The sequence below is a fragment of the Gobio gobio genome (assembly GCF_949357685.1).
Source record: "Gobio gobio genome assembly, chromosome: 23".
In the NCBI taxonomy this organism is placed as follows: domain Eukaryota; kingdom Metazoa; phylum Chordata; class Actinopteri; order Cypriniformes; family Gobionidae; genus Gobio; species Gobio gobio.
The window spans coordinates 29,787,312-29,859,400 of NC_137119.1; the positions used below are offsets into that span (position 1 = coordinate 29,787,312).

A 72,089-nucleotide genomic window follows, 5' to 3' on the forward strand; every position below is an offset into this window, starting at 1 on the left:
TGAGTAAACTTTTTGAAATGGAGGGTAAATTGTACTTATTTTTGTCTTCTGGGAAACATGTAGTTATTAGCTTCTGAAGGGCAGTACTAAATGGAAAAAATATGAAAAGAAGAGAAAAGAAAAAGAAAGGAAGTCTCAGAAAAGATATTTTGAGCTATAATCTCGCAATTGCGAGGAAAAAAGTCAGAATTGTGAGATAAAAAAGTTGCAATTACCTAAACAAATTAGGCTACTTAACATAAAAACAGCTGCTTCCGTTCATAGAGATTTTCAGATGATACATTTAAAAGTAGAATAACTGGTTATTGCTTTTCAGAGAAACGAGTATGAGCTTGTTTCCTAAATATCTGCAAACATATTATGGTATTTTTATGCTTTAGTACAGTCATAAACTTACATACAGCACATTGTAATAAAATAAATGAGATTAAAATTCAAAGTAATAACTTTGCTAATCTGATGTAACTGTAATTTGATTACCAAATGTAAATAATGAAATACAGTTACTCAAATTTTGTATTTAAATACGCAACTAAGTTACATGTATTTCGTTTCTCCCCAACCCTGGTGCTCAGTCATACAATACTACAATTATAATAAATTATTGAATAAATATTGAATATTTTTATTCTACTCTTTAATTTAATAAATCAAAATGTTTACAAATTAGACATTTGTGGCACCACCATCTTCACATTTTTGTACAATTCAACCTTTGGGAATGATGAAGAATTTTTTGAACTGACGTCTTTTATTCTTTTATTAAATAACAATGTGTTTGGTCCGCTGTAGCCTACCGTTACATGTGAAGTGTACTTCTTTTACTGGCTGATCTACAAGCCTTTTAGGAACTAGTAGGAAGTGACGTTGATAGTGTGCGTGCGTGCCGTTTCAACCACCGGTGTTGGCTACCGAACGCGTGGTGCATTCAGGACAGTCAAGATCGATTTTACAAGTAAGTATTGACATCTAAACAACACACATAAGAAAGAAACATTAATTTACAGGACCAGTGTCTCATTTAAAAGTAAGAAGGTTGCTCTACAATTAGCCACTACGCTCCGTCTTTTATAAATTATCAGGATGGCCTGCAATGACAGCTCAATGATTCATGCACTGTCAATGAACTTCATGCCATGCTTATAAGTTGATTGTTTTTTAATGCTCTTTGCGCTGTTGTTAAAATTGTTAAAACTAGAAAGATCCTTAGTTAGACAGTCACCTTGGTGATGATTTATGTAGGCGGAAATATGCGGACTTTACCTAATATTCTAAATGGTACTATTAACAATAATATAAAGGTCTAGCTTGGCATAACATGATCTGAATTGAACATTAATTTGTGCTTGGGTTTGTGTTCTATTAATTATTAGAACATAATGTAAGGAGGAATTGGATCATTTCTGCGCCACGAGCACATGGGCAGGAAGTGCTAATAATCTTTGACCTTCAAGTGTTCTAGAAAGAGTAATAACTATACTCGCCTTATATTCTTATTCACTACTTTACAGACAGTGAAAATGCATTATTATGTTGATATTCGTTCTTGCATGTGCTGTGATATGGAACTTCCTTGTAACCTTGTATTCTGGAGATAAGAATAACACTAAAACATATATTTTCTATTTTTATTAGTTCTCAGTGCTCTGCAAGAAGTGGTTTGTAACCTGATTTACAATGGAAATCCTTATGAGTCAGCCTTCATATCAATGTCTGATGCTGGCTGTGACTCTCACATGTCTTGAGCGATAATATCTTCATGCTTCTATGTCCAATTGAGCTTAAAATGCATTTAGGGTTGCATGGATCAACAATAAGGTGTTTTTTCTTCTCATTGGGCTGACATTTTGATAACATTGGACACCTTTGCTGGATGAATAAATACATCAGACAATGAGAGTAGTTTGGGGGAAAAAATATTTTTTTTATAATTATTTTTTTGTTCAAGGTTGTTGAAACATGTTTGATGTTGTTTTGTGCTCGATAACCATGAAATATCATTGCAGAGAGGCAAGGGTTGGGTTTGGCTTATAATTTATTTAGCAATGTCCTGACTCGTTCATTTCCAGCAAGTCTTAACTGATCAAGTCTAACCTGTGATACTACATGCAGTTGTAGTGTTGCAAAACTAAAAATGGCGCCAATTGTGCCTGTTGGTGGTTGCAGTAGTAGGAAGTTCAAGTTAACCACACGCAACAACTTCCTTTAATTCAACCCTTTATTTTTATCTTTCACACAACTGTAGATTCAGTTGAAGGCAGAAAAGGGATATAATAAAAAAGCCGCAAAACCTTTGCTGCAAAGCACGGCAAAAGTAAGCCGGGATTATGAATGCGTCAGAAAAAAATAGCAAGGAGACATTATAATTATGTATTAATAAACTAGTGTTTTCTGAGTCAGTGTCATCTGCAAAGATGAAGTTGATGATGCTGACTCTCATCTCCGCAGTATAGACGTGCCTTTAGAGTGAAATTCACCTTCTTTCATTTTGAATTTTTTGTTTTTTTAAGTACACATTTCAATCTTTTTATCTTTTTACAGACTCATGTCCGTGAGACAAGTAGCCTATGCTGAGTTTCGGTTCATTTTTGTGGCGCGCTCCAGTTCACGTAGACTGAGACGGCAGAAAGCTCATCCTGTTGGTTTTCTTTTGTGAATTTACACAAATAAAAGTAGACCCTTTGCAGTTTCAAATGATGCATTACTGTGTTTTGTATGAACAAAAATGACGGAGTATTTTAAGACCTTATTGTAAAGTGTTACCATTTCATATATAGGTATACAATATAAGTTGGCCATGTTTAAATATCTCCGCAGAGGCATTGAAATTAGACGCATGTGTATTGTGTATATATACTCTCACACTTGATTTGCTTTTTTTTTTTTGTTAGAACACTTCTATCTAATCAAAATAGCAAAATATGTTAAAGGGATAGTTCACCCAAAAATTACATTTCTGTCATCATTTACTCACCCTGAAGTTGTTCCAAACCTGTATGAGTTTATTTGTTCTGCTGAACACAAAAGAAGATATTTTGAAGAATATTTGTAACCAAGCAGATAGAGCAACCATTGACTACCATAGTAGTGAAAAAAATACTATGGTAGTCAATGGTTGCTCTATCTGCTTGGTTACAAACATTCTTCAAAATATTTTTTGAATACAAAGATTGTGGTTTCTCATTTGAGTTCTAAGAAAAAAACGGAGAACATCTCCTTACTGAGAACAACTAAAATATCTTTTAATCAGCAAAGCCGATCAATCGGTCAACCTCAATTTTTTTGTATTTTTCCCTTTGTATTTGTCACTCTTCCTTTGTTTAGTGTAAATACACAGTAATTCACAGTTAGTAAACATTACATTATCAACATTATATAACCTGCATATTGATTCCGATCACTGATTTAACTAGCTCTGGAGCCGCTGTAGAGGGCGTCTCTGGGTTTTGGATGCAGTTTGACGAATCAAAAGACTTGGTTTTTGTTCAGTGGACAAAACATTTTTGGACTTTGAACAAGAAGGGCTGTGTTTATGAATTCAGAGACTTTAAAAAGAGCTCTTTGTCTGAACTTGTGAGAAACTTTGTTGGTTATATCTCTTTCTTTTCAGATTCCATGGCAGGAACAATTGATCTAGCCAAAATGAAGTTTTCGAGAATGGTAAGTTCTGTTTTGGGCAACTTTGTTATCTTTAAATATTGACTTTGTTTGTATTTCTCTGGAATTTGCAGCCTACTTATTTTCCCCCTGTTAACAGGTAAGCAGTCGGTCATACACCCGGTTCAATCAATCTCAGAATCCTGATGGAGAGGGCAGCCGTGTGGAGGTGAAGCTCTCTGTGGAAGGTGAGGAGGAGGAAATGGATGGTACAGAACAAGGACACGTGCAACGTGACGCGTACATTAGATCCAGTCGTTCTGGGTCACCGAACAAGTGGAGGATTCTAATTTTCGGGGCTGTAATTCTGGGTTTCTTCTGTGTGGGTGAGTGTTTTTGTTGTTTATTCAGTTCTTTACTATATCCAAATGTCATTAAATATCATTCACTTATTATCAAAGAATAATAAACTATGAAATCCATTTAAATCTTTCCCAAATTCTGTTCTATTTTTTACTAACTTTTTATTTTTATTGGTTTAATTAATTTTGAACAATCAAAAAGAATGTCTAATAAATTGAATTAATAAAACTTAAAAAATGTAACGTATTATAATGTATTAAAATTGTATTAAATTAATTGTGCCCTATGAAATTATTTATTTGTTATCCTGTTTTGTGATTTTAAATACAAATGTATTATCAAAAACAATAGTTATCAAATTAATTAATCAATCTTTTATCAGTCTTTTCGCAGTTTAAATCTTTCACACAAGTTACATTTTTTTTTTCTAGTACTCGTGTATTTAAATATCTTTAACCTAAAATAAATGTTAACACTTTACAATAAGGTTGTATTAGTTAACGTTAGTTAATGCATTAGTTAACATGAACTAACATGAACAACACCTCTGTTCAGCATTAGTTAATCATTGTTAATAAATAATTAATTATTAACAATGAAATAAAAATCCAGCTTCTCATTGTTTGTTCATGTTAGTTATCAGTGCATTAACTATTGTTAACAAGATTTTAATAATGCATTAGTAAATGTTGAAATGAGCATTAACAAAGATAAATAAATGCTAAGTGCAGTTCATTATTAGCTCATGTTAACTAATGTAGTCAACTAATGTTAACAAGATTTTAATAATGCATTAATAAATGTTGAAATGAACATTAACAAAGATAAATAAATGCTTTTTTAATAGTGCAATTCATTATTAGCTCATGTTAACTAATGAACCTTATTGTGAAGTGCTACCAAATAAACATCATGTGGTTGAAAACACTGTACAGTTGTGATGTTTGACAAACACTGAACCCATTTTGTCTCTGCTTGAGCAGATTAGAATTTAGCAGTTGATCACATGACGCACTGAGCATTACAATCACACCGCCTCATAGTAATAAGTTATTATGAGGAGATGTTCTCAGTTTTTCCTTAGGACTTAAATGAGAAATAACGATCTTTGTTTTTTCGTTTTCTTTTTTCTTGTATCAGGTTTACTCATTGGATACTCTGTCCACCGGAAGTCTGAGTTGCCTTCCTGCCCTACGCCTGCCCTTCCAATTCAAGAGGATCCACAGATTTATGAGCCTTCTGCACCCTCTCTGGATTGGAGTGACATTGTCGAACTTCTGAACAAAAAACTGTCATCTAAAGCCATTAAAGATAAATTAAGGTATCTGTAAATAATTTAATATTATTGACCATTGTCAGTTTAAAAGTTAACACAATTGTAAATGTACAACCTTTTTAAAAATCAACTCGTTATTGTTCTTTTCTGACTTGTTCTGTTCTTCCATCAAGCGTGTATCCCCAGACAAACCTTAAAGCAGGATCATCTGAGGATAACAAATTAGGTGACGACATCCATAATCTTTTCACAAAACTGAACATGAAAACCTGGGTTGATGAGCACTATGTGAAGCTACAGTATCCTGACAGGTCAGTATGCACTCCAGAAACACTGTAGAATACTGCAACCACCAAGAATACCCTGGAAACTGCATAGCAACACACTAAGTAAAGTTTTAAAACCTTAGCAAGCACATTACAGCAAACTAAAACCATTCAAAAACACCTCAATAAAACACAAACAAACCTTTCTGAACACAGTAAAAACCACATTACAATATGCTTACAAATACAATACATGCTAAAAACCTGTTGGAACACAAACACTGAACACTCACCTTTCTGAGGTGAGAATGTGCTGGTTTGTGTGTATAACTCTATGCAATATCTGTATGCAGATTCATCACATTTAATGATAAACTAAATGCTGAAAATCATCTGCTAATGTCTATTGCATAAAGATATAAATATTCATGCATGTGAATAACTAGGTTGTAAATGCACTGTTGACTTGCTTTCGAGTTGTCACTGATCTGATTTGACCATTCCAATATGGCAGACGGCTTGCGTATAGCAGCCCATAGAAATAGACACTTGTATATCAATGGTATAAACTGCATAGTAATACGTTAACATGTACACAAACTAAAAACCCCTAGCAACACGTTAAAACTACTTGGAACACCTTAGTAACCGCAGTCATAGTTTTTCCATCTTCCTTTGGTTGCACTGTTTGTAATATGGACTGTTTTTAACCCTAAAAGCACCAATCCAAACAAAGTGTTGTTTGGTTCAGATGAGATAGGAAGTCCAAAGGGGTTCCTGGCTTACAGTGAAACAGGACATAAAGAGGTGAGCCTTCCTCTGCAGGAAACACTTGACTTTCTTTTCTTTCTTTTTTTTGAAAAAGTAATAAGCATGATTTGCTTTCTCAATTTTCTTAAACGATTGTATTCACAGGGCAGAGTGGTGTACGCCAACTATGGTGAGCTTGCTGACCTGCAGACTGTGAGCGGAAAATTCGGTGTGAATCTAAATGGGTCTGTCATACTGATGAGAACTGGAAAAATCAGCATGGCACAGAAGGTGACGCATGAGGAGCAGACCAATGCGTTCATTTTCTTTCTGACCTATTAGTGAACTATTAGTATTCCAGGTCTATTAAGACTTTTTGCTAGTGCTGATCAAAATATGTTTGTCACCATTTTAGGTTATGAATGCCGCAAGGATGGGTGCAGTAGCAGCTCTGATCTACCCAGACCCAGCTGACTATAAAAAAATGTCTGAGGATACTGAGCTCTATGGACATGTAAGTTGTGCAGAAGAATGAAATTCATATGGTTGTGTTGACTGTTTTGTTATTATGACTTATTTTAATTTAAATAAATAAATAAATATATATTTTTCAAATGGCAAGACTACAATTAATTTATTTTATAATACAAGTTTTTTTTTATTATGGCAAAGGCAATCTGAATTGCCTGTTAAATGTTAACTTGTATGATAGATTAAAAATCAGAGCACGAGAACCACGTGTCCACCAAAATCAGCTGAAAACGCCTTGCTGTGAGCGCTTGAGCGTTTTGGCAGAATTTTTTTTTTTCCCGGTTGAGACTCTTGTCTTACTAGTATCTAATTTCACAGATTGTTTTCTTTCTGTATTGATTCTATATAAAAATGTCGATACAGTGTAAAGTGTTTGCTCTTGGTTTAAATTATTCTGTTCCATTATTGTGCTTATTGTTGATGTTGTACAAGCAGAATGTGTCAGTTGGTTGGTGATGTTTTGTCCCGCCCCTCCTCCACTGTGATTGGACGGCTGGGTAAAAAGTGCTGTGTTTTACCCAAAGTTCTTCAAATTTCGGTGACCTGTAAAATACACAGAGCGCTCAGTGAAACGTGAAATAGACGCTCAGCATCTCGTTATGCTAATGGGGTTGTAAAAACGCGGATCTCCCATTGAAAACAATTGGAAAAATACGCCAGCCACGTAGAAAAAAAAAACCGCTTTGGTGGACACATGGCCTAAATGTATTTTATTTATTGTCTTTGTTGTTATTCATTCATTCTGGTCATTTAACTCCAGGTCCACCTAGGATCAGGTGATCCTTACACCCCAGGATTCCCATCCTTTAATCACACACAGTTTCCTCCTGCCAAGTCCTCTGGTCTTCCAGGAATTCTCGCCCAGACGATTACTACTAAAATGGCACGCAAAATCTTTGAGTACGTTATTGTTTTGGTTTAGCTTGATGATTTTTTTTGATCATTGTCAAGAAACATCAAAATGAATTGGTATTCTTTAATTTCTCACAGGAAAATGGGCGGAAGCAGCGCTCCTGAAAACTTTAAGGGTATCTTCCCCAGTTATAAGTTGGGAAATGAAACTGACAAAGTAGCCGTAGCTGTCAACAATAACCTTGTCGACACTAAGATCCATAACGTGTTTGGAGTCATCGAAGGATACGTGGACCCTGGTGAGTTTCTACATTTTGCTATAACAAGTCTATAGATCTGAATGCCTGTGGTCTCACTGTGGTTGTCTGAATCTGTCAGATCGTTATGTCGTGATCGGAGCGCAGAGGGACTACTTGAGCTGGGGATATGCAAAGTCTGCAGTTGGCACTACTCTTCTGATGGAGCTTGCCAGGGTTTTCACAGAGATGAAGAAAGGTATGTTCTTGTCTACCTGTGTTCAAATGCAGTCTGTCGGTGTATTGTCGTGGCATGCGTTCACTCCTTGTCCTCTTCACCTTAGATGGTTTTAAACCCAAAAGAAGCATTGTGTTTGCCAGCTGGACCGCAGGAGATTTTGGTAACGTCGGAATTACTGAATGGCTTGAGGTTTGTGTGCCAATGTAATCTGTGCTTGGCTACGATAATTGTAAGCAGTTTGTTTTAAAACACAGTTATGGTTTTGTAACGTGTTGTTTCTTATGTGTTAAACAGGGATACTGGGCATCACTGGACAGGAAAGCCTTTACTTACATCAGTTTGGATGACGCTGTTACTGGTACGTTTATTTACAGGCTTTTGTACACCCATTTACAATTTTTGTTTTGTCTACTAGGGTTGTCACTAGGGATGCACGATATGAAAAATTCTCACCCAATTCTATTTCTTTTTTCATCCATAATGTTTGCAGCAGCAGAAAATAAACGTTTTCAAATTACTTTGTCATTGATGGCTATAGACTTTTCGCTGTCTCTGGAAAAGTTTTAAAATTTTTCAAATGCCTGCTGAATGGGGACAATGACGCTCCGTGTTTTAGGCTTAGCTCTATAGCTGCTGCCGTGGCTGCTTCATATTCCTTTAATAATACAGCTTCGCCGCGATGATGCCCTAACTTGATGCCTTTTTTCATCCTCTTGGAATCCTTGCGGAATATGCTTTGCAAATAGCAATGGCATTGTCCTCCGAGTCCGCTGCCACAGAGAAAAAACTTCCAGCCCGGCAAAGTCATGTTCACAGATGATGTAATGAGCGCGACAAAGTCACTTGTCTTGCACTCAGGAAGCGGAATCTCGGATAAATCAGATTGATTGACTGAATACCAGCAAACGTACTCGGATCTAGTTATCCGATTTCTTTTATTTATCGGAGCAATAAAAATGACGTAATTTTCACCCATATCGCCCGATAATTTATCTGTTCGTTAAATATCGTGCATCCCTAGTTGTCACAATACCTTTAGTAATGTGTTGCAGTACCAAGTTGTATCATTTGTAGTGCTGGGCATCGATTACATTATTTTACTAATTGATCGCATTTTTTCTGTAATTAATCGCAAGTTTTTAATATTTTGATATTGTAATAATTTCAGTTACTCTCCAAATTAATGTATAAACAATTTAAAGACAGCATATTTTAAATATGTGTTGTATTGTCATGTTTTTATGAATGAAGGCCAGTATCACTGATACTAAAGTCTCTATGAAACATTAATGACGTTACATTACAGTATAACTGAAAGCTCCCAATTTCAACATTTATTAGGCTTTTAAAAAACAACTTTTAATTAAAGTCAACTTAAAACAATCTTTACATAAACCCAAAATAATAAATGTTATATTTACCCATGGCCTTCCCTGTTAGACATATACAGAAATGTAATGGTTATCAAACACCTTTCTTAACTGCATAAATAATAAATGAAATATAGATTAATCATCATTAAAGCTACAATTTTCTCTGTTCCCGTTGTTCTTTGATGAACATTAATGACAGGCATCATCAGTGCTCCTGTCACTTTAAAAACGGCCGCGGATCTGACGCGCTGTCCCGCGCATCTCATTTCCTCACGACTCTTTAAAGGTCCCATGGCATGAAATGTTCATTTTATGAGGTTTTTCAACATTAATATGAGTTCCTCTAGCCTGAATATTGCCTGAATAAGTGGAAAAAAATGTTGATCGGTGTAAACCCGAGTTCTGGCTGTCTTTCTCTGCCTTTGAGAAAATGACAGGCCAGACTAGCCAATCCTGAAGTCTCCTGGTTTGATGTCCAAGCAGGAACGGTTACCTCCCTTTCCTCCGCCCAGAGAATCTGGCACGCCCATGCAAACGCTCGAGAGATCATTGCTTGTGAACGAGTGAATGCTGGCAGTTTCTCAGTGTTTGGATGTACATATGAAAACAGAAGTCTTTTTTCAGTTCCTTCTGATCTGTGATCAGTGATTTCTGATGTGTAGCTAATTTTTTATTATTGGTGCACACGCAGCGGCTTCTCTCTCTCCCGACAGAACGGTGTTTTCGTGTTTTCTATCTTGTGAGTCAGTGTTTTTGTACGTCCTCGTCGCGTCTATCTGTTCTAAAATGTGCATACAGTCGTTTCTGCTCAACATCAGCAGAGTAACATCTTTAGAGATAAACCTCACTCACGCCGAAGCTCGGGCTGCACTGACTGGTCGGCCTTCAACATCACCGACCCCCAGTACTGCATCTGGCCCACAGCGGAGGCATCAAACGCGGCGCGAGATTAAGCAGAAGGGGGGTAAGCGTGAGCATATCCGGGCTAGGCTAGCCAGCTATCCCCACAATAAACTGGATTACATTCGATTACTGCTGTTGTGTCTTTGTTTGCGCTGTGTACTCAACGCGCGTCACTGCCGCTTTTCATATGATTAGAACATATCTAAAAAATAATGCTATAATCAACACTTACTCGTAACTCGTTCATCTCGACAGCTGTAATGGTACATTGCATGTGTTACAAAGTTGGTAATAAGGATGAAGACGGACTCGGTGTGACTGGGACTTGTGTTTATTCAGAACTCTCAGATACAAACACAATAAACTCTCGCTGACTGACAGCGCTCTCATAACTCAGTAGTTACTATAAATAACTTTGTTAGCAATCACTCCGTCTCTGGTACATTAGTGATGTCCGGTTCGGTAACGAATCATTCTTTTGAACCGGTTCTTTTTAGTGAACCGAATCAGTTCACCAAATCGGACTGAATCGTTCTAAACGGTTCGTGTCTCCAGTCAGCGCTGATCCATAATTTACTAAAGTTACTAACTTTCTGACATTAGTGACAGTCCCTCCAACTAGAAATAGACTAATAACCTGAAGTATATGCTGTAACTACAACAGTTCACTGAACTGAGACTGACAGAACTGATGTGAAGTGAACTCCGGTCCATCCGTCTCTCTGGCAGCAGCTCGTGCGTCGTAGAGCTCGTTAAACCACGCCCCCTCAGCTCATTTCAAATGCAAAGATGTCAGCCAATCACAACATGGGCGTTTTTACTGAAGTCTCACAGCAGACACGCCTCTTGAAACAGGGCATTCAGCCACAGGGCAAACTTCAGTATTGAAAAAATGCCTTTTATTTTTAAATTGACGTTTTATGATGTAAAAATCATACTAACAATATAAGTACACCTCAGGAAACATTTTAAAATAATAGAAAAATGCCATGCCATGGGACCTTTAAGTTAATTTAAGACGTTATTTAACTAATTTAAGACTCCTAATATGAGAACTCAAAATCCTCTGTGTTGTTGTTATTGTTTGATCAAGAGCAAAAGAGAACTCGATGTGAGCAGGAAACTGACGCGAGTCGCAGCCACACAGACAGGACACTGACACACACACACAAGACATTGGCAATGGCATACAGTGCGTTCTCTTGTGTCTTGTCGCGCTTGGAAGCATTTTAATGAATAACGTTAGGAGCGTGGTCATGTAACGCTAAGCAAAAATGGATATAAAAACGGACGCTGCGTTATTTGCGTTAAATATTTTTAATGCGTTAAGCTGAAAAAATGAATCGCCCGCGTTAACGCGTTAATTTGCCCAGCCCTAATCATTTGTCATCAGAATGTCATTACAGTTTTATCGTATTAACTCTTCACCATTTACACACAGATTATTATTACTATTATTAGCAGTCCAAGCACTGAAGGTACTTTTACAAAATTTATAGAAAGGCAAAAAAATGTTTGCGCTGCTTGTCAGTGAAACATTGCTCTGTGATCAGTAGTAAATGCTGCTCCATATGAAAGCACATGCGTCACAACATCTTTTCAAACATGAGAAGCATTTATGAAATTCTTGTCCAACAAAAGACGTTATATAAAGGGTTAGTTCACCCATAAATGAAAATTCTGTCGTTAATTACTTACCCTCATGTCGTTTGACACCCGTCAGACCTCCGTTCATCTTCGGAATATCTCGTGATCAATGCAATCCATTTTAATTGTAAGAATCTGCTGTAAATAATGCTGTGCTGTTTCCTGCAATCTGTGCATGTTTCATGAAGTTATGGCCAAAAATGGCACATGAAATCTATATTTGTTTTTAGTTAGCGCCTGTGCGCCTATGGAGTTTTATTGTTCATAACTCTGTGAGGAACATCTTGTGATCACCGTAAAGGATTATGTTGACTCGAGTTGACTCATTATAATCGTGAGAATCTGCTAAATAATGTGCCATTTTCTACAGTCCGTGCATGTTTCATGACGATATGAGTGAAAACAGCACGTGAAATCTATTTGTTTTTAATTAGTGTCTGTGTGCATATTAAGCATTTAGTGCAGACTCATCAGAGGGTGAAAACAACGTAACCGGAGCATGTTGGAGGCTTGATCTGAAATTTAAAATCTCTGATTTTGTATGCAAAAATTAGGGCTGCACAATATATCGAAATATCACAAATGTACATATCGATATATGCATATCGCAAGGGCACGCAATATCTGAATGATTTTAATAGGCTACTTCAACATTTTGAAAAGTGTATGTTTTAGGTCGACGCATATAGCAGAGAATAGACTGGGCACACGAGTGTTACTTATGTGACTTGCTTGACGTTAAAAAGAGTTATTAAACACTAACTTTCGAAAAACAACTCCTTGCAGTCTCGTGCTGTCTGCCACACACACCGAAATGTGCGCACAAGCCGTTCTTTTTCCGTGTCTTGTTACACACTCGAACTGTCAATGCTTCCTTTTCCCAGAACCGATGCTTTCTTTTCCCAGAAAGACTGTGAAACAACACACAAATGATATCATTGTTTTTAAATATTTTTTAAATGTATATATAATTTAAATAGATTTTACACACTTAAAGCAATATCGTATCGCATATCGAATATCGCATTATTTAACAAGGATCTCGCATATCGCATTTTTCATCAATATCGCATAGCCCTAGCAAAAATAATTATTGTGCTACCCATTTGGTTTGTTTCTATTGCCCCTTAAACCGAGATACGCAAATGGGATCACGGACCTGTAGGTCTTAAAGGGTTAATCAATCAAAACGTTTCCATTTTCTGTTTATTGAGGTACAGCCATAGTATGATGCCCATAGGGATTTCCTGAAGTGTCATATGTTATCGTACTTCTGCAGGGCATATTTATTTAGAGTTTCAGATGGAGCAGCATTTACTGCTGATCACAAATCGCAGCCTTTAACAAACTGTGCGGTTTAATTTCAATTAATCGTGCAGCTCTAGTATAAATTCATATCTCTGTTGTGCCTTTTTTGGAATTGCATGCATTTCTGTAAACCATTCATTAAACTCTTCCATATTACTGGAAATTCCAAGATCGTTGACTTTGTGGTAAAAACACATCATATTGGAAGAGATATATGGCAGTTATATCACCTAATGCATATTAGTGCCTATGCACTTTAGAAATTCTATGGTGCTCATGTGGCGGACAAGTTCGAGTTCCACTCGTCATTTGTAGGCTCTTTCCCTACTCCTCTCCCTATCCTTTAAAAAATTCTGTTTGTTTTTCTTAAATCACCAGGTGTGGGTTCCTTTAGAGCTTCTGCCAGTCCTTTGTTGCAGACCCTTCTGCAGAAAACCCTGAAAAAAGTCAAGTCAAGTTCAAACCTTCTCCAGAGTTTCAATGGTAGTTTAGATCTGTGAGTAAATCTGCTTTGATTTTACTAAAATGGATCGGAATATCAATATAATCATGATTGTTTCTGTGGTGATATGACATGTACATTCTCCTGAATCCATTGTTGTTTTGTGCTCAGTCTGACGACCATGCAGATGGATGATGGTGCATATCCATTCTTGGCCTTTTCTGGAATCCCATCTGTGTCTTTTAGTTTCACCTCTTCTCTGGTAAGCGTTTCTTTTTTTTTATGTTTTATTGGCATGTCAATTTGATCAAAAACAAAATAACATGATTTTAAAAAGTTAATTCATTGATAAATGAGCAATTTCTCCTGACCCTTACTTAAGGTCCACAAAAAGCCATTTTCTTAAAGGGTTTTGTTCACCCAAAAATGAAAAATATATATTATATTTATAATAGCAGTGAATGGCAGCCCCCCCAAAAAGTGTATCCAACCATTATAAAAGTAATCCATACAACTCTGGGGTGTTAATTAAGTTCTTCTGAAGTGAATAAGACTAAGACTTTATAAAGTAAAATATGTAGCCTCTCACAGTTCAAAATGCTTACGCTACGTCTGACGTCATCATTACACCAGTAATGCTTTTTTTTTTTTGGAAGTTGAAGGCGGTCTGCCGGAAGCTAGATATTTTACTTTAACTTGTTAAATATGGATATTTTTCTTTCAAAGCCCCATCAATTTGCTTCAGAAGAACTTTATTAACCCCCTGGAGCTGTGTGGATTACTTTTATAATGAACGGGTACATTTTTTTTGGGCTTCACATTTGGGCTGCCATTCCCTGCCATTATAAAGCTTGGAAGAGCCAGGACATATTTTAATATAACTCTGATTGTATTTGTCTAAAAGAAGAATGTCATATACATCTAGTATGGCTTGAGGGTGAGTAAATCATGGAACAATTTAAATGTTTTGGTTAACTATCACTTTAACATTCAAGCTTACCAACCCAGTGGTTTTAAGAGACTGACGGCCCTAAATGTTGCTCTGTTCATAAATGGCATACAGAGGTTTCAAAGGTTTGCATACAAATTTTATGATTTTCTTTCACCAGGCCACTGCTGATTATGAGTATTTTGGAACCGGTGGAAATGAACTGGAGAAAGTGGTTGAGCTGTCTTTGCTTGCTGCCGAGGTTGCTGGGCAGATGGCCCTCCGTCTCGTTCATGACCACATCATCAAACTGGACGTTACCACATATGACAAAGTGATCACAGATCACGTGAACAACATCATCAGTCATGTTAACAATCTCAAACTTGCCAAGGTAATGCTTTTTTTTTTTTTGCAATGAGATGCAAAAAAAACTTGAACCAGTTTTTAATCTTCAAAATAACTTCCCTGTTTCTCAAAATGCTTTCAACAGGTCGATAAAATTGAGTCTTTGTCAACGGAGTGGCTGATCGAAGCAAAGAGCTCCTTCGGTCGTGCTGCAGGCTCTCTAGCTATTGACATCCATAACAGCGACCTGAACAACGTTGAAATGAGTCGCATAATCAATAACCGCATAATGAAGGTGAAGTTATTCTCTTGGCTTTTCTAGGTGCATCTTGTATCATTGGCTGAGTCCTCATGTTCTTGCCATTTTCTTCCTCTTTTAAGGTGGAGCATAATTTTCTGTCTCCATACGTCTCAATGAGAGATGTCCCGTTCCGCCACATTTTCTTTGGTGATGGGTGGCAAACCACCACAGACCTGGAAAAGTACCTGGGTGATGTACGTGCAAAAAAAGCAACCCTAGACATAGACCAGGTCCTGAACAAGTTTGCTCTACTCACCTGGACCATCCAAGGCTGCGCCAATGACCTCGCTGGAGATATCTGGTCCTTAGACAACGAAATCTAAAAATTTTCAGCATTTCTTCAACCAACCTGACATCGGTTTTGCTTAAAAGTGCGTCTCGATACTCAAATATAATCCTGCCGCTATGAAGTAGATCTGATCTGATTTGATTTGGAACAATGAATTTTGACCAAGCATATCTTAAAAATGTATGATATGGCAGCTTAGTTACATAAGCGAAGTTAAATTGTGGAAGTTCTTTAAACATATTCAGAACTTTATTGAGAATACGTTATATAGATATCATTCTTATTGTTATATCTTGGTATATTGCATTTGTAAGATTATAATATCAAGTAGTATTATTGCTGGACTAAGGATAAATAATACAATTTTTAACCGATGAAGACATCGGAGCACAAAATTTAAGGTGCATTTCAGGTTCAAGTTGTCATTTCCAGAAGATGTTTTTCAAGTTGCATGTGGCGTAAACCTTGGCTGCTACTTAGGGGATTTTAGTCCCTTTCGCAGTTCATGTAAAACCCAAAACCCTCTGTGGCCAACTGAGGACCGTACTATATTTATTTCTTATTTATTTATCAGTGACAGTGTTCACTATAAAAGTGTCTTCTTTTTTTAAATTATCGGAAGCAGTGCCTTCCATAATTGTGACGGTTATACTGTCAGTTCTTAAAAGCAGCATCTGCTAACAGAAATGCATGTTACCAACAGCCGGCATCAGAAATGTCTCTTGTTACAGGTGCTTGAGGAAATGAGATCAAAAGCACCTGGTTCATTACTCACGGAGCAGTTCCTCTTCTTTAAAAAAAAAAGGTTCTTTTGTTTTATTTTTTTTAAGAAAAGCCCTAAATTGGCAAAACTGAAACCAGAAGATAACAGTTCAGGCTGAGTGAAGATTTTGAATGATGGTTTTTCAGATCTCCTTGTATTGAAGTACCTTTTTAGTTCTCGTTGGTCTGAAAGAATTGAATGAATTGGCATGGCAAAGTTTCCATTTTGACCAAACTCGTGGGCTCAAGTACAAGTGACAACAGCATTTCTCTGTAACATTTTATATTTCTATTCTAAAACCATTATCGGGAGCAGTGTCTTCCATAATGTGGAGTGTTTTGAAGGTAGTTTTTGCCTACCGGCGTGTATATATCGAGGGCAGTGATCCTCATATTTCACTGTAGGGTGGATCAAATTATCGGGAACAGTGTTTCCCATAGTTTATGTAAATATTTGTTTTTCATTATCATGTGTTTTTTGTGTGGCTTTTTCCTGTTGTTACCATTAAGTACTATATAATTGGGCAACTAGTCATCTAGTCATGACTTGTTTTTCAGAGTGAGTTTCCTTTCAGTGTTTCATTGGTTTCTTCTTTCAGATTTCTGTTCTGTTTCTTGTGATTTCAAAAAAATGTAATGGTCATTTATAGAGAAGCTCTTTCAGATTTATGCTTTTAGGTTGTGTAATTCTTTACCTGTTACGTTTTTTTTTTTTTTTTTTTTTTAAAGGCAGGTGTTAGGAAAAGAGGATGTGGTCGTATTGCATAAGGATTTGAATATGATATATGACTGATTAGCGTACTGCTGAAATTTAAAAAAATAGTTTCATGTTTGAAGGCACTTCTGACAAAGTTCGGTGGACACGTGTTGCATACTATTCTGAAACTCTGTCTTTTCTCCTCTGTGGCACTTACCAGAAACAGAAATTGTTTGATCTTTCATAGTAAAACTGTGCATGAATCAAATCTAAACATCACAGATTGTGTTAGAAACAAAGCAAATGCTTCAAGCCTCAAGCTGTATGTGGTCAATTTGTGAATAAACTGTTACTTAGACAAGCAGGGATGTTCCCCAAGTTTATGTGGATCAAAATAAAGAGCAGGGAAGTTGAAATTGATCGTTTGAATATGTACGAATGTGCTGGGTGATGGGGTTACAACCATTTGATTACTGTTAATTGTTAGCACTGACATCTGTGTCAAATCTGTCAACCTTAATTTGCTCCATAATAAACTCTAGCATTGCAAGTATGTTAACTGCTGTGTAAGACTTTACTGTTTTCTCACCTCACAAGACACAAAACAGATCTGTAATGAAAGACATTCAACATTTTTGTCTTTAATTTGCACCTGATAGTGACAAACATATATTTGTAAAACTGGGAGGGCCAAAAATTTGTTTTTTATTTATTTTTTATAAATGTTTTAGTAACTGTCAGTTGGTGGTCCTCGCAAGCAAATATGCTGTAATGCAGTGCAAAATCCCCATAATGCACCATGGTAAGTACTGGCTGCTGACTATTCATGAGGTCCGTAACATAATACTAGCAGGATATCATTTGTCGATGTTATAGCAAATAACCTTAGATGTGCCGCCACTACAATTGTAGCCCCCAATGAGCTTCACAGGACACGATGTTATATTTCACATGCACAAATGCCACATGTTTAGATTTAGTCTTTATTAATTATAATTAGCTTAACCCTTTCACACAGAGGTCACTACAGTGGACAGCTATTCAAAAAGGCATTTCTTGCGCAGTGCAGTGGACACTAGTTCATCATCCTGCACACAAGCTGTTGTATGTGGAATTTTTTTCTCTCCAAATCAACCAGTCAGAAATGCCAAGTTGCTCCAGAATATCCATTCATTCCTTCTATTGTAGGACTGTTGTAACATCTAAGGCGTCTTATCATTGTTACATTTTCCAAGTATTGATTTTAGACTGGGAGGAAATTCTGGACATCATGCATCACTAGCTACATTTCAGCTACAATTGACTGTTCTCGAAAATACTTGATCTGTAGTAATTTAATTTATTTGTGTTTTTAGAATGTAGTTTGCAGTTACATCAAAAAAGTAATCTGATTACGTAATACACGTTACTTGTAATGCGTTTATTTTTTGATGTTAAAGTACTACAAGTAACATTACGTAATCAGATTACTTTTTTGACGTAACTGTAAATTACATTCTAATAACACAGAGACATTTATTTACAACCAAAAAGTTACTGCAGATTAAGTTTTTAAAAACAACAGTAAACAGACTAGAAGGAGCGTGAGCGTTTTAGTCTGAGTTGGGTTTCCACAGAGTTGTACCTCCACCAGATCTTTGATGGAATCACATCCTCATGTTCTGACATCAAAGAAGGACATGCAATGTTTTACTTATTTTCACATAATTTTATTCATTGGTTTATTACATAGACAAAGTATTACTGTATTATGTTTAATATCTCTTCAGTTAAAATCAAAAACGCATAGGCCTACTGTCCATTCAAGTGGACATCTGAAAAGGTTGTCCCTTGTTCTCAAATATTATTTAAGTAGCGTATACCTATATAATGTAAACGTGTTTTTTATAACATGCAAATATGTGGATTCAACTTTAGCTGCATCATGTGGAATTTTTTTTTTTTTTTTCTTCCAATAGGCCCTACTTAATGATTTATATTTATTTAATAAGTTTTGGACTTGGACATCATGCATTGTAGCAGATAATGTCATCCATCTTGACTAAGCTATCTGTCCAGAGCAGACAAAAAGGTGCCAAGAACGAAGTATGCAATTTTGTAAAATTATATATTCTTATTTAGTCTTGACAAACCAATAAAGTAGGTGTCATTTCGACAGGGGAGCCCCTTCACAAAGTTTTGCTTAAGGCCCCCTGAAGTGTAGGACCGGCAGTGCTTTGGAAAATATGTGTTAAAAAAAAGTTCAGATCTTGTAAGTTCAGATCTTGTTTTGTTTTTCATGCCCTAAGAGCAATAAAACCACATAGAAACAATCCCGGATTGAGGTTGTCATAATTCATGCATGGTTAGAACTACAGTCAATGTTCCCATAAAGACGAACGCCCCCGCGCGCTCGTCTGCGTAAAAAGCGCTGTCGCTTTAAGAAAGAGATGCCATCCTGCATGTACCGAGAGGGAAGAAGGATTACGGCCGTTGAGCAGCTTATTCTCGTTCTTTAAAACGATTATTTAAGAGGTAAGTAAATCATTTGACAGTCTTGTCTGTTTTGAAATATAATTCTCTCAAAACTACATGAATGTAAGCTCGGACCGCGGCACTGGGTGTTCGGGAATCAATGCAGGTACCGCTGCGCTTTGCTAACCCTGACTCCATCACAGAGCATGTGATCAGTATGGATAACACCGTCCTTTAATGCCTATTTGGTTTAACTTAACTATCTATTTAGAGAGGTTACGCTTGTTTGAATTAGCTTATGTCCGCCTCTATATAAAGAAGACAATGGCTGTGTCTCAAAACCTAGCGCGCTGCCTAGCTAGAGCACACTGATGGGCCTGAGAGGATGACTCGAGACGCGCTTATGGTTCCTGAAAATGCTATCCAGGTGGGAAACTCAATACGTTTGATATAGTTCATTTTGGACCGGCTGCCCGGCTCTGATATATTTCTATTGGATCTAAGCTAATAATCTATGAAAAATGTTATAAATAGAAAGAAGTATGCCACAAGATACAGTGCATTAGTGATATCAGGGGTAAATTGTGTTCTTTAGCACGACTCATCAGCAATAGATGACAAAACGACAAAACACTACTGTTCAATATATAATTAGCCTATTAATAATAATTCAGTCACAAACAATAAACAATTATAAATTGAATAATATCCGGTTGCCAAATCTTGGTATATAATTCAATTGTTCAATAATTATTACAGTTAAAGGCACAATATGTAAGATATTACCACTAGAACAATGTTATATACAGTATTTTGTTGACTTGTGTACTTATCCCAGTTATCCCAAATGTTTCCAAGAATGTTTAAATCCAAAGAAATAAGCAAATTTAACCAGGACACGGACCGTTGTCCGTGCGTCGCCTATCAATGACATCATACCCGCTTTACCCTTAATTTTATTTTATAGAAACCATGGAAACCAAAGGCGCTTTAATATATTATGTGTTTTATTGGACAGGTGAGCAACTGTTTGGATACATTCATCGACAGAAAACAAATTATTCCGGAAAAAGCGGAAGCTGACATCTGCGGCTTATAAAAGCTCTGCGAAATCCAGGCGTCATCAAACTTTGCCTTTGTTTTGAATAAGCGACCTCTAGCGGAAAAAAATGACATATTGTGGCTTTAACTAAAATGAAAACAAAAAAAAAACTATCGTTACTTGAAGTAAAATAAACGCTTACTGAAAAACGAAATCTTAAACTTATTTTATTTCAGCTAGTTGCCAAGGCAACATTTGTAACATGAAAAAAAAAAATCTCAGTGATACTAAAATAACAGATTTATATTACTTTCAGTGATTCAAATCTTTTGAATCATTCTCCAAAAAGATTCATTTAGATTTGAATGACGTGGTTACATAAGTGGCGTGAGTGTTTTGTGCGTTATGAATGAAATGATTCAACGTTCACGCAACCGATTTGTAAAATGCAGAGTCATTCGCGGCCGAAACCAGCGTTATTATACATATTAACTTGTATCTACAAATCTACTGAGAGACTACAGAAACGTAAGAGTTTTCATCACAAAGACAACAAAACATGACAGATACAAACGAACGAGATGTCCCAAGTCAAATTGTTCACTCCGCTCCGAGTCTTACACAGAATCAAAACATTTGCTGAATTCGGAACCGCATATTAACATATTATTTTTGCCATTTAAAGATATGGGAAAAACAGTTGGAGTAGTATGCTAGTTCTGAATTTAGCAATTGACTCGTTCAGGGGCGTGTTCGTTCTGTAGGTTCAACCAATGAAATGCTGCTTCACAGCTTGTCTCAAATGCTATTTGCTCATTGTATAATCAGTCCTTTAGGGCCTGAAAGTTGTCACTTGCTTCAAAAGGGAGCAGTTAGCGAGAACGATTTGAACATGTAAACTGGATGATGTTCACCGTACAGGGTCTATGATCATCCCTCTTACGTGCATAGTGTGTAAATCTCTGCATTAGTATCACATTTTTGTAAAGACACATTGTAACAAGGTTATAAAAGCTCACTATGTTAACTCCATATAACTCATCTCTGCGTACGTAAATCTTTTTTTGCAGTTTGATGTTGACTAATCAGAAGCGGCCTTGATTTGGCTCATATGTGCCTGTCATGGCCTTGTCAAACACTGGACCGCCGGAGGACCGTCCCACACATCAGCCTATGTTTAGTGGACATTTTTTGAAGACCTCAGTACTAGCCTAAAGCTTGGTAAGACCACTTCTATATCACTTCACCATTAATTCACTGGGTAAATAGCTAAAGACGATCTGTTCAATCTTAACATCATTGTGTCACTTCATCATGTCTTCATGTGTTTAAAAATGAGTTTTTACTATGGTGGTGGTGGTGATAGTAAACATTTAATCAAACATTGTGATATGCTTGAAGAGTTTTATGGATTTGTATTATAGGCAAGTCAAGTGTTGATCTATCTATCTATCTATCTATCTATCTATCTATCTATCTATCTATCTATCTATCTATCTATCTATCTATCTATCTATCTATCTATCTATCTATCTATCTATCTATCTATCTATCTATCTATCTATCTATCATCTATCTATCTATCTATCTATCTATCTATCTATCTATCTATCTATCTATCTATCTATCTATCTATCTATCTATCTATCTATCTATCTATCTATCTATCTATCTATCTATCTATCTATCATCTATCTGTCTGCCTGCCTGCCTGCCTGCCTGTCTGTCTGTCTGTCTGTCTGTCTGTCTGTCTGTCTGTCTGTCTGTCTGTCTGTCTGTCTGTCTGTCTATCTATCTATCTATCTATCTATCTATCTATCTATCTATCTATCCAATAAAATATTGTTTCTCTATCTATCCATCCATCCATCCATCCATCCATCCATCCATCCATCCATCCATCCATCCATCCATCCATCCATCCATCCATCCATCCATCCATCCATCCATCCATCCATCCATCCATCTATCTATCTATCTATCTATCTATCTATCTATCTATCTATCTATCTATCTATCTATCTATCTATCTATCTATCTATCTATCTATCTATCTATCTATCTATCTATCTATCATCTGTCTGTCTGCCTGCCTGCCTGCCTGCCTGCCTGTCTGTCTGTCTGTCTGTCTGTCTATCTATCTATCTATCTATCTATCTATCTATCCAATAGAATATTGTTTCTCTATCCATCCATCCATCCATCCATCCATCCATCCATCCATCCATCCATCCATCCATCCATCCATCCATCCATCCATCCATCCATCCATCCATCCATCCATCCATCCATCCATCCATCCATCCATCCATCCAATATAATATTGTTTATCTATCTATCTATCTATCTATCTATCTATCTATCTATCTATCTATCTATCTATCTATCTATCTATCTATCTATCTATCTATCTATCTATCTATCTATCTATCTATCTATCTATCTATCTATCTATCATCGTCTGTCTGTCTGTCTGTCTGTCTGTCTGTCTGTCTGTCTGTCTGTCTGTCTGTCTGTCTGTCTGTCTGTCTGTCTGTCTGTCTGTCTGTCTGTCTATCTATCTATCTATCTATCCAATAGAATATTGTTTCTCTATCTATCCATCCATCCATCCATCCATCCATCCATCCATCCATCCATCCATCCATCCATCCATCCATCCATCCATCCATCCATCCATCCAATAGAATATTATTTTTCAATCTATCTAAATCTCTATTTAGTTCTCTAAACTTAGAATGTCCAGAATCAAAGACTGAATTGTTTAAATGGGTTATGAAATATTTAAAACATTGTTTCTATATGTGCTGTGCCTCTATATAAGACCTGTATGAGTGTTGCATAATTATATTATCTCACAGTATCAGAGTTTCAAAGGGTGTACATTTCCACCCACCCTGCCTTCTATCACAGTGTCCTATATTGGAAATCCTCATATTTGTGCTTAAAGCATCTCTAGAAGGGAAAGAGATGCCATGTGGCATTCTGTCTGCTCCCCTTAGTCATGCTCTAGTTGCCAAGGGTTAGTGCGTCATTGTCACTCTCAGTGGGTGATTTATGATGGTTTACGTGGTTAGTGAAAAGGTGTGAATAAATATGTTTATGTACGTCTGTGGACTGTTTTAATTCAGGGTGCTTAGGCAACTCACAATCACATTCTCTCTGCATCTTTCCCCTCCCTCTCTCTCTTTTTCGCACTGAGCGGCTGCATAATTCATCAGTAGTGAATGGGTCAACATGTCCTGATTTACTGCTCTATAAGTGGATGTACATTTCCCCAAAAGAATCAATGAAGTTTTGACACCCTTTTGTCTCTCTCTCTTTATATATATTGCACGGCTCTCAGGAATACTTGATTCAGATTGGTCAGTCGGTCAGAATTGCAGAGGCTACACAGCAAGATGCAAACCTCTGCTCAGCAACAAAAATAGAAAGGCCAGATTAGAGTTTGCAAAAAAACACAGAGATGTGTCAGGAGAGTTCTGGAACAGAGTTATATGGGCAGATAAGCAAAAGTTCAATCTTAACATCATTGTGTCACTTCATCATGTCTTCATGTTTAAAAATGAGTTTTTACTATGGTGGTGGTGGTGATAGTAAACATTTAATCTAACATTGTGATATGCTTGAAGTGTTTTATATCTAAGAATATTGTTTCTCTGTCTGTCTATCTGTCTATCTGTCTATCTATCTATCTATCTATCTATCTATCTATCTATCTATCTATCTATCTATCTATCTATCTATCTATCTATCTATCTATCTATCTATCTATCAATCTATCAATCTATCAATCTATCAATCTATCAATCTATCAATCTATCAATCTATCTATCTATCTATCTATCTATCTATCTATCTATCCACCCATCTTTCTATCTATCCTTCCATACATCGTCTCTCTATCTGTTTTTCTGTCATTCTCTCTATTAACACATTCATCCATAGTAGTGTACATGCTCTGACCTGAGTTTGAATCTGGCTAGAGACGTTTCCTAATCCTATTCCAGTCATTTCACTAAAAATATGGCCATAAATAAAAGAAAGGATTTGTATAATGATGTTGGTACCAATTTAAACCTTTTTTGGGGGGTGGGGGTGGGTGAGGTTAAGCAGTGCGATGTTGAGCGCATTCTGTTTTGTACAGCAATACTGCTTTAGGATTGTGTCTTGAGGTCTGCCGCACTCGTACTGCATCTCGCAGTGACTCAGCAAGAGAAAGCTAAATGCTGCTTCTGGAAAAGACACTGATATGGAAATGCCTTACCGTTAACAAGCTGTGACCTTTTTATTCATCTGACTGAGACTGGAGACATAAGGGATGTTGACTTGTTTTGAAGACAGGACAGGGCTGCAATTAACTGGATTTAAGGCACTGTGCGCACTGATTCATTCATCCAAGAGGGTGGGAATAATCTTTCACACTAATTCTCAGGAGGCTGGGCAGAGGTTTTGCAACAGAAGACACAGTTTCACATGAGACTGCAACTATTTTTTCAGCGAGGAATCACATTACACACGTTGTTCTTGACTTTAGCTTTTTAAAGAGAGCTTCATGTTGCTGCTGATGGGAGGAAGAAAAATCAAACAAATAGATCTTGCAGATTAGAGGAGACTCTTGACAGTTTACTGTGAAAACAGGACACACCTCGGGGGAGTTCGGTTCACTCATACACACACTCCCTGAAAGCACTGCTTTCCATGTACAAATGGCGGCTGCCTCAGACTACCAGCGGCAATATAATGTAAAAGACGAGGTAAACGATGAGGTTTACTTTTTCTCTACACAGCAAAAAAACCTGTATTTTTGTCTTGTTTTCCAGGGAAACTATCAAAATGTCCTTAAAATAACAGATTTATTTGAGAAGCTCAACTGTGGCGGATAATATTGTTTATGCTTAAAACAATGTAATATGTTGTGTGTGCAGCCGGACGGTGGAGACATGCAGTCTGAAGAGGGTACAGAGTGGCTCATGGAGCTGCTCACAGACGTGCAGCTCCAGCAGTATTTTATGCGTATCCGTGACGACCTCAATGTCACACGTCTCTCACACTTTGACTATGTCAAAAATGAGGACCTTGAAAAGATCGGCATGGGCCGCCCAGGTGAGTGGGGTTGCATGTGTTTTAAATGTGTGAGAGGAGTTTTGAATGTTGGAAGATTTAAGTTATTTATTTATTTGTATAACTTAATATAATATAGCATAAAAAGAAGAAGTGAATATTATTATATTATATACTCCAATAAAATAAATAATATATTATATATTTATTATACTTATTATATATTTTTCATCTCTCTCTGGCTCCACAGGTCAGAGACGGCTGTGGGAGGCTGTGAAAAGGAGAAGGGCCTTGTGCAAACGGAAGTCATGGATGAGCAAGGTATGGTGTGGATCCTGTAATGAAAAAAATGGCCGAATTCCTTTTAATGTCTGCAATTTTGAAAGTTATCCGGCTTGATGAGAACAACCGAGTTTGCTGACTGTAGTTAAAACTGTAGCTAGAACAGACCCCAAAAGCCAAAAGGGGGTGCTACAGAGCCTTCCCTCCACATTCATTTCTTAGCTTTTGCCTACGCCTAATGGATGACAACTATAATGTGTGCTGAATTTCATGAAAAGTATGAAAACACCCCAAAAGAGTATAAAAGTTTAATGTTTTACCATGGCAACGCTATTTAAGATATCAAGAATCCTTTCGCAGTTTTACATCAGATGTGTCTTGATCTTATTCTGACCAAGTTTGAAGTGATTCCAGTAAATGTAACACGTAATTATATGTATACTTTATACTGTATAGGCATAGTTATATATCATATAGGGATAGTTCACTCAAAAATAAAAATTCTAACCCACCATTTACTCATCCTCTTGTCATTCCAGACCTTTATGACTCTCTTTCTCCTGTGAAATATTGAAGGGGTTTGTGTAAATATGTATATTATTTAACAAGTGTTTTTTCTCATAGCTGCATTTGAGCTTCACATAGATTATCATTGATGTCTGCCAGGTTTATGAATGACACCTCTCACTGTGTGAAGCGCTATTGCATCTTTTAGTCAGAGGCAGGTAGAATCACCCTCAGCCGTAGTCTCTGTGCTTGGGCCAGCAGGTGTTCACCGGGAAGCGGCCTGACTCAGATTCCCAGGCCCCAGTGGTGTTCCGCAGCTCATCCCCTTCATCAGCTCAACCAGACGGTCAGCCAGCCGATCTCACCTGCCTCATCAGTGACAGAGACCTCACCCTCTACGAGAAACTGGGAGACGGCACCTTCGGAGTGGTGAAACGCGGAGAATGGCAAGCCCCCTCTGGAAGAGTGGTAAGTAATGATTAGCATCACTAGTAATGATTAGCTATCCATATGCAGAAGTATTATAATACCTAGTGTTTCTTCCTGTGCTGTAGCTGAGTGTGGCTGTAAAGTGCCTGAAGACAGACCTGTTGGACCAGGGTGAAGGTCTAGATGACTTCATAAGGGAAGTTAACGCCATGCACTCCCTGGACCACCACAATCTCATTCGCCTATATGGCGTTGTTCTTACACACCCTATGAAGATGGTGAGGAATGAGAATTGAAGTACTAAAAATGGCATTCTGTGTCTTTAAAAACACAACTATGTTCCTATATACCTGTTCCTACTTACCTTTATGGTATGGTATGGTAATCAAACCTAAACCAACTCAAACTGAACTACACTAATACTTTTACTTAGCAAGGACACGTTCAATTGATCAAAAGTGACAGTAAAGACTTTTACATTGTTGTATGTATACAAGTATGTATTTCAAATCAATGCTGTTCTTTTGAAGGTTCTATTCATCAAAGAATCCTGAAAAAATGTATCATGTATTACAATGATTTCTGAAGGATCATGTGACTGAAGACAGAAGTAGTGGCTGCTAAAAATTCAGCTTTCCCATCACAGGAATAAATTACATTTTAAAAGAAAACAGTTATATTAAGTTGCAATAATATTTCACAATATTACTGTTTTACTGTGTTTTTGATCAAATAAATGCAACCTTGGTGAGAATAAGACACTTTTTACAAAAACTGAAATGTGTAAGTCTAAAAGATTGTCATTTTTGTGTGAACTATCCTTTTGCTCATCTTGCTTGTGTTTCAGGTGACAGAACTTGCCCCATTGGGTGCTTTGTTGGACCGCCTGAGGAAGCGTCAGGGTCATATATTGATATCAGTGCTGTGCCACTACGCCGTTCAGATCGCCTGTGGCATGGCGTACCTGGAGTCCCGACGTTTTATCCACAGAGACCTGGCTGCACGCAACATCCTTTTAGCCTCCAACGACCTCGTCAAGATCGGTGACTTCGGCCTAATGAGGGCCTTGCCTAAAAACGATGATCATTACGTGATGCAGGAGCATCACAAAGTCCCTTTTGCCTGGTGAGAAGAGTTATAGACCACCATCTATTTTTTTTATTCATTCCCCCTGCCCATGTCGACATGCTCTGTGCTTTGCAGGTGTGCTCCAGAGAGCCTGAAGACCCGTACCTTCTCCCATGCCAGTGATACCTGGATGTTTGGAGTAACATTGTGGGAAATGTTCACTCACGGGCAGGAACCATGGGTTGGACTCAACGGTAGTCAGGTATACACACATACCTGACCCCAAACACCTTTTTCTGTAAGTAAAGTAGGTGTGACATCTGTGTGTCCTTTTGCATAGATTCTCCATAAGATCGATAGGGAGGGAGAGAGGCTTATCAAACCAGAGGACTGTCCGCAGGACATTTATAATGTCATGCTGCAGTCCTGGTCGCCTAAACCCGAGGACAGGCCGACATTTGTGTCCCTCAGGGACTTCCTTGTGGAGGTAAGGTCTCGGATAGTAACCGGAGAAGGTGATTATACTGGTTAGAATGTCCTTGTTTCAAAGTCCTTTTATTGTATTGCACATACACCAGAATGTCAATATAATTATTGGTTGTTTTAATTAATAGTCTTTCTAATTCACTTATAGACAATGCCCACTGACATGAGGGCACTGCAGGACTTTGATGAACCAGACAAACTTAAAATTCATGCCAATGACATCATCACTATCATTGAGGGCAGGTGAGGATGTATTTTAGAGTTTTTTTGGTTGTCAGCCAGGTTTGAGGAACCACTGTATTTGTGTGCATTTACACTAGTTCTTTTAGTCTGTTTTACAGCCTATTTTCTGTCCTGCAGAGCAGAGAACTATTGGTGGAGAGGTCAGAACAGACAGACCCTGAAGGTGGGACAGTTCCCTAGGAATGTGGTGACCTCCGTGGCTGGTCTGTCGGCTCACGACATCAGCCGACCTCTCAAGCACAGTTTCATCCACACAGGCCATGGAGACACAGACCCACACCGAAGTTGGGGCGCCCCTGACAAGATCGATGAGTAATATTCCATGACCATGCACAACTTACCTTTTGTTTGTTGACTCTCAGGGAACAGACCGCTTTACTTGTGTTCGCCACTAGAGAGCAGCAATATATTATTTTATACCAGTAATTCTCAACTTATTTGACTCAAAAGCCCACCGTTGTCCCGAGTTGCTTGCTCTCAAACTTTTTTTAACGGAAACTTTGAGTATTAATTAACCACGATTCATTTTGTGATTTTAAATGTTTCAAGAACTGTATGATACGGTACAGTGCTTTGAGCTCTCTCGACCACTGTAGTATGATCTTCAATAATAATAATAAAACTTTTATTGAGGGGTAATAATATTTTTTATTTGATCATTTTTATTATTTTTTATATAAGACATTTCAGTTTACATTTTGATTTTATGTGTTTTTAGAATTTTAATTATTTTAATATATTCATAGTAATTTGTTGATTTAAATACTGTTTAGTCACCTCTGTCCACTTGTCGAGAACCACTGAATGACTGAAAATCCGCTGAGGTGGATTTACTTATTTACCCCATGTGCTTTGTGTTCAGTCTGTACCTTGGTAATCCCATGGATCCTCCAGATGTTCTTGGGATGGATTCAAATGCGGCCAAGCCTACTAAACTTCCGAACAGGGCTAAAAGTAAGTAATTGCTTGATCTTATTAAGCTTTGCTGTTCTGCTCTTCTTCAAATTCACCACTTCTCTCTTTTGCTCTGTCTTCTTTTATTTCTGCTCTTTTCTACTTCAACTGTTGTGTCAGAATTACCTCCCCCTAGACCTCCTAAACCAGCAGTTCTTCTTAAGAGTAAGAACCATTTCTCTTCTTCTAAAAATCACTGAATAACAGAAATCATTTTCCTAATGTTTTGCCTGATGACTTGTTCCCAGAACCATTTTACGACTCTGTGCTGGACGATAATGATGATCTGATAGTGACTGGTGTGAAGAAGCTCTCGCTTAAGACTCCCACGTACTTACGCCTCCGCCCTTGGGAGAGCACTAGTCCAAGTGACCCCCTTAGTGAAGTCTCACTCATTGACTTTGGAGATGATAGTTTCAGCTCTACATCACCCTCTCCCCTCACCGAGACGCCCAACCCCAGCACAACAAAACCACCTGCATCCTATGCTGGATCTATCTTGGATATGGCGCCACCGCAGAGCCCCAATCGTGCCCTGCCCAACCCCATGCACCCTACTCCAGTGGTAGATTGGGACATGCAGCCCCTGCCTCCTCTTCCGGCATACGACGAGGTGGCCATGGAGTGTGCTGAGCAGGAAGACATAGAAGTGAGCACCATAAATGCATCTGCACTGCAGGAAGACACTGTATCTAAAAAGACACAATCAGAGGATGACATTAAAGTCGATGGTAAATGCAACATGGAGGACAACTTATTTCTACCATCCAAGCACGTCGAGGAATCCCACTCGTTTACGCAATCGGCAGACATCTTCAAGGAGCTACAAAGGGAGGTGATGGTGAAGCTTCGGGTCCCTCCGACTGGACGTTCCCTCCCTTCTTCACCCCTTCCGACTCCTTCAGCTCTCGCCCCACACCGCCAGATCATCCTGCCCTCTTCCTATGAGGACAAGCCTCAAGTCCCTCCAAGAATCCCTATCCCACCCATACGGCCCTCTAAGCGGGCAGGAATATATGGCAGCAGACTGTCGGTTTCCCTAGGAGACCAAGAAGACGAGGGCTTCAGGCCTCAGATACCCCCAAGGGATCACGCTATTTCTCAGCCCAACTCTCGGGCGCCGAGCCCCATGGTGCCACAAGGTGGCTCCCCTCAACAGAGATCCAGCCTCTGTTGCGTCGGATCATTGGGCTCCTGCCTATCCCCGTCATCATATTCCTCTGCACCATCCTGCTCCTCCACCACATCATCTACGTCAACCGCCACCACCGCAAGTTCTCAGTATGGATCTACTGAAGCGGTCCAGACTCCAGCTAAGAGTCCCTGCATCCTGCCTATTGTGTATGGTGGCGTGAAGGCCAGCAGCACCCATTACTACTTGCTACCTGAGAAACCGGCATACCTGGACAAGTACGAGAGGTTTTTGAAGGACTCAGAGGGAAACAATGAGAAGAGAACCACAAATATGGCCACTGTGAGGCCTATGGTTCATCAGCAAGTCAACAAGCCCAGTTCTTCCCCCGGCCACACCAGTAGCAGCGCTACTTCCAACAGTCTGGCCTGGCCGAGCAGCACCCAAGCAGGTGCTCACAACCGTACCATGCTACAACAAGTAAGCAGTTTTTCACCAGATACTCTCACCATTGGATACTCAATGATGCCATGGTATTCTGAGATGGCTGAATGTTTTTTTTCTGTAGGTGCAGGAGGCTGTACATGGAGTGACTGTAGAGGAGTGTCAAACGGCCCTTCAGACACACAGCTGGAACCCTCAGGAGGCCGTGAAATATCTGAAGGTATCTGTGTGCTTAATTTCAGACACAAAAGAGAGAGGTGCTCATGGTTGATGAAAGATCTTTGAAGCATTTAAACATAGATGACTGTTTCCTGATGTAGGTGGAGCAGTTGTTTCGACTGGGTTTGAGGGCTCGGCCTGAATGCGTGGAAGCTCTGGAGAGATGTGGCTGGAATCTGGAGCAGGCCAGCACTCAAATGCTGGACTCCTACGGTCCATCTAGACATAGGTAGTATAACCATAGCCATGTTTCCACCACACTTTCCGCAAGAACTAGGGACTTTTGGGGTGATACTCTGTGTTTCGACCGCAGGGACCAGGGTCTAAATGAAGTTCTGGTTAAAAATGTCCCCCTCAGAAAGTCCCTTCTCGCGAGGTAGTATTTTTTCAGAGTTCAGGAACTTTCGGGAGTGGGACTTGGGCGCTGAACATGCTGATTGACTCCACGCAGCATTTTATTTCTACCAGCTTTTTTAAAACGTCACTAGACTAATTTGCCTTATCTTCACGGTACTTTAGACTGCGATGGAAACGCAGACAGCAACAGGTCTGGGGTCATGTCATGCCTTTCTGTAAGAATACAACGTCTATCACAGCATACATAAAGTGGGGCAAAAAAGTATTTAGTCAGCCACCAATTGTGCAAGTTCTCCCACTTAAAAAGATGAGAGAGGCCTGTAATTTTCACCATAGGTACACTTCAACTATGAGAGACAGAACGAGAAAAAAAAATCCAGAAAATCACATTGTCTGAATTTTAAAGAATTTATTTGCAAGTTATGGTGGAAAATAAGTATTTGGTCAATAACAAAAGTTAATCTCAATACTTTGTTATATACCCTTTGTTGGCAATGACAGAGGTCAAACGTTTTCTGTAAGTCTCCACAAGGTTTTTACACACTGTTGCTGGTAGTTTGGCCCATTCCTCCATGCAGATCTTCTCTAGAGCAGTGATGGTTTGGGGCTGTCACTGGGCAACAGGGATTTTCAACTCCCTCCAAAGATTTTCTATGGGATTGAGATCTGGAGACTGGCTAGGCTACTCCAGGACCTTGAAATGCTTCTTACGAAGCCACTCCTTCGTTGCCCGGGTGATGGGTTTGGGATCATTGTCATGCTGAAAGACCCAGCCACGTTTCATCTTTAATGCCCTTGCTGATGGAAGGAGGTTTTTACTCAAAATCTCACGATACATGGCCCCTTTCATTCTTTCCTTTACATGGATTAGTCGTCCTGCTCCCTTTGCAGAAAAACAGCCCCAAAGCATGATGTTTCCACCCCCATGCTTCACAGTAGGTATGGTGTTCTTTGGATGCAACTCAGCATTCTTTCTCCTCCAAACACGAGAGTTGAGTTTTTACCAAAAAGTTATATTTTGGTTTCATCTGACCATATGACAGTCTCCCAATCCTCTTCTGGATCATCCAAATGCTCTCTAGCAAACTTCAGACGGGCCCGGACATGTACTGGCTTAAGCAGGGGGACACGTCTGGCACTGCAGGATTTGAGTCCCTGGCGGCGTAGTGTGTTACTGATGGTAGCCTTTGTTACTTTGGTCCCAGCTCTCTGCAGGTCATTCACTAGGTCCCCCCGTGTGGTTCTGGGATTTTTGCTCACCGTTCTTGTGATCATTTTGACCCCACGTGGTGAAATCTTGGGTGGAGCCCCAGATCGAGGGAGATTATCAGTGGTCTTGTATGTCTTCCATTTTCTAATAAATGCTCCCACAGTTGATTTCTTCACATCAAGCTGCTTACCTATTGCAGATTCAGTCTTCCCAGCCTGGTGCAGATCTACAATTTTGTTTCTGGTGTCCTTTGACAGCTCTTTGGTCTTGGACATTGTGGAGTTTGGAGTCTGACTGTTTGAGGTTGTGGACAGGTGTCTTTTCTACTGATAACGAGTTCAAACAGGTGCCATTAATACAGGTAACGAGTGGAGGACAGAGGAGCCTCTTAAAGAAGAAGTTACAGGTCTGTGAGAGCCAGAAATTTAGTTTTTTTGTAGGTGATAAAATACTTATTTTCCACCATAATTTGTAAATAAATACTTTAAAAATCAGACAATGTGATTTTCTGGATTTTTTTTCTCATTCTGTCTCTCATAGTTGAAGTGTACCTATGGTGAAAATTACAGGCCTCTCTCATCTTTTTAAGTGGGAGAACTTGCACAATTAGTGGCTGACTAAATACTTTTTTGCCCCACTGTATATAAGCTCCTTCAGTATTATCAGTAGCTATTGTGTTTTTCCGGAGCTAATTAGCCTCATCCATCCCCAGCTCCTCCTCTCGTCAGTCAGGATTTGGCATTCTGATTCCCCTTGAATCAGACTAAATTCACAAATTATGTTGTACATTTTAATATTGACATTAATGATATCTGCAATACATTGTTGGTTCTGTTCTGTTTACCCAAGGGGGGGTTATTGCTGCTCTCATCCATGCTAGGTTGCATAGATGCACAGGGAGTTCTTGCCCAGAACAGAACTATACCGCCAATCCAAACTTTATGCTAATAGTCAATCATCTTTGACGATAGTGGTCCTGAAAGAAATGATTATTAAATGGATAGTTCACCAAAAAATGCAATATATCCCATACATTTAAGTCCATAAAATGAAAATCATTGGCGTCCAGTGTTGTTTTGGACCCCGTTGACATTCATTATATGGAGAAAAAAACTTTCATTCTTCAAAGGTCTTCTTTTGTGATAAACAGAAAAATAAAGAAAAGAATACATCATATTACATTCAACATATCTCTCTGATTTGTGTAAGGTTCTAATGGCAGGAAAAGGAAGAACAGAGCTGATCTCCGTTCCAGTCAACCCAATGAGAATCAAGTTTCAGCTCTTTGACTGTGGACCAGTAATACAATAGATATTTGCTAATAGATTATGCAGGTCATTTGAATATTCATTGCTTAACTGCTTGAAATGCAAGAGAAATGCAAAATTCACTTACTTGAAATACAATAGTGCAATGTGAACAGTTACAAGTGAACCATGTACATCAGATTGTGTTTGTATATTTTGCTTAAGTTTTAAAATAGAGAAAGGATTGCTTTTCACTGCATCAAATGTGACTTTACACTACAGCATTCAGCCTGTGAAATGTTTGTAGCTTATTTATTCAGATTTTTTTAATGCATTTTTATTCACTGAAAAGATGTTGTAAATCTTATCAGCACAGCTCAATATTCATTGAGTGATGTGAGTTGTAATGGTTGCTAGTCCCTTATTTAATGTAAATTAAAATGTAATAAAAAAATGTAAACATAATTAAAGAGACATTACAGGGTATACTGGTCAGACACTATAAGCTTTTGGATGTATAGACCATTAAGGTGCAGTCGCATTCACTGTTGTTCTGCAAATTTTTGCGTACAAAGTCTGTTATTTCAATAGGAATCCATGTGATCAGGAATTTCGCGTGAGGGTGAAAGATTTCCCCGTAGAGATTCCACAAAGGATTCAATGACCAACAGATAGCTGCTTGGTTTGAAAGTGGCTTCTGTGTAAGCTGTGTTCTTTTTTCCTGTGAAATTTCATGATTATGTGACCGCACCTGTTTTGCATTCGGTATTATGCTCATACTTCGGTTAACTCTCATTCACGATGTTGCATGCAGTACATAGGCCTTGTTGCTAATTTCAGCTTATTCGTTTTTCATTCGTTTTATTCTATTGTGTGGTGGTAAAATTAGTCGCCGCCAGAGACACAGCACAGCCACAGATCACCCACTAATCTATGTTTAGTTGTTTGTTTTCATGCCATATTATATTATGGTTTAATCTTTTTTGGATAACCCACCATTAAAACAAACAAACTTTGGTCGAACTGAGGATGAGACTTCATTCCTCATGTCGAAAGTCTGGCTAGACAAGACTATTTTTTAGGATAAACCCATTTTTCATGTGCCATGATGACTGCAAACAATACGCTTACAATACAATGCACCTACTGTATTATTAATTCATCCATTTCTTAGTTTTGTAGGTCTTCATTGTCTTTATCACAGGACTACTAAAGACGCGTTTCATTTGTGCTCAGTTGCTGATTTAGCTATAATGAGAATATCCTCTTTTTCGTTTACTTTTAAGTGGAACTCCATTAGGCATTTTGCAATTTTGCTCAGGTTCATATATTATAGAGCATTTAGTCTCCGTGTGAAGATTATGTGAAGTTTGTATTAATAACAGCTTTTTTATGTGCATTTTTCTTCTGTCAGAATGTTTTCTGTACGTCATACACTTTGCATCAATCACACACAGACGTCTTACTAAGCAAATTGAGGCGTTTGCTCTGTGCTTGTGTACTCTGTAATTTTCATCTGCCTCTTGTCCAGATGCTCAGTATTCTAGTTATGTTTTACCTGCACTGGTTTTGTGTTCATGTCTTTGCAATTGTTGTTCGGTTTTTGGAATTTAGCCTGTGTCAGTGATCACCTCATGTAGGTTGCCTCCCACTTTTTCTGAAGTGGATGGCAGAATGCTGGGCTTACTGTAAAAGCTTTATAAATGTGTATTGTATAATTATCTATCTGTATTTTTGTAATGAAGTATATATTTAAAACGGCTGTGAATAAGGTTTCATTATTTTATCAGTTTGAAGAATTATGGCAGCTATTGTCAGATATATTCACAGATTATACAGAACATAAGATTCTTAAATTTTATGGACTCATTGAGCCAAGTGGCAGAGCTGCACCATGGGGCCCACTGACCCTGGAAGAGGAGCTGCACCATGGGGCCCACTGACCCTGGAAGTGGAGCTGCACCATGGGGCCCACTGACCCTGGAAGTGGAGCTGCACCATGGGGCCCACTGACCCTGGAAGTGGAGCTGCACCATGGGGCCCACTGACCCTGGAAGTGGAGCTGCACCATGGGGCCCACTGACCCTGGAAGTGGAGCTGCACCATGGATTTCCACATGCGCCATGAGAAGCCTTACAGAAAATCTACAGAATGTCAAATTGTACAGGCAATGGTGCTGTCAAAAGAATATACATATCTTTCTAGAATATAATTAAATATTACATATTAATGAATATTTATTTTGCTGTTATGTTGTTAGTTTGCCGGGCATCAATCATTTTTGAAATATGGATGCCACTTGGTCAATTTCTCTAAATCTTTATTTCTTTAATCCACCATTAGATGTCAGTGTTGTGCTAAAGATAGCTGAAAGATTGCATTGCTCTCAATGTAACTTATATCATATTTCATATTCCCCAGGCCAGACATTAATTTATTCTCCATTACACTAATAGCACTTCTAGAGCAGACTTGACAAATAAGCCCAGGTTTTAAGGGGGTCCATATCTGTTGTCTATGGAAGCCCATTTCTGCCAAATAAAAATATTATCATGCTTTGGTAAATCATAATTGACATAAATCGAAATTATAAGACGAAAAGTAGAAATTAATACAAATCATTATTTTGACAAAAACCGAAATAATGAGTCATTTCGACTTTTTATGTCATGTTGTTGGTATGTTTTGGTTCCCCTAACATTCTAACAGTATTTTAAAGTTCCCAGAACATTATTAGAACATAAGAATAACGTTATTTTAACGTTCTTCTAACATTCCCAGAACGTTATTCTAACAGTATTTTAACATTCCCAGAACGTTATTATAACGCTCCTCTAACATTAATCTAACGTTCCAGAACGTTATTCTAACGCTCCTCTAACATTATTCTAAGGTTCCAGAATGTTATTTTAACGTTCCTCTAACGTTATTCTAACAGTTCTCTGACGTTCCCAGAATGTTATTCTAACGTTATTTAAACACTCTAACATTATTCCAACGTTCCCAGAATGTTATTCTAGCAGTATTTTAACGTTCCCAGAGCGTTCCTCTAACGTTATTCTAACGTTTTATTTTATTCCGACGTTATTTTGACGTTATTCTAACGTTCCCCTAATATTTTTATTTCTACCAACAGATGATATAAGAACAAAACAGGTTCTCGTAATGGTTAACCTATGATCATGCTTATTGATGTAATTTATGGATTTCATTCCTTAAATAATAAATTACACTTAGCCTATTTGTTGGTCTGCTAAATCAATACTGAGATGGTCGGGGGGGGGGGGGGGATGCAGGCTCTCAGCTAAATCAGTAATTGATTAAAATTATAAGCAGGTGTAAGCTTTGTCTCTTGGGGGTTTTCTTCTGTTTCATTGATTAATTGAATCCATGGTATTTAGATTTGTTAGATGTTACTCCAAGTACAAAACCAGCCATTGAAGAAAGACAGCCATTTGTAGTGGTGTCCGAAACCATAGTGGACGGTATTGAGTGCACTCATTCAATCACACAATGCACCGCAATAATGAGTGTACAACTGATGAATGCTCAAAGGCTAGAGAATACCCATAATGCTCTGTAAGAGTTGCACGCTGAATGAATTCTGCGTCTCGCCAGGAAATTGCGCCCGCAGCTGAATCAATCATTAATACATTTTCCAAACCGTGCTGGTCCAGCGTAATTTCATACAGGTATTCCTTTTTAATTGATTAAATTGTTTAATTTTACGGTGTATACATGCTAGTTTTCATGGCAGAGTTCAAGATAAATCGGCTCGGGTTATGTATATAACCCTTGTTCCCTGAGAAAGGGAACGAGCACTGCATCGGAACGACGAATTTGGGGACACTCCCTAAGCAACAGCGCGTCTGAAGTATGAATGAAATCAGGCCAATCCTGATTGGTGTTGCGTCATGACGTAACTATGACGGCATACCCGGAAGATACATAAAGGGGAGCCCAGGCATAGTAATGGCAGTTATCGCGATGAAGCATGCGCTCCAGGCCTGCCGAGGTGTGGCGACGAGATGCAGTGCTCGTTCCCTTTCTCAGGGAACAAGGGTTATATACATAACCCGAGCCGTTCCCTTTCGAGGGAACTCACACTGCATCGGAACGACGAATTTGGGGAACGAGTACCCACTAGGCCACACCGACGGTAGCACCAGTCCTAGTGTGAAGCCGGAGACCGGGCACAGCTAGGACTGGAGTACCCTAGCACCGGGCGTCGCAGGGAGGTGCAGACTATAAAATCGAATAAAAGTGTGTGGAGTAGCCCATCCGGCCGCCTCGCAAATGTCCTGCAAAGGGACCCCAGAAAGGAGGGCCACCGAAGAGGCCATGCCCCTGGTGGAATGTGCCCTCACGGCCATAGGTGAAGGCAGGTTGCGCACCTGATAGGCCGTGGCTATTGCCTGGACAATCCAGTTACTGATAGTCTGGGTTGACGCAGGCAGCCCCTTCCTAGATTAACCAAAACACACTAATAGCTGCTCAGATTTCCTCCACTGCGCAGACTTCTCCACATATAATTTAAGGGCTCTGACCGGGCAGAGCAGGTGAAGCCTCCCTTCTTCCGCCGTCATGTGAGGCGGAGGATGAAATGCCTGAAGAACCAAAGGCCTGACCACGTTTGATGGCACCTTGGGCACATAACCGGCCCTAGGGTGTAAGATGGCCTTCACTTCGCCAGGGGCAAACTCCAGGCAAGTCGCGTAAGAGCCAAGGCCTGAAGGTCCCCCACCCTCCTCAGAGAAGTGATGGCTAAGAGAAAGGCCATCTTAAGGGTCAAGCTCTTTGGGTCTGCTGACTCTAGTGGCTCGAAGGGGGCCTCAGCCAATCCCTCGAGAACCACTGCCAGGTCCCAGGTTGGGACTCTGGAACGAGCCGCAGGCCTCATCCTCCGAGCCCCACGGAGGAACCGTACAACCAAATGGTGCCTACCCAAAGGCCCATCACCCAACGGTGTGTGGAAAGCCCCAATGGCAGCCACGTACACCTTGAGTGTGGACGGGGTAAGCCCTGCAGAGAAACGATCTTGGAGGAACTCCAGCACTGAAGCCACTGGGCAGTTGACTGGGTCCACCTCACGCTCTCTACACCAAGTGGAAAACACATTCCACTTGAGGCTGTACAGTCTCCTTGTAGATGGAGCCCTGGAACTGAGTAAGGTCTCGATCACAGCCGCCGGCAGGCCAGCCTCTAGGTATCTGGCCCCCTCAGGGGCCAGACCCAAAGGTTCCATAACTCGGGCCGGGGGTGAAATATCGTGCCCCCTGCCTGAGACATGAGATCCCTCCTCAGAGGAATCTCCCAGGGTTGACCTGCCAGCAGAGTTATGATGTCCGAGAACCAAACCCGAGTCGGCCAACGTGGCGCCACCAGAAGCAGGTTGGCGCCTTGTCGACGGACCCACTCCAGGACTCCCGGGAGCAGAGCGATCGGGGGAAATGCATACAGACGCAGCCTCGGCCACGTCTGCACCATGGCATCCAGTCCCAGAGGAGCCGGATGCGTGAGAGAAAACCACAGTGGAAAGTGGGTCGTCTCTCGAGACGCGAATAAATCCACTTCCACTGGGCCAAACCTCTCGCACATGGCCTCCACCACCTCCGGGTGGAGTCGCCATTCCCCGGGCCTCAGCCCCTGCCTCGACAGGATGTCTGCTCCCTGATTTTGGACCCCCGGGACATACATTGCCCTGATGGACAACAGTTTCCCTTGGGCCCACAGGAGGATCTGATGCGCCAGTCTGCATAGAGGCCGCGATCTGAGACCCCCCTGCCGGTTGAGGTACGCTACGACAGACGTATTGTCTGTCCGTACCAGGACATGGTGACCGCCGAGGTCCGGGAGAAAGCTCCTGAGAGCTTTGTAGACCGCCATCATCTCCAGGCAATTTATGTGCCAGGAGGAATGACGGCCCTCCCAAGGGCCCCTCGCAAAGCGGCCGTCCATGACCGCGCCCCAACCAGTGAGGGAGGCGTCTGTTGAAACGGATTTCCGGCAACAGGACGCTCCCAACACTGGCCCCTGGGACAGAAACCAAGGTTCTTTCCATATGGCTAGGGAACGAAGGCATACGCGCGTTACCCTGATCATACGGAACGGGTTCCCCCTGGGGGAAAACCCCTTGGTTTTCAGCCACCACTGTAGAGGTCTCATGTGCAGCAGGCCAAAAGGTATTACGTTGGACGCTGATGCCATGTGACCCAGCACCCTCTGGAAGTGCCTGACAGTGATGCTGTGGCCTAGCCTTAATCCTGAGACCATCGCCCGCGTGGTCTCGACTCGTGCGGGAGCTAGTTGCGCCCGCATCGAAGTCGAATCCCACACGACTCCCAGGAACGTTGTTCTCTGGGATGGCGTCAACACACTTTTCTTGGTATTGAGTCTCAGCCCCAAGCACTTTATGTGGGCCAGAACGACATCTCGATGCCGAACCGCCATATCGTACAATTGGGCCAGAATGAGCCAATCGTCGATATAATTCAGCACACGGATGCCCTGGGGCCCTATTTTAACGATCTGAAACGCAAGTGTCAACGCGCGAAGCGCAAGTAACTTTGTGGGCGGGTCTCGGCGCTGTTGCTATTTTCCCGGCGGGATAAATGGCTCTTGCGCCCGGCGCAAATCTAAAATGGGTTGGTCTGAAGTAGCTTCATTATTCATAGGTGTGGTTTGGGCGTAACGTGAATAAACCAATCCGAGCGTCATCCAACATTCCCCTTAAAAGCAGGTGCGCAAGTTCCATTATGGATTGCTATTATTATGGCGTATTTACCAGGCGCACGCCAGGAGCGGTTCACAGCCGAGGAGACTGATGTTCTTGTAAGAGCAGTGAAAGACAGAGAAGTGAAGTTGTAATGTTGTACATTATGGTAAAGGTGATTTCACAGTCTTTTTTTTTTTTTCAGTCTTTCAGTTTTTTCAGTTTTTCAGTCGATTTTTTTTCCTGGTTCTTGACGGACAAACCAATTTGTCAGATGTCCTTATATACATATATGTCTTGCCACTATTGGGCAAACAGGTCTTATCCTTAATTATTACAATTAGCCTGAATCATTTGTAAGCTAGATTTATGCCTATTTTTTCACATCTTCGTGGCACACCACAATGATTTCCGTCATCTCATGTGTTAATATTTTTTTAGTGTAACAATTTATGATTTGCAAAAATAACTGTTTCATCTGTGTAGGTTACATGAGCAAAGTGTATGCGCGTTGTGCAGAATGTGCACGCTATACATTATGGTCAAGCATGCGCCCTTAAAATAGCATAATGAACAACGCGCAACGCGCCACTGACTTTAGACTAGGTTTTTTCTGGTCAGTGGCGCAATTGTTTAATGGAACAGCAAAATAGCACCAGGGATTGTTTGCGCCGGAACACGCCTCCTTTTTTGCGCTGAACCGCCCAGGGAGCGCAAGTTCATTCACTAGTTTAGCGACGTGATTCTGTGGAGGGAAAAGCGCGCTTTGCGCGGGTGCAAAATAGGAATGACACATGCGTCGGTGTACAAAGTCAATTGCGCTGGGTGCAAGATAGGGCCCCTGGAGTCTTATTGGAGCCAGAGCTGCATCCATGCACTTTGTGAATGTGCGTGGGGAAAGAGCTAGACCAAAGGGAAGCACTCGATATTGGTACGCCTCGCCCCCGAAAGCGAACCTCAAGAGCTTCCTGTGACATGGAAGGATGGATATATGGAAGTATGCGTCCTTCAGATCTATCGTGACGAACCAGTCCTCGGACTGGATCTGACTCACGATGGTAGGAATGGTGAGCATTTTGAACCTGAAACTCATCAGAGATCGGTTCAAATACCTCAGATCCAGAATAGGACGCAACCCTCCATCCTGTAGAACCCGGACTCCCTCTCTGGTGGGGGAACATACTCTATGGCCCCCTTTACCAGCAAGGATTCTACTTCCTGTTCCATAACCCGAACCCGCTCTGGTTCCACTACAGTCCATGTCACTCCACAGAATTTTGGTGGAGGGTGACTGAACTGCAGTCTGTAACCTTTTTCTATAGTCTGCAGGACCCACGTAGAAATACTCGGAAGGCATTTCCACGCGCCGAGATAATCTACTAAGGGAACCAGCCTCTCGAGGCTGGCCTCGGGTATCAACCGAGCTCCTGAAGCGGCGAACCGGCAGGGAGCAGTTGGGGACAATTTTCAGTGTACGGACGCGTTAACTGCCCAGTCACAAGTCCTCCCGGAGGCGGCTGGAGCAGTGAACGTCCGCGGGAAACCGATGTGGCCCGAAGCGTCTGTGACGGCGGGATTACCACATCGATTTCCCGAGAGCGCCGCGGCGGGGACAACCTCGGTTGTTCCTGCGCGGGGGGGACCGCTCTTTGAAGTCCAGCCGAAGCTAGGACTTCTTCCCAGCAGCCTTCCTAGCCTGAAGGACGTTTCTCAAATCGCCCATAGGTGCGGAAGCCTGCTGGTGCGAGCGCCGCCTCTGTTGCCAAGCTCCAGGAGGAGGGGCTCGAGAGGCGACGCTCTGCTTTTGCACCTGCCGGTGCGAGGAACTGGTGGACGGCTGAGGCTGCCCGCTGGAGGCAGCCTTCCCTTTGGAGCGACGAGGGAGATATTGGCGGAAAGCTGCTGACTGCTTCCTCGCCTCCTGGAATCTGTCGACAACGATATTAACGGCGTCGCCGAACAGTCCAGAAGGCGAGATCGGGGAATCCAGAAGGAAGGTTTTATCCTTCTCCTTCATCCCCGATAAATTCAGCCATAAGTGTCTCTCCACAGTCACCATGGATGCCATAGAGCGGCCCACAGCGCGGGCCGTCTCCTTGGTGATGCGGAGAGACAAATCCGCAGCCTTCCGGAGCTCCAATATGTCCCCCGGAGAGGGACCCTCACCCTCGTCCAACTCCTTCAGGAGGTCGGCCTGGTAGGCTTGCAAGATGGAAAGGGTATGCAAGGAACTACCAGCCCGCCCAGCCGCCATATAGGCTCTGCCCACCAAGGCTGAGGTGTCCCTGCAGGGCTTGGTGGGCAGTACCGGGGCTTTCAGCGACGATGCCGATTCGGGAGAAAGATAGCCCGCGAGAGCATCTTCCACCCGCGGCATCGTCCCGTATCCGGCTTCACGCGCCCCCAGGACATTAGAATAGTCCAATACAGGGGGATTGGAAACGCGTGCCGAATACGGCTTTCTCCAAGACTTGCACAACTCTTTGTGCAAGTCCGGGAAAAAAGGCAAGCCCCGGCGAGGTGTTTGAGCCTGGCGTGAAAGGAATCGGTCATCCAGCCTGCTTGGTGGCTGGATTTCCTCATTTTCCTGTGGCCAATCTATTCTTAACTTGGCCACCGCACGGGTCAAAACCTCGACCAGTTCCTCTTGAGCGGGTGGGTGAAGTGGCGATTCATATGGTGCTTCACCACCCGCTTCGATGTCCACCTCATCTGGTTCCTCAGAACCAGAGAGAATGAACATCGGATTCTCCACCCCGGGGGAAGAAGCCGCAGCGCGGGCTTCCACACGGGGAGGGAGAATCTCGGAATCGTCAGACGAAGTTTGGGAAGGTGCCTCAGCAGTCCCAAACCTGTCTGATAGATCCCGCTGTGAGCCCCAGGATCTGCGACGCCGCTTTGCCTCGGCAACAGCGGGTCCAGAACCAGAGGGCTCACGAGGCTGGCCGGCCTCATCAAACACGGCCAGCCGAGAACGCAAGAGCCTGAGTGTGAGCCGCTCACAATGTTCACAGGCGGCTCCCTCGAGAGCCGCCTGAGCATGCTCAACACCCAGGCACTGTACACAAAGCGAGTGTGTGTCCGAGCCCAACATGTAGCGGGGACACGGGTGCACACACTGCTTAAAGTCTCTTGCTTTCTCAGTCGCCATTTCACACACACTTTTTCACTCTCACAACGAACAACAATAAATAGACAGACAGATTTCACAAAGAGCGCTATGCTGAAGAGCGATAACTGCCATTACTATGCCTGGGCTCCCCTTTATGTATCTTCCGGGTATGCCGTCATAGTTACGTCATGACGCAACACCAATCAGGATTGGCCTGATTTCATTCATACTTCAGACGCGCTGTTGCTTAGGGAGTGTCCCCAAATTCGTCGTTCCGATGCAGTGTGAGTTCCCTCGAAAGGGAACTTTTCATTCCCAGAACTACTGGAGCTGCCAGTTTGCTACGTTTCAAATAATTAGGCTATTAAACGCAAGCATAAACTATGAAAAAGCAACAGCCTTCCCAGCCTTCATTCACTCCTTCAAGTGGATTATATTAGTGGAGTAAGGTAGGGAACACAGCACGTGTCTGCTAGCCTAGAAATCTATACGCACCCTAGCGGCAGCAAATATAATTTGTGGCCAGGGTCGTCTAGCAACTCTCCGTTGGGTTGTGAGCTTGAAAAATCAAACTCTGGTTAGGCCAATCACATTGTGTAAAGAGTCGGTGGGCGGGCTTAACATGGACAGCAGAGCTGCGGCTGTTCCGCATGCTACTTGTAAACAAAGAAGCTGGCGAACAGCGGTCTTTCGAATCGGCTTTGGCCGTGACTCTGGAAGACTTGGAGTTAAGCTTTTCTTTGAGAACAGAACAAAGAACGACACTGAAGTCATTCTTAAAAAAGGAAGATGTGTTCGGAGTTTTGCCGACCGGATACGCCGAAAGTTTAATCTATCAACTAGCTCCGCTTCACCTTCTTCGTTGCTCTGGTTGGTTGTAGCGCTATCCAATTGCGTGCTGAGGGAATTTGAAAGACAACCGTTTATCCCGCCCCTCGGATTGAGCCCTGCCAATGGTGTGTTCCCAGACCCGACATCTTGATGTGGGTCTGGCTTGTCAGGCTACTTGTCTACACTTGAACGCAAATGGCACAATGCGACACAACCAAAGACAATGGGTGCATCTCAATCAGCTTCCTAGTTCAGTAGTCAGGGCACTGATCAGGGAGTCGGCCATTAGTCTCAATCGCAGAATCCTTCCAGTGCACTGAAACATTCGCTCCCTAAAAAGTCCCACAATGCACTGCAAAACCCAGGGTGCATCAATGCTCACTATGTTCCCTTAACGGAAGTTCTGAAGCGCAAAACTTAAATCACGTGAGCCAACTTACTACACATATCGACCGATAATGAAGCAATATCTTTTTAAAAATAGAAATCATTATTTTATTATATTTACATACATTGTTAGACAGGTAAATGAACACAATCTAGCTTACATTTCTTTAATATTTCATTTATGGCATATGTAACAAGCAAATTATTTATGATAATCTACTTTAAATAACATGACAAGTAATGTCAGAAAGATATCAGCTCTGTTGTTGTTCATAAATACCAGTAATGATGTTGTACAATGAGGAAGTTGTCACGTTGCCGGAAATAAAGTCATCAGTGTCTCAATGTGTAGTGAGCCAGCGTCCTTTACCATCCTTACCAGTGCCCGAATTGTGTACACAATATACTGGTTCCTCAGCTAGGGAACTGATTGAGACACACTCAATGGCTGTGTGTCCGAAATCGGCCTCTATACCTTTAAATATGGCACAATTTGAGGGGACAGCCATTTGTAGTGGTGTCCGAAACAATAGTGAATACACCGCAATAACGAGTGTACAACTGATGTATGCTCAACTGATAGAGAATACCCATAATGCACTGTGAGAGTCCGCAGCTGAATCAATCATCCATCCATTTTCCAAACCATGCTGGTCCAGCATAATATCATACAAGTATATAATAAATTCATTTTGATTGATAATTAAATTGTTTAATTACGGTTTACACATGCTTGTTTCCATGGCAGAGTTCAAGATAAATATTGTCATCACTACTGGAGCTGCCAGGTTGCTACGTTTCAGTGTTTGGTCCAGTGTAGACAGCTTCCAGTTGTTGCGGCGTGACATGACGCGTCAACGGTTGCATCCGGTGTTGACATTATATTACAGTGCGAGTCGAAAAACGAACATCTATTACTATGAATTTCAGCTCCGGAGGCTTCTTCAGCACTTATACACCATGCTACGAAAAGTAATAATCCATGCATCAGCTACAAGTGTTTGAGGGCCTTAGGCAAACATTATGCAAATGTATTACATTGTTACGTAGGTATATAACAGGAAGTGGGACTGGAATTGTTGACGACTCATCTATTCTATCAGAATATTTTCTTTCTTTTAGGAGACAGTAACTTTATTAGTTATGCACTATGATCTTTAAAACTTTGCAGACCTTTTACATTTAAAAAACACCTACAGTATTTACACACTGCATGAAAGGGAATATTTGAAAAAGTATAGGCACTTAAATAGAGATAAATCTCTTTATGCTTATAAGTCTTTGATATGAACATGCTAATCATGACGTGGACAATGAAATTTACCAAGTGTGTGAGACTGATGTCATGTGTCTCAACTAGCCTTAAAGTCAAAGTTTCTTAATTAAAAGGTGCCTCTGACTCCTGCCGAGTCCTGGAGATGTTGGTGTGAATGTGTGTGTTTAATTGGGGTGGACAATTTGCAAAGACATCTGTGCTGTTGTATGTGAATACACTCCTGACTTCATAGAAGGCCCACCTCAAACCCGTTACCATAACCATCTGCGGAGAGTAGGTAGATTGTACAAAAACATTACATTATGTTACATCCCTAATTGACTTATCGGTAACCCCCTCCCCTCGAAAGCAGATGAGCCAATGGCAGTTTAGTATCAGTTGCACGGGAAACGGAACTGATCCGAACCGAGGTGTTCATACTACAAAAATGGTTAAACTATGTGCCTGGGGTACTTGAAACACTGATTCCAGGTATCCTGGTTGTCATACTCTCATTAAGTTAAAATTAAAGTTAAGTCCATGCCAACAATCAAACCTGATTAACGAACTGTTCTCACGTCATGTACAGTGAAGGTCAAAAACACATAAACAAAGGTTTACATTACATTTTAGTGCCTCTCCATATTAAACTGGTTAAATGTAAATTAATTTAATCTTACCCTGCGGTACATGAATAGTGTTGATCCTGGATGTTGTCATCTGCAATCGTGACGACCTTAACATGAGGCTTCTCCCGCTTGCATTGTGATCTGTAAACCCTCGTTTCCAAATTAATCTTGTTTTTTAAATATTTTATATATCTCTCCATGGCATATTTAAGTCCCACTTGAATGCTCCTCAACGCGAGGTAGTCTTTCTATGTCCAAAATGTATCAAAAGCATCAAGGTTTTTTACCAAGCGGCAACCTCCCGCAGTTTCTGAAGCCAATACGGAAGTGACTTAAACTGCAATTCATCGACTGGCCGCTAGGGACAGGCTCCAGAAGGGAGCAGAATCTCACTGAGCTCCATGTTAAAATGCCCAACTTTACAGCAGAAAATAAACATGTTTACAGCCTGGTACAAATTGTGATTTTGGTCTGTACGGCTAATTTTGCCCTTCATGACAACTGTGAGGGGGGTGAATTTTTTTATGACTCATTCGTTTACATTATATAAAGCCTTAAAGTTCTGCATAATTAAGGGTGTGGCCACTTTGAGTGACAGGCGGATAGCCATTTATCTGCTGTCTGTTAGTCATCGCGTCACCTCAGTTCCACCCATTGGCCTCTTTGCCGATGACGCGCTGCCAAGATGGCAACGGCCTCACTTCAAAACTGCTCTTCAGAATCCTATGGGTGACGTCACAGACACTACGTCCATATTTTTTTTACAGTCTATAGTTTTTACACTGACAGCTGTCATTGTAAGACAGTTAGCAACTCCGTTTGTCAGAGTTGGCAACAGTAACTAAGGGGGCAGGGCGTACCGATAGGTCAAATTGAGAACCACTGTTTAGACAAAATACTACAGAATTACTACCGCCCATTTATAGGCTATCCCTCAATCCTCCCTCGCACTTTGTAACATATCCTTCCCCTGCGGGTCAAAATGACCCGAAGCCATAAAATTATATTTATGTATATAAACATATAATATGATATTTCATGACTCTTGCCACTAGATGGCCTTGTTGATCTATATGGAGAAAATGAGCTGTTCCGCTGGGTCCTAAAGCCCAAAATTTTCAGCAGTTTTAGTTAAAATTTTATATTTTAAGGTTTTGTGTAGCTACAGAAGCATTCCTTGCATTCAATTAATTCCTAAGGGGTTCAAATTTACCCGTGAGGGAAGGATTTGTTACTTTGTTACTAAATTTCAAGAACAAAACTTTTTTCAACAAACGGATTAAATGATTTATTCATGGTTTAAGTGCGACCAAAGTCCTACGGTCTTGGACCACTCCGATGAACACTCAATTCTTAAAAATGTTTCGGGTCAAAATGAATAAATCAAAATGTAATAAATCCCCTGCGTCAAGATGAATATTTGGGGGGTTTAAATATTTTTCCTTATTATTTTTTATATTTATCAAGATTTTAAGGACATTTTTGTTTACATTTGTGTCACAAACCATTTTGGTTTCTTTATTGGGTCGCCACTTGCCACTACATTGACATGTCCAATGTAAAGCTATGAAGTGAAAACCAATTGAGAAGCACTACTAGAAGGCATCAGAGTGAACCGTGCAATACATTTTCCATTAAGTAATTCCTTTGTTTATTAAAATCTTGTGGTGCATAAAGCTCTGATTGAAAATATTGAAATGGACCTGATGCATATTACTGTAATAATTCAAATGAGAATTGAAAGCTTTAAGAGACCAAAGAGGTTTCTTTAAACTCTTATTGAAAAGCCCCACTGCGTTCGTGTAATATCCGATGACTCTTGTCCCTGCTGAGATTAGGCATTAGAAGTGATGCTACAGGTCAGATTTGTGTCTGCTGTAGTCCGGCTTCTGGAAACCACTATCACAGAAACATCTAAGACAGCTGAGATTCAGATCGATAGCACTCCTGTTAAACAAAGCTGCTGTGCTTCCCATGGCCCATGAGTTGCCCTGTATATCAAGGCAGCTGGTGATACTTCAAGCCTTTATATACCGTTTTTTTTCACCATCCTCTAAATCTCAGGAGGAAGATAGCACAGATGGATAAACTAAAAGGTGTGCATCTGCAAAGGGTGTGTGTTCGTTATTACCAAGAGATCTGAAAGTGCTGTCTGCAGTGGTTGTTTGTCCATACAGGAAAAGGGGACATATTCCCAGGCTTATTGTCTCATGTTTGCTGGAGACATAAATGTTCTGTGACTCATTGCCGAACCTAAGTATATTGATCCCATCGCACTCAGATGATGTCTGGCTCTTCCTTGAGACCCGAAAAGGTTCATTCAAAGGTGTTAAACCCAAGGGCTACAAGATAGATAATGCACTATTCAAAGGAATATTCCAAGGTAATTGCATAAGCTGAGCAGCGCACTGAAATGAAAGTTCTTGGCCAAAACCAAAAACATACACTATGCCTAAAACTAAAACTAATTTGTATAATTTCATAATTACTATTCTGGTTAAACCAGGATCATATCACATGAACACTGTTTTTTCTCTTTGTCACGGTTTCTGTTATCATACATATCATACTAAATGTATGTTATTGATCTTATTGTGAACTATTCATCCCTGCATGTCTCTTTTTTTTTTAAATTAGTTTTTACATTATTGTTAATGAAAATGTCATATCGTGATCTTCGAGAAATGTCATAACTGACTGGATCTGCCTCCATCCAATCAACAAGCGATGGATAGAAGTCCCTGCACTATATTTTTTCTTTTTTAATATTTTGTTTTACTTGGATGCATTTCACAATATTGAAGACAAGATTTGTTGCTACTTTTGTTTCAAACTTTAAAGTAAGCTGTTTCTGTTGAAATCCTTTAGTCAAGAATTTCAGCCTGAAATTTTTTGTGAATTATTTATTAATAAATTGAAGCTTTATTAATGGTATATGCATTGTGTTGATGACCAGAGAAAATAATTTTGAGTCTTGAGAAAATAATTTCATCCAAAAAGACATTGGTTGAGCCTGTTGCTATGTTAGGTTGGCAGTCAATGGAAACAAAAATCATCAACACACTGAGGGTTCGATTCAAAATCATACCAAAAATCAATGCAAAAAACTGAAGTTACAGGCTGATCAAACTTGCATGAAGTACATCACACCAACCAGGGGCGCCACTAGCAATTTTGGGCCCTATGAAAGAATATGATGCTGCGCCCCCTACCGCATCAACCTAGCCATCCAAAATCTTTGTCTGCAATTGAATAATACTGACCAATTAAAGGGATAGTTCAGCCAAAAACGAAATGTTTGTTTATTTGCTTACCCCCAGGGCATTCAATAAAATATTTGTTTCTTCAGTAGAACACACATGAAGATTTTTAACTCCAGCCGTTGCAGTGTGATAGTCGTATAATGCATGTCAATGGGGATATTTTAGAGTATGAGAGCTATGAGAGTAGAAACACATAGACATACGAACCCTTATTGAACCATGCGGCTCGTGGCGACACATTGATGTCTTAAGACACGAAACGATCGGTTTCTGCAAGAAACCCAACAGTATTTGTTATTTTTTTTACCTCTTATCAGACGAATGTCATCTAGTTTTCCCAGCGCCAAAACTTCTGGCGATTAAGGTCAAAATACTGGTGCGATAAAAGATATATAAACGTATATGCCTCATTCGACTGATCTGCGCAGGCACTGATGAGGAATCTATGTATATATATATCTATGATCACGCCAGTGTTTTGCATGTACTTTGACCTTATTCACCAGAAGTGATTGTGCGGGGACGGCTGATGCAGAGCCATGGAAAAAAATGAAATACATTTTTAAATGTGGATATTTTTCTTACACAAACGCATCGATTCGCTTAAGAAGGCCTTTATTAACACCCTGGAGCCGCGTGGAGAACATTTTTTTACGGACAGATGCATTTTTTTATTCAAAAACAGAGCAACTATTACTGCTATTATAATGCTTGGATTAGCCAGAACATTTTAAATATAAAACTAAATACATTTTTTCTTAATGGCTACAACAATTAAAGTAGCCTACAGTACAGAGAAATTGTCGGAGTGGGATTTTTTACTGATGAGCATGAGCGTTTTGCTGGATTTTGCCGGAAATGCAGAAATAAGCCATCATATTGTTATATTTGTAACTCTTTGGTAGATTATACATTTATAATTTCTATTACTACTAGTACTGTTACTACTAATAAAACCAATCTCTGGTGGCCCCAAAAGTGTGTGGGCCCTTAGAATCATCCTAACTTTCCCCCCCCGTAGCGGCGCCCCTGACACCAACTGTAAGTCAGTAGTGTGTGTGGCCCCCACGTGCCTGTATGCACTGACAACAACATCTGGGCATTCTCCTGATGAGATGGCAGATGGTCTCCTGGGGGATCTCCTCCCAGACCTGGATCAGGGCATCAGTAAGCTCATGGACAGTCTGTGAAGCTACTTGGCGGCTTCGGATGTTCCGTTACATCAAGGCCGTAACCATGTATTGAACATTGGTTACACCAATTTATTTTTATTTTTATAAAGCATAAAGAAACAGAACAGGGAACGAAATTCTAGGTCTAATTCTAGTTGGGAAATAATCACTTTGGGACTATTTGCAAATAATATTTGCATTTATTTGCATTCATTTGCATCAAATATTGTTAGTCTGGTGGTGGAATTTTTGTAAACCGTGTCATAGGTTACAGGTTCTAATCCACCCTCATATAGTTTGTTTCATTCATTAAAATCAATGTTCAATGATAGTATATTAAGAGCATGGACACGTTTGTGCGCATTTTGTTTTGTGATTTCACTGGAAAGAATAGAGTCCCCACAATGGCATTAAGCGATAGATTGACGCGCTGGAAGACTGTGAAGGAGCCAAAAGAGAATGTAAACCCCGCCCACTTTTATTTGATTGGCCATCTCAATTATTTTGACATTGACGAGCACCGTTAGGTCTGAGGCAGACAAGACTAAAAATTTTACTTTTAAACCTTTTTGTCATCCTAACATACAGAGCGCCCCGTAATTCTCATATTAGGAGTCTTAAATTAGTTAAATAACGTCTTAAATAAACTTGCGAGAAAATGCGATGCGCGTGACCGCGTCAGATCCGCTTCATGCTCGATCTTAAAGTGACAGCAGCGCTGATGATGTCTGTCATTAATGTTCAACAAAAAACAACGGGAACATAAAAAAAAATATAGCTTTAATGATGATTAATCTATATTTAATTTATTATTTATTCAGTTCAGAAAGGTGTTTGATAACTTTTTTCAATTTCTGTGTGGGCTATGTCTAACAGGGAATGCCATGGGTAAATAACATTTATTTTAATGGGGTTATGTAAAGATTGTTTTAAGTTCACTTAAATTAAAAGTTGTTATTTTTTAAAGCCTAATAAATGTTAAAATTGGGAGCTTTCAGTTATACTGTAATGTAACATCCTTAATGTTTCATAGATTTCACATACATTAGTATCAGTGATACTGGCCTTCAATCATAAAAAGATGCCACTACAACAAACATTTAAAATATGCTGTCTTTAAATTGTTTCTTCATTAATTTGGAGAACAACTGAAATTATTACAAAACCAAAATATTAAAAACTCCAATGTTTTTTAATCGCGATTAATCATGATTAGTTACAGAAAAAATTTGATGAATTAGTCAATTTTTTTAAATCGATTCACAGAACAGAATATATATATATTCAAATTCTGTCTGTATTGTAAAATGTCTGAGGTGTAGACATAGAGAAAAGGAAGGCCTTGAGTGACATTTTCTTATAACTTTAATGTCTGGCGGTCAGACTTTAGACATTAACATGACGGGGGAAGGACAAATGTGAGGGTGCAGGTGGCTCGTCTTAAGATAAGACCATGACTGTAGTTCAAACAGCTTTAAACCTATCAATTACCCAAACTGTCATTTTAGTGACAGATAACTGCAGGTCACCAAATAAGCTCCCCACCATCATAACGCTTCCGTACCAACCCCCCATCCCCACACACACACCTTGATGAAAAGCAGACAGCAAATTAATTTACGCTTTGATGACTAATAGATACAAACGCTCCCATCAAAGTTATTGGTTATCTCTGAAATGTCTGATGTAATGCATGTTTATCATTCAGTCTCCCTCTCTCACAGTTTTTTTTCTTTTCCTGTTTCACCTCTCATTAAGCAGAAGCCTTTGGCCCCAGCGGCGACTTTGGGTTGAATGTGTTTGTTTTCTTCATTCTGTGCTCTGAGGTGTGAAATTTTAAGTAGGCTACTTTTCTTTTCACCTCAGACATCCTCATCCACTAGGCTTTTTCAAAATGCATATCATAATAATTATGCTCTGTTCCTCTAAGTATGATTCTGTGTATCAGAAGTGTGAAAAGGGTTTTATGCTGTCCTGATGCATGAGCCGAAGAGCGCTCAGTGTGTTCAGTGTTTTTTCCCCATTAAGGTCAATAAAGCATCCTCATATAAGCTACATCTTTCTTTATATGCACCCAGCATGTGTGTAAACACGTTTTTGTATGTATTTGCCTCTATCTATCTTTCTATCTATCTATCTATATGTCCGTCCGTCCGTCCGTCTATAAATTCATTCTTATGTTCTTTTTTTCTAACATCCTGCCAGTTTATCTGCTCTTCATTCCATTCATTCATGGCTCATTCCATCCATCCATCCATCGCTCGTTCCATCCATCTATCTATCCATTGTTCGTATATTCACCCATCGTTCGTCCATCTGCCTAGCGTTCGTTCCATCTGTCCATTGTCTGTCCAGCCGCCCATCGTTTTGTTCCATCCACCCATCGTTTGTTCCATCCATCCATTGTTCGTTCCATCAACCCACCGTTCGATTCCTCCGTCCATCGTTTGTCCATCTGCACATGGTTTGTTCCATCTGTCCATCGTTCGTTCCATCTGCCAATTCTTTGTTCCATGTGTCCATTGTTCGTTTCATCCATCCTTTGTTCATCCATCCATCCATCCATCGTTTGTCCATTGTTTGTCCATCCGCCCATCGTTTGTTCCATCCGTCCATTGTTCGTTCCAACCGTCCATAGTTTATTCTCTCCACCCACCGTTCGTTCCATGTGTCCATCGCTCGTTCCATCTGCCCACCGTTCGTTTCATCCGTCCATCGCTCGTCCATCTGCACATTGTTCGTTCCATCTGTCCATTGTTTGTCCATTCGCCTATCATTCGTTCTATCCACCCATTGTTCGTTCCAATATCGAATAGACAAACAATCTGTCCATTGTTTGTCTATTCGCCTATCGTTCGTTCTATCTGCCCATTGTTCGTTCCATGTGTCCATCGTTCGTTCCATCTGCCAATTGTTCGTTCCATGTGTCCATCATTCGTTCTATCTGCCCATTGTTCATTCCATGTGTCCATCGTTCGTCTCATCCATCCATCCTTCGTTCGTCCATCCGCCCATCGTTTGTTCCATGTGTCCATCGTCCGTCCATCCGCCCATTGTTTCATTCCACCCGCTCATCGTTTCGTTCCATCCGCCCATTGTTTGTCCATCCGCCTATCGTTAGTTCTATTCATCCATCGTTCGTTCCATGTGTCCATTGTTCGTTTCATCCATCCATTGTTCATCCATCCATCCATCGTTCGTCCATCGTTCGTCCATCGTTCGTCCATCTGCACATTGTTCGTTCCATCTGCCCATTGTTCGTTCCATGTGTCCATCGTTCGTTCTACACGACCATTGTTCGTTCCATATGTCCATTGTTTGTTTCATCCGTGCTTCATTCGTCCATCTGCACATTGTTTGTTCCATCTGTCCATTGTTCGTCTATCCGCCCATTGTTCGTTCCATGTGTCCATCTTTCATTCCATCTGCCAATTGTTCGTTCCATGTGTCCATCGTTCATTCTATCCGCCCATTGTTCGTTCCATGTGTCCATCGTTCGTTTCATCCGTCCTTCATTCGTCCATCCGCCCATCGTTTGTTCCATGTGTCCATCGTCCGTCCATTGTTTCATTCCACCCGCTCATCGTTTCATTTAATCCGCCCATTGTTTGTCCATCCGCCTATCGTTAGTTCTTTCCATCCATCGTTCGTTCCATGTGTTCATTGTTCGTTTCATCCATCCTTTGTTCATCCATCCATCCATCGTTCGTCCATCGTTCGTCCATCCGCCCATCGTTTGTTGGGCGGATGTTTGTGTCCATGTGTCCATCGTCCGTCCATTGTTTCATTCCACCCGCTCATCGTTTCATTTAATCCGCCCATTGTTTGTCCATCCGCCTATCGTTAGTTCTTTCCATCCATCGTTCGTTCCATGTGTTCATTGTTCGTTTCATCCATCCTTTGTTCATCCATCCATCCATCGTTCGTCCATCGTTCGTCCATCCGCCCATCGTTTGTTCCATCCGTCTATTGTTCGTTCCATCCATCCATTGTTAATTCTCTCCACCCACTGTTTGTTCCATGTGTCCATCGTTCGTTCCATCTGCACATTGTTCGTTCCATCTGTCCATTGTTTGTCCATTCGCCTATCGCTCGTTCTATCCGCCAATTGTTCGTTCCATGTGTCCATCGTTCGTTCCATCTGTCCATTGTTCGTTCCATGTGTCCATTGTTCGTTCTATCCGCCCATTGTTTGTTCCATGTGTCCATCGTTTGTCTATCCGCCCATTGTTCGTTCCATCCGTCCCTTGTTCATTCCGTCAGTACATCCTTTCATTCCATCTTTCCATCCGCCCATTTATCCATCTGCCATTCTGTCCATCTATCATTCTTGTCATGTCAATTTGCTTTTGTATTTAAAAAAATTGTCATTGAATTTCAGTTCATTTGAATTATAATTCCTTCCATTCAAATTCAAAATTCTGTGTCCTGTTTACTACTTCAATTTACCTCATTTCAAATGAAAGATCTGAGTGGATTTTCAGTTTAGTTCTGAATGGCACTGAGGTTTCTGGTCATGTGCTGGTATTGATCGAAGACTGTTTAATAAGCACAATAAATAATAGCTTAATGAAAATGTAAAAATGTAGAAAGGTTTCTGTAAAGGTTACCGGAGAGAAAATTTAATACGCTTACAATAGAAGTCAATGGAAAGTCTCCTCTATGATAGAAAAAAAAAAACATTGTTTGTGCTGTTCTTTCACTATGGGGATTTTCCTTCATCCTGGCCTTTAATGGAGACAGATGCATGTAATGGGCTGTGGAAATGGACACAGATGCATCACTAAACAAAGTTGCACATCAACGACTGAGATGGTCATGGAAAACTGCAGAGGGAATTCTTTAAATATAAATAATGACTCCTGGGCACCCCAATCTCTTTTTCACACTGTCTCCCTTTCTGACCTCCAGTATTATCATTGAGAACAGACTGAATACAGTAATTCCACCTTGTTCCCTGTGTCCCTACTTAGTCATTATTAGGCATTAGAGTTATTGAGATGGTGACTAAGTGTGGGACTGGGACTTTGTGGTATGGGATGTGTATTTGTTGCAGGGGGTCTCCAGGCTCAGGGTGAACTGCTGATTCATGCTGCAACAACTTAAACAGACCTACCAAGGCAAAATTCCTAGCTGTTTATTTTACCATATTAACACACTCCTTGCTCCAGTTTCACCATGCTCAGCTGCACAAGAGAGTGACTGATCAAAAACTCTTTAATACCCCATCAAGGAAGTAACGATGATAGGCACATTATGCAGATTGATTTTCAATAACTTAAAGGAACACGCCAAGTTTTTGGGTCTTCAGCTTATTCACCATATCCCCCAGAGTTAGATAAGTCCATACATACCACTCTCATCTCCGTGCGTGCCATAACTCTGTCTGACGCTAGTCTAGCTTAGCACAAAGACTGGAGGTAAACGGCTCCATCTAGACTACTGCTCAATAAGAGACAAAATAACGCCAACATTTTCCTATTTAAAACTTGACTCTTCTGTAGTTACACCGTGTACTAAGACCGACGGAAAAATAAAAAAGTTGCGATTTTCTAGGCCGATATGGCTAGGATCTATTCTCTCATTCCTGCGTAATAATCAGGGAACTTTGCTGTCGTACCATGGGTTTAGCGGCGCAATTATGTTATGCAGCACCTGAAAATAGTCCCCAGCACGCTCTTTGTGCAAGCAGGTTGTCACGTTGGTTATGTTGACGGAAGTTAGCCTATTTTCAGGCACTGTGTAATATCATTGCGCCTGCTGCACCCATGCCGTTATTTTGTCACTTATTGAGCAGTAGGCTAGCTGGAGCCGTTTACCTCCAGTCTTTGTGCTAAGCTAGGCTAGCGGTGTGTGCGTCAGACAGAGCTACGCACGGAGATGAGAATGGTATGGACTTATCTAACACTGGGGGATACGGTGAATAAGCTAAAGTCCTAAAAAGTCGGTGTGTTCCTTTAAATATGAACTGTAAAATGAAGCTCAGTGAATTTTTCTACATTGATTTTACTGCTTTTTGACCTACCTTCACATATAGCAGTTAGAATATGAGACCATATTCTCAAAGGGATAGTACACTCAGAAATATTTTTTTTGTTTTGTTTTCATGAACCAGTATGAATTTCTTTTACTTGTGTGTAACACAAAATCATATCCTTCCCTCGCACTTTGTAACAAATCCTTCCCTCACGGGTCAAAATGACTCAAAGCCCTAAAATTATAATTAATTTTTTTTTTACCCAGAAAGCTTATTTAATTTATTTTGATAATATTTTTTTCAATTTTTTTAAATGCAATTTGGAGATTTTTTATTTTTTTATTTACCTTTAAATGACAAGATTTTATAAATAAATAATACATAAATAATTATTTAAGTACATATTCTTCACATTCTTTCCATTTCAATTCAAAATAGCTCACAATTTCATGCATAACCCTTTTAATTCAGCTCAAAATAACATTGGGTGTCTTTGCCGACCTCTTATGGAAAAGAAAATTATATAATATGATATTTCATGTATGGCCTTATAGCTCTATATGGAGCAAATGAGCTGTTCCACTGGGTCCTAGACTAATTTCTCTTTAGTATGCATTCAGATACACATGTAGACATTATAAAATCATTTTCGGTAAAGTTTTAGCATTTTTAGTTTGAATTTTGAGCAGTTTTTCTATGTGTTCTTATGCATTCCTTGCTTTCCATTCATTCCTATGGGGGTCAAATTGTCCCGCAAGAGAAAGAATTATTACTTTTTTTTAATTTCAAGCACAAAATTGTGTATTCGTGGTTCAATTGCCACAAAAGTCCTGTAGGGTCTTGGACCACTCCATATATAGGCCTATATATATATATATATATATATATATATATATATATATATATATATATATATATATATATATATATATATATATATATATATATATATATATATATATATATATATATATATTTGTTGTTGTATTAACATTAAATGGATAGTTCACTCAAAAATTAGAAATGAATACAGGTTTGGAACAATATTAGAGTGAGTATATAATGACATAATTGTAGAGGTGAACTGTCCCTTTAAGGACCGCGTGTTCACTAGGCTGCCTGCTGTCAATGTAAAACCTGCGTGCATCTAATACAGACGCGCGCCGATTTTACTTTCACTTTAGACATAACCGACTGTGTTTATGTAAACTTTAGCTGTGTCTCATTTAATTTAATTTTGAAGGCTGCATCCTCTGGAGGACACATCCTATGAAGGATGCGGTATACGGAGAGTCCTTAATCAGAATTAAACGAGACGTCCTCCGTAGGACACACAGGCAGGAAGTATCACGTTGCTATGCCAACACGTTCACCGTGGAGTTGCGCTCTCACACCAGTTATGTGAATGAAAATTATTTATAACTTGAAAATGACTATGAAATGTTTTGCCTTGACAGCAAAGTACTGTTCTAAACGTTTAAAAAAAAATCACAACACTTGTAATCCTGTTTACCACTATCTATTTGAGGTATATATACAGCTTAAAAACAAAAACAAGCTTTAAACTACTTAAGTTTAAACACCACATCTTCGCTTGCATGTATATCTGCCGGCGGCGCCATTTTTTCAAATAATATTTAAAAAACATGACGGTTGTTAATGGCGACGCAAAGAATTGTGGGTTATCTGCAGCAATTAAGGATACATCTCATGCACACTCCGAATTCCTGAAAAGAAGGGCGCATTTGAAGGTCGCATTCGGAGTATCCTACTTACTTTTTTGAAATGAGACAGCCTTCAGTAGGGATGAAACGATTACCGGTTTCACGATAAACCATGATAAAATTTAGTGACGGTTAGTAATATTGTATAAAATTTAATTATCATTAAAACCGCGTGTGATTATCACGATTTTAAAACTCGCGGTAAATCATGTCCAGTCAGCGTCAGTCTGTTGCGCGCACCGCTGTTTTCTGAATGAGAAGAAATGGCAGAAGGCAGTGACAGCGCCGGGAGATTTTTCAGATATCTAAAAGGACCAAATCTGAGGCGTTGTCATATTTTGGCTTTTACAAAAGTCCTGAGGGAAACTTAATCGAAGATGGTCACCCTGTCTGCAGAACATGCCAGAATAAGTCGCTGTAAAACACTTCTTGTTGCACGGACAACACTTCTGTCGCGCCGCACTCCACTTTATTCCTATGGGTGACGTCAAGCGACTTCAACGCGCCCGCAAAGCATTCCGGGAAGGCGGCGCTGCATCTGAACAAATGCCGCGCGTCAAAAAAGCTGGCCGAAGCTCAACTTTATGCAAATGAATCCGTTGAACGCAACGCGACTATCCAATAGAAGTAGAGCACATGGAGACGGAGGGAAGTCTCTCGCCGGTCCTTTGTTTTTCATTCCCCGCTGGCTCAAACACACACCCATAGCGGTAAACTTGAGGAACGCCCATCAACATACACATGAGGGGAAGCGTCACAACACCACGCTTCAGTCGTGCCGCGAAAGTGGATCAGAAAAAAAAATCACAACACTTGTAATCCTGTTTACCACAACTATCTATTTGAGGTATATATACAGCTTAAAAACAAAAACAAGCTTTAAACTACTTAAGTTTAAACACCACATCTTCGCTTGCATGTATATCTGCCGGCGGCGGCATTTTTTCAAATAATATTTAAAAAACATGACGGTTGTTAATGGCGACGCAAAGAATTGTGGGTTATCTGCAGCAACGAAGGATACATCTCACGCACACGCCGGCAAAGCTTTAAAACGCATGCAAATAATGAACTTTCGTGATTGTGAATTACTATAGTGTTCCGTGAGTATAACTCCACCACTAACGTGTGATGTGAATGTATGTCGCGTTGTTCAGTATATTGGGATGGAGGCAAATTATAGAATTTGTAGAAAAATAAATACTTAATTAAATGCAAAACCGAAAAACCGCAATTCACAGGCGCGTATTGAACCGTGAAGGCCGTACCGAACGGTTCAATATTATATTGAGAATTGTGGCATCCCTAATATAATATATATATATATATATATATATATATATATATATATATATATATATATATATATATATATATATATTGTTAATTTGACAACCTGTGGTCACTTTTACTGTATGGAAAAGAACAATGTGAACATCTTCGAAATATTTAATTTTGTGTTCCACTGAAGAGGGAAAGTCATAAAGATTTGAATTGACATTAGCATGAGTAAATAGTCAAATAACATTCTTTCTTTTTTTCTTTCTTTCTTTCTTTCTTTCTTTCTTTCTTTCTTTCTTTCTTTCTTTCTTTCTTTCTTTCTTTCTTTCTTTCTTTCTTTCTTTCTTTCTTTCTTTCGTGAACTATCCCTTAAATTCAATTCAGTAGACTGGGAATAATTTCCACCAGTCACAAGAGAAGAATTTGAAGTAGATCAAACTTAGATGTTTTGGGACTCATACTTTGTCGAGTCTGTGTCACCTCACCTTGCCTGCCTCTTTCCCAACCCTACTCATAATGGTGATTTATGTATGCACTTTCTCTTTTATCCTACAGTAATTGACAATGTGATGAATGGCTTTGGAAAAGAAGGCAAGGCCACTCCAGCAGAACGGTAGTTTGTTCTTCTTGACTAGGAAACAGACTCCAGTGTCCTTTAAAAAGTGAGACTTGCATTAATTTGCTGTGTGGAATGGACAATCACCAGCTGAAAGTGAGGCAGATTTCTCTTTAGTCGAGTCAATCTGTCGAAGTACAGGGATGATTTAAATCACAAAACTTAATTAGAAGGAAGGAGACTGTTGAGATCCTTTAGTGTTTATTACTGAAAAACCGACACATGATAGACAAATGTACAATGACATCAAAATGAAATTGAACACTTTTCTCAAAACTAATTTAACTTTCGGAATCATTTTATTGTTCACGTCCAAAGAAAATTAGTTGTTAGTTTAATGGTGCACCTACCTAATAATCTGAGGAAACTTTCATGCTTTTGAATGTAGCTTCTGTGTCTGTTGAACCACATGTGTGAAGGATATCTCACTTTTGATTTTTATTGAATTTTCATCAAGGATGGCTGTGTCACATTATTGGAAAATCTTCCCATTATATTGTGTAACTTTGTAAGGAGAGACGTAGCAAAGATGTATCAAATGTATCATTTGGATAAGTGAGCAAAGATTGAATGTCTGATGTATCTGAGACACTTTTAGGGCACATTTCTCTGGCACATACGTCGTCCATTCCATCTGTCTTACAGAATATGTATCAGTGGATATGTTTTCACTGTCATATTAGTGTCATGTTTTATTCATACAACAGAATGACAGGATGGTTTGCTGTTCGATCTGCTGATGTCTCAAATGAATAATGAGGCTGATGCAAATGGATGTATTGGAAGTCACTGGCATGCTAAAAACTTTCTGTGGCAAATTCAATAGCAGCCGTGTCGCTTTGCATGCAGTATTTTAATGTAACTAACCACCGGCAATCCAATTTAACCATGAGTTAAAAATCGCTGAAATAACGTGCCGTCTTCAGATAAGCTCAATAAACCGCATTTTGTGGCATACTGGGAAAAAAAATGCAATGGGGGGATGGGGCAAATGTTTGAGGGTTTGAGAGTTTTATTGTTTATGGCAGATCATTGGTAGCAAATTGAATATAACTTTACACAAAAATTTGGAAAGAATTTTTTCCACACTTAAATCAGATTAGCTCACATTGTTCAAATCTTAGTATACTATTAAAACAGTGAGTGTTCTGAGTTTTCTCTCCATTAAAGGGGATAGTTCACCCGCAAATTGTTTTAAACCTTTCTTTCTTCTGTTGTTCTTTCTTTCTTCTGTTGAACATAAAGGAAGACATTTTGAAGAATGTTGGTAACCAAACCAGTTGCTATTTTTTCTCTCTTTCATCTCTCCTTATTGTCCCTGAGTCTATGTTGAACAATGTAGGCCTATACGTTTAATTTAAGATGTATGATTTTGGCCGAAATCTGTCATCTGAGTCAAATTTTAGATTTGTAAAAGTCTTTGACATTTTTCTTTCCCAGGAATAACATTGCCAATATTGGCAGTTAAGTTTAGGTATTGGGTATTAAAAGATGTAGAATATGGTCATGTAGAATAAGGCATTATTAAGTTCTTTATAAGTACTAATAAACAGCCAACACCCTAGTAATATGAACGCTAATAAGCAACTAGTAAATAGTGAGAATTGGACCCTAAACTTAAGTGTTACCCCAACATTAGTGCCAAAGCATAACCGTTTATATCAACAAACTGTTTTTTTTAGCTGTCTCCCACGATATTCAAACCAAAAATATGCTACTGTTGACAAAATGTGTGTTACCACCCAAACCCTTTAATGCAATATCAAAGATTGTGACTGTGAACAATGTATAGTAAGCCCTAAGCCGTGAGTTCTAGCTCAGTTTCCAGACACATTCGAGAAAACAAACCATCAAGTGTCATCTTGCCACATTTCACCCCATATTTGTGTATAAAGAGTCAATTAAAATCCCATATTCTTCACCCTGGAGATGTGTTAACCCAGCACCCATTTTACCATGCATATAAATTTACATACATGTAAGTGTCTTGACATATGACACATTGAATCTGTAACACGTTATGAAGAGAGACAGTATGTAAAACTGTGGCTGAAGTGAAGGTATCAGCTGTGGTGCTGTGATTGGTTCTCAATGGCTTTGGAGGAAAGCGGCACCGCCATCGTAGCTGACATATAGCTCTGAAGAACATTATTAAAAGTGGAAATGGCATCCTCTTGACTTCTCGAGCTCCACTTTACCATTATTCCCCCAATCAAATCTCATCCTGTCTCAGCCTATATCCCAGAGGAACCAGGGAAAGTGGGAGCAGGCAACTCCCTACACCGTGCTGTAGGTTTGGGCCTGAAAGTGATTTCCTGTGTCAGGGTGGAAGCGATAAGTATGTTTTATCTCCACTCTGGCATTAGATGTGTGGCTTAAAAACTCACCTGTCTCTATAGCTTTCTAGTAATCCTGGAGACATCGATTAGTTCAGGTATTTTCAATTAGGGTTGGAGCTAAACTGCAGGACAGTTTCCCATCCTAGGATTACATGTACAGGATTATTTTGTATTAAAGTATGTACATGACAGTCATATTTCTGATGGGTTTACATTTCATGTAAAATTCAATAACCCTTTTAATTAAGTATGGATTCCGCAACGAACCATAATTGGTTTGTTAAATCCAATGTGAAAGTAATTTGCTCGTTTTAGTTTTGAATTTTTAAAGGGGTCATGAATTGAGAAATCAACTTTCCCTTGAGCTTTTGATATATACAAGGTCATGGTAATATAAGAATATCCTGTAAGTTTCACTGCTGAAAACTTCCTTGTTAGTCAAAGAAAAGCTTTTATAGACACCAAGCCCAGCAAACGATCGATTTCAGAATATGCCACACCTTGACGTTATCGTGTGGTGAAGCACCGCCTCAACAGAAAAAAAAAACTCCTGATTCTGTAGCCCCGCCCACCGACTCGTGCCACTAACATGACATACCGCATAAGCTTCATTTGGATTCCAATATTATGAATGCATGGATGAACTTTATTTTTAATGAATATCCAGCTCAGGTGGGGAAGACATTGCGCGTCTGTTCCTTCATTTAACCACGGATTCGTTTGTAAACAAGAGATTTGCAGACAGGATGAGATTCCATGAATGAATGAAGCAACACACTAATGTGAGTAAAACATGTTTTTTTATATGTGATAGTATTGCATTGTTACAGATCGTACTGATTATGTGTACATGTCTAACTGAACATACCTTAGCATGCTGTCACAGGCTGAAGAATCCTTTATTTGAGGTGTTGTTGTTTCATTGCGATTCGGGATTAGACTCGGACATGTTCATTGGCCGGTGCTCGCAAAGCCCAAAGTCCCGGGGCTATGTTTTTTTCAGACGGGCTACCAAAATGCAAGCCCGGTCTGCTGACGAGCTATCTTAAATAGTAAAATATTCCTTTCTTGATGTGCGTTGTTCACTCTCTTGACTTGATATTTGAAGGGCACGTGCACGCATGTGTATGGTTCGCGGTTATTTTCGATCGGGCGGGCCAAGTAACGTTAATAAAAAAATAACATTACAATCAATCGCGGGTGGATGACAGATGAATCATTGTGTTTGTTTGATAAAGACATTTTCTTTATTCCGGTTGCCGTTTCCCCACACGCTTTCAAAACAATTCCCACATGTTCTGACCACAGGGGGGCTGAAGCTCATTAAATATGCAAATCTTATCCAATCCTAGCCGTGGGCGTTTACTTCCAAGTCTTCAGTGCTGCACGCCCATAAAAACGTGTTTCTTGAGAGAGCCTCAAAACCAGGGCAGAAAATAGCCTATTACTTATTCATTATGATGTTTTTAAATGTAAAAACCACGCGAACGTCATAAGTTGACCTCAGACAACCGTATACATTAAAAAAAAGAAAAAGAAAAAGCCAGTTCATGATCCCTTTAATATAGTTGAGTTTTTCAGTTTGACTATAGTGTGGAGTTTTTGAGATGGTTGTCCAAAGAAATATTCATTACTAAAGACACTAATTTTTGGCTACTTGAGTAAGGGCAGAGGTGTTTTATGCTGGTTTCCCTGGAATATAACCCTTCAACGCATACCTCAGGTCTTTAGTGTGCCGGGACGTCATTCACTACCCTCCTCATTCATTTTTTAAAAGTTAGACATCAACCATATTAGTGTTCCTCAAACAATGCATTATAAACAATATAACAAGAAGAAGAAAAAAATACAATTATAAAAGAATACCTGTTTCCCCATCCGTTTTGTGTGTAACAGTGTAAGTATTTTTTCTGCACAACAATAATAGAATTGGATGACTGAATAAGTGCAATCAACCTTTATTCCACAAGGTGGTGATGCAGTGACGTTTCACTCAGTTACTGCAGGCAGAAAACAAAAGAATAGGAAGCATCATCAGCAAAACTTGAAATAGCTCAGCGATTCACTGCAGAGCAATTACAAATATTAGTGTCACTGTCACTTGGTGGTCGATCTAGAGAAGAAAATGTCAGCGATCAAAATATTTTGAAGATGTTGAAAATGAAATATGTTTGAGATTGTGAATATGAGCCTGATGCTAAATGTAGGCATACTGGGGAAATGAGCTCTCACGAGGACAGCGATGATAGGATAAAACGGCTGCTCAAACTGAAACGGCTGCTCAAACTGAACCATTATAAGCGCCAAAAGGTAACAAAATATGCTTTATTTTATTCTTCTGTAATTGTTACTCTAATATCAGGAGTTTTATCATCGTGACAAGCTACAGATCCATCCGATATCCGCGTCGCTGAAGACACGAATATGTAAAAATGATTGCCGAAACATTCACGCATTTAAGGGGTAATGGTGGAAGTAACTGTAGTGGAGAGAGACATTAATGTTTGTGAAAGAGTTTTGTTCCTAAACTCTTAGGGTTAGTACCTCAACCACCACCAATGTGCAGCATCCACCTGGATGATGCGACGGCAGCCATATTGCACCAGAATGCTCACCACACACCAGCTGATTGGTGGAGAGGAGACAGGGTGATGAAGCCAATCTGTAAGCTATATGGGGATGATTAGGAAACCATGATGGACAGAGGCCAATGGGCAAATTTGGCCAGAATGCCGGGGTTACACCTCTACTCTTTTTCATCCTGGGATATTTAATGACCACGGAGAGTCAGGACCTCGGTTTAACATCTCATCCGAAGGATGGTGCTTTTTGACAGTATAGTGTCCCCATCACTATACTGGGGTGTTAGGACCCACACAGACAAAAGGGTGAGCACCCCCTGCTGGGCTCACTAACACCTCTTCCAGCAGCTACATAGTTTTCCCAGAAGGTCTCCCATCCATGTACTTACCAGGCTCAACCCTGCTTAGCTTCAGTGGGTAACCATTCTTTGGATACAGGGTGATATGGCTGCTGGCATGTAATAAATACTTGCAGATTAAAGTGCACAGACCAAACGCTAAGACAAATTTTGTCCGCTGGCGATCAGCGCAACATTTAAGATTCTGTGTATCACACATATTGGTCTGATATGCTCTTTTCTTCTATAAGCAAATTCAGTCATGACTTGAAGGAAATTATTATTTATTTGGGAATTGACCCAACCCCTCGCCACCTCCGCACACCTTTTTACCAATTGCAAAAAAATCATCCTCAATTTTCAGTAAATTCAGTTGTCGTTCCCCTAAGTAAATGAACTCTTTGTACAGACCAGCATTAAGCACTCAGAAGAGGAGTGACAACCATATTTAACTTAAGTGTATACGTGGGCTTCGTGTCACCAATATGAAGTGGCTGGGTTTTTGGCCTTCTGGATGTCACGTATGAACCTCATTTTCTTTTTTTCATGCCACTGAATAAGCAAACCACTGTATGTATCGTATCCACTTACATGTTTTCAGGTATAACTGAGTGTTTTGATGTTTTTTTCTTTATTCAGACAGCTTTATTTTTTAGTTATGTCTGTGGATGTCTTTTATTATAGCAGCAGACTTGTGAATAGAGCTTTTGCATCTGCTGAAACACTTGACCTTTCCATTTATTCAATTGTAGGAACGCCTAGGAAGTGTTTTTATGTGTGAGGGTGAATACAATGCATAGGCTACCAGAAGCTTTCGTAATGCTCGCTTGTCGTCTGTGCATGTGTTCGGGGGTAATGAGAGAGGGAGGAAGCTAATCAGGACTATATAAAACAAATCCTTCTCTGATCCTGAGGCCTCTTCACCTCACTCATGTCCACCCATATGATCTAATCAGACATCATTATTATGACCTTGGTCGGCACACTCCACGCTGAGGAAACTCAATATACTGCAGGCTCCCAGCTGATAGCACACTGGAGGGATGGATTTCATAACAATGTAAAATAATGCGCATAAACAGCATGCAAGTTCAAAACTGTCTAACCAAATTAAATGTCAACCCAGGAAGGGTTAACGACTGTGAAGCTTTGGTGGTGTAAATGGATTCGATCTACTCCATCTGTGTTATGATCATCATTCTGAATCCGATCCAGACGTAGTCTTTGACAAAAATGCGATTTTCTATAGTAATCTTTCAGTAGGTAGATCCTATCTATCTAGTTCTATCCTATACCTGTATGTTCACTTGTAGTATAGTTGCAGTACAAATGAAAAACTTAGTTGTAAGCTAGTTGTGTGCTCAAAGTTTACTATTGGTACACTTAAACTATACTTAAAAGTATGCTTTTATACACTAAAAAGTGGGCCAATTTAGTCCCAAGTAGTATTGAAACAGTACACTAAGTATACTTCTATCTAGTATATTGATATTAGTATACTTGCTAGCCTACATAAAGTATACTTAAAATATACTTTACTTATTGAAGTAAAGTACTTATTAAAGTTTACTTATTTTTATAGTGAACACACACACACGGAGCAGTGGGCAGCCATTTTTGCTCTGGCGCCCGCAAAGCAATTGGAGGTTAGGTGCCTTGCTCAAGGGCACCTCAGTCATTTCCTGCCGGTATTGAGAATCGAACCCACAACCTTTTGGTTACCAGTCTGACTCTCTAACCATTAGCAACGACTGCCCAAATTGATTCTATAATTGATTGCTATCAGGATGTGAAAAGAGTTTCAACCAGCATAACAAAAAGTTTTATTTAAAAAAAAAAAGCCTATACCCTGATTTTAAGTCTACATGAAACGCACACATGACCCATTTTACTTAATGTCAGACAGTATAATCAACAAACTAAATCTAGGCCTGACTTTATTCATTTGGAATTGGTCTCTATATGGCTTCAGGCTTGTGGTTGAAAAAATAAAAGGGCTTGATGTAAAGTCGTTTTAGAGGTGACTTTTCAGAGGTGAGGAAAGTTGATATTTTGTATAAAATATGTGCACCAATTAACTATTCACAATAAGACCAAGCATGTACAGTGTATTTAGAATGTAAATCACGTCCAGCATGTGTGTGTACAGAGCCTTTGTCTGAAATTACCAGTTCTGGCTTCAATGTACTGGAAACCCCAGAGCTTTAGATCGTTTATTGAATGTATCAAAGCCGTGTTCATGTGTTTGTTTGCAGAGCTTCTCTGACTTCACTGAACTTTATTGCTTTTGGCTGTTGTGCAATCATGAATAAGTCTCTGGTGTTATCACCGTCAACACTGATGGCTTTGCTGAATAATTTTTTTGCTTGATATCTAGTTGAAACCCTAACGTAACTAAATCCCATCAACTCCTGTTTGATTCGTTATAGGTAATCTCTTCAGCTGATTTCCGTCTGCCTTTTTTCTCCCTTCTCATGGCCGTACTATTGAAGGCTTGCTTTCCTGAACAAAGCAGCATTTTCTCTCCTATTATTCTGAGCCTGTGCATGCAAAGGGACGTTTTAGTGTACTTTGTAACCCTGTCACGATTCACTGTGGGACTATTGAAAGAGTCCATCTTGAGACATAAGGCGGCGTTGATGGAAATTTGTTGCGACAGTCACTATTCACACATACGATTCACTTAAAAAAGGGAGACATGGCTTGTTTGTTTGTTGCAAATACTCATGGGATGATTGGCATACTGGAACATACTTTAGAAAGATGGCGTTTAGGCTGTATTATTGACATTTGGCAGACAGTCTTCTCAAGGTTGAAGCTGTTCTGGCCAGGATCCACTTTGATAGAACGGGAAAACTTTCATTCAGGCTTAGCCTGATACTGATAAGGTCATATTTTAATGTATCCTTCAAAAATCATTTGAATATGCTGATTTGGAGCTCAAAAACATTTATTTCATTACATCAATGTTTAAAACAGATGTGCTGCTTTAATATTTTTGTAGAAATCTTGATATGCTTTTTTCAGGATTTGATCATGGGTCATTGTGTAATTATTTTAATTTTAGTTGCTGATTTTAAAATCAGTGCTATGTTGTCTTAATTAAGTATACATAAAACACAAACTTAAATCAATCATTTTATATTAATTTTAAGTGAATTCAAGCATCACAACATTAAAATGTGCAGTATGAAAAATAGAAATGACACGAATATTCATTTGGAGATTACAGATTACATTTGTGTACTTCATTATGTTTTTAAAGATTAACTTTAGATGATAAAGATGAGCATGCACAATTAAATACCTCATATTATTTACCAAAAATTAAAGGTGCAATGTGTAAGATTTTTGGATTAAAATATACAAAAACCACGGGAAAATTTTTTTGTTTACTTGTGTACTTACATTATCCCAAATGTTTCCATGAATGTTTAAATCCAGAGAAATACGCAGTTTTAACGAGGACACAGACAATACCAGGCATTGCCTATCATTGACAATATACCCGCGTTACCCTCGATTTCCGAAGAAGAAACCATGGAAACACCAGAGACACTTTAATATATTGTGTTTTATTAGACAGGCAAGCAACTGTTTGAATACATTCATTGACAGAAAACTGTAGCGAATTAGCTCAGAGGGGTAATATTAATAATTATTCATAACTCATTATGATTAATTATGAAAATTTGAATTAGTTAATGAGATTAACTTGATGTAGCTACATTAACATTACAATCAATCGGTTCATCCTGTGAACACTCAGTATTGATTATTAATTCATTCTAAGAAAAGGGTATTTTTCATGGCCACAGAAAAATAATTCTTCCTTTCCATTTACAGCGCTTAGAGCGCGTAACAAGAGCGATCATTTAAGTGACCATTTGTATGCAGGCAGGGAGTCGGAACCAAATGTGTGTTGTGCTCAAATTTTATTAGCTAAATCACGAACACGACTAAACTAACATAAACATACATACAAATCACACATACATGGGTAAGATGGAAAGTGACAGAATGAAACCGAAAAACGTGATGCTATAGAAATAGAGTCATTAACCATGAAAAGAACCATCAGCTTTTTATTTTCAAAGCACCTCGTTAGGAGTATGTTACTGCTTATCCTAACTCTCTGATTAGTTAAAATAGGCGATACTTGCATTGCCGTGGCAGTTGAAGCAGTTCCTCGTAAAGTTCCTGATTTGATGGTTCTGTGAGTCGATGGTGTTGAAGTTGCAATCGATTTTTTCTGTGTTGACGGAAGATATGATGAACTTGCATGGTTAGTTTCGACTCCGGAAGTTGCATGGTTAGTTTCGTCAAGGAAGTTGCACATGGCTTAAGGTGTTGGGCCTGCCGGCCCGTGACCATGTGGTCGGACCAGGTTTCCATCCCACACACACACAGCAACCAGGAGAGGCCTAACGGCGCCCATGGGCCCCGATGGGTTCCCCCCGCGCCCATCAACCAGGCTGGAGCAGCAGTAGAAAGAAGAAGAGGGAGGCGACTCTGCGCAGGGGCCTTTTAACCTCTCCTCCGAGTGGTCAGTGAGCCAATCATCCTTGGGCTTTTATGATCCTTTGTCTCAAGCAGATCGTTTGTATATGTAACTGGATTGGTTGCTGATGAAGGAACTATAGAGACAGAGTGTATTTAGGCCACGCCCACACGGGGGGGGGGGGGGCAATCCAACGCTTTCCATTGAATTTGCATTGCGGGAGGCTGCCTCATTGTCATTTCGGACTTATAACAAAAAACAGAACAATGTCTAAAAGCTGATATGTGACAAGGTGTACAGCAAACAAGCTAAAAAACACAGAAATAAGTTTTTATAAGCTGTTGACCCAAAAAAACGAGTGTTTAAGAAGATAAAAGTGGATACAGGCAATACGAAGTGAAGCTTCAGCAGGAAGAATGGGTAAATTTTGGGACCCTGACACTCAGTATGCCTCAGTATGTCTATGTGTGCAGTAAACATTTTGTCACTGTTAAGTAAAATCTCCAAATGTCCGTTTTATATATTATATTTACTGTCGCTGATTACGTTCCCCTCTAGTCGTCGTAGTTCTCAGTGTAATATGACCCGCGCGCTCTTTCTCAATGGCCTGAATCCACTTTTTTGTACTTAAACGCTCGTTTTTTGGGTCAACAGCTTATAAAAACGTCTGGGTTTTTGCTTCTGGGTTTTGTTTAGCTTGTTTGAATCTTGTGTTCTTGATTTACCGCGAGTACCTTGTTTTACCATGCATAATAAAGATCTAGCTTACTGCAGTGTGCAACAAGTGTCTCATAGTAGCCGCTGAGCAAACGCACAGATTAGCATTATAGCATAACTTTCAACACACTCAAATAATGTATCTAATATAATAAAACAGTGCTGCCTTACCCCATACGCATGAATGGAAGAAGCAGAAGCGGTCCTCTAAGGCATAATAAAAGCTCTGCGAAATCAAGGTGTCATCAAGATATGCCTTTGTTTTGAATAAATGACCTCTAGCAGCAAGGCAAGGCAAGGTAAGGCAAGTTTATTTGTATAGCACATTTCATACACAGTGGCAATTCAAAGTGCTTTACACAGAAATTAAGTTAAAATAGTCATAAGTGAATAAAATAAAAATAT

The 72,089-nt window shown here is 39.9% G+C and overlaps 2 protein-coding genes across 3 annotated transcripts; both read left to right on the plus strand.

Moving 5' to 3' along the window:
• The first annotated feature begins 839 nt into the window (after positions 1–839).
• tfr1b (transferrin receptor 1b) lies at positions 840–17,668 on the plus strand. Of its 2 annotated transcripts, XM_079806629.1 has the most exons (18): positions 840–955; positions 3,611–3,660; positions 3,758–3,983; positions 5,101–5,281; positions 5,410–5,547; positions 6,222–6,309; positions 6,418–6,543; positions 6,668–6,766; positions 7,544–7,683; positions 7,774–7,934; positions 8,014–8,130; positions 8,216–8,301; positions 8,407–8,470; positions 13,722–13,839; positions 13,957–14,047; positions 14,895–15,107; positions 15,207–15,356; positions 15,443–17,668. In XM_079806629.1, the coding sequence occupies exons 2-18, from the start codon at positions 3,616–3,618 to the stop codon at positions 15,683–15,685; spliced, it is 2,286 nt and encodes a 761-aa protein (XP_079662755.1). In that variant the 5' UTR covers positions 840–955; positions 3,611–3,615; the 3' UTR covers positions 15,686–17,668. The 2 variants fall into 2 exon arrangements, with proteins under 2 accessions (XP_079662755.1, XP_079662754.1); XM_079806628.1 differs by lacking the exon at positions 840–955 and having other exon boundaries at positions 3,519–3,660.
• Positions 17,669–19,536: 1,868 nt separating this feature from the next.
• On the plus strand, positions 19,537–36,480 carry tnk2a (tyrosine kinase, non-receptor, 2a). Its single transcript, XM_079806947.1, has 17 exons — positions 19,537–19,624; positions 21,677–21,827; positions 25,535–25,712; positions 25,921–25,991; positions 26,700–26,927; positions 27,014–27,166; positions 27,736–28,013; positions 28,092–28,218; positions 28,297–28,443; positions 28,591–28,685; positions 28,803–28,997; positions 29,548–29,639; positions 29,760–29,804; positions 29,888–31,251; positions 31,340–31,435; positions 31,536–31,663; positions 34,211–36,480. Exons 3-17 carry the CDS (start codon positions 25,550–25,552, stop codon positions 34,215–34,217), a joined length of 3,189 nt encoding a protein of 1,062 aa, XP_079663073.1. The 5' UTR covers positions 19,537–19,624; positions 21,677–21,827; positions 25,535–25,549; the 3' UTR covers positions 34,218–36,480.
• Positions 36,481–72,089: the final 35,609 nt, after the last annotated feature.

Excerpts from the sequence above, each read along its gene's own strand:
- tnk2a (XM_079806947.1), top strand. The coding sequence starts at position 25,550 with ATGCAGTCTGAAGAGGGTACAGAGTGGCTCATGGAGCTGCTCACAGAC. Across the intron at positions 28,998-29,547 it reads GCCCCTGACAAGATCGATGA|TCTGTACCTTGGTAATCCCA; the intron begins GTAATATTCCAT and ends CTTTGTGTTCAG. Across the intron at positions 29,640-29,759 it reads ACTTCCGAACAGGGCTAAAA|AATTACCTCCCCCTAGACCT; the intron begins GTAAGTAATTGC and ends CTGTTGTGTCAG.
- tfr1b (XM_079806629.1), top strand. The coding sequence starts at position 3,616 with ATGGCAGGAACAATTGATCTAGCCAAAATGAAGTTTTCGAGAATG. Across the intron at positions 5,282-5,409 it reads GCCATTAAAGATAAATTAAG|CGTGTATCCCCAGACAAACC; the intron begins GTATCTGTAAAT and ends TCTTCCATCAAG. Across the intron at positions 8,471-13,721 it reads TTTGGATGACGCTGTTACTG|GTGTGGGTTCCTTTAGAGCT; the intron begins GTACGTTTATTT and ends TTAAATCACCAG.